The sequence below is a fragment of the Haliotis rubra genome, unplaced genomic scaffold, assembly GCF_003918875.1.
Source record: "Haliotis rubra isolate DU_JTF1 unplaced genomic scaffold, ASM391887v1 Scf932, whole genome shotgun sequence".
NCBI classification, from domain to species: domain Eukaryota; kingdom Metazoa; phylum Mollusca; class Gastropoda; order Lepetellida; family Haliotidae; genus Haliotis; species Haliotis rubra.
Genome location: NW_025767671.1, coordinates 33,575 through 105,663, shown reverse-complemented (window position 1 = coordinate 105,663; position 72,089 = coordinate 33,575). Strand labels below are relative to the sequence as shown.

The window sequence follows — 72,089 nt, the reverse complement described above, 5'->3', positions numbered from 1 at the left end:
TAGATGCAATGGTAGCAAGAGCTAAGGGTCCGACCAAAGCCTTATTTGTGAAATAAGGCTTTGCAGAGGCTTTTGTTGGACTTGGCCCAGGACTATCATTGTATATACTACTCTTCAGTATATTTTCTTAATTCAAACCATTTATGTTTGTTTTCCGGACGGGTGACTAACGTATTACCTGTTTGATCTGGTAATGTTGATACGTACATCCCTTTTTTATACCTGGAATAAAACTATTCAGTACAATCCCGTTATTTTTTAGTTCGATGACATGACGTTGGGAGGATGGTTCACATCATATATAATATGTTACGAAATGGTTTTCAATTGGTTATTGGATAATTCGTCGGGCGTGCACTTCAAACCTATGAGATGTATGTTGTCGAGTAGGAACATTTTTGTGAGCGATATTGTGTTTTCCAAGCTCACCTGCACGTAAACGGAGCAAACTTGGTATTGTTGTTGTTTGGCCCAGCGGAGTTTGATCCCTTTCACGACGGCACCTTGCCGAGGTAGACTTGTATGTACAGCATGGAAAACGCCGGCAGATTTTCCATGATGTTTACCACGCCGTCGAATTCTGACACAATCTGCAATCCCACGTTTTGTGTCCCGAGTTTGCTCGACAGCATTTGGGCTACTTTTCTGTTGATGGTCACGCTGCGTCTTTGCGTCGGGATGTAAGCCAGGATCAGCGTTCAGTTGTTCACGACTTTCGTCAGATATTGATCTTTGTTGTCCCTGTTTTTCCGTTGTTGGCTAACACGACTGTGCCATTCGAGTCATTCATTTTGAGTTCGGCTCCAACGGGTTTGAATATTAAGTCATTCAGTGAGCACATGCTGTAGTTGCGGGTGTTATTGACGAACAGCCTGTTGTTGTGTCTGCTGATTTTGGTCCATCGCGGGTAGTAGGTGATATCGCAGAGCGCGACTTTGAGCTGACCCGACATGTTTTCGATGTCGTGAGGCAGTTGAATGTATTCGCCGCTTGTGATTCCTGGAAGAAGCTTGAGGTACCTATTAAAAAAAAATATATATATATATATATGTAATGATAATTTCAATATGAGTGATGTGATAATGAAATTGCAACTCATGGTGGATGCAGATGGAAGGAGTTTTAAAACGAACTTTATCGATATTTTCAAAAACTAAATCGTGACCGTCAGTAATGCTCAGGTGGTAGTAAAATGGAATCAAAACCCGATGCAGTTTTGGGAAAACCAACTCAATTTTCCCGCGTCTTGTATGCGACGACGGGATCGGGTGTGAAACTCGACTATGGAACAGACAAACTGAGTAAGGCAGTCACCTTGTTTCATGAATTTATGATTCCCACGAACATATACTTTCGCCTTCCCGGTGTTAACCACGGTCTCGGTAAACTATACATTTATTTCTATAAATCCAAAACGTTTAGAATCCCTTATAAGGGCAGTGAGTACATACCCGGATACCATACGTTTACGGGCCCAACGACGAACGACCAAATTCATGTTTCGTACATCAAACAAACTGACACTGAAGCGGCCATTGCCTGGATGAAAATGATAACAAAAACATTGCGGGTACCACATAGTTGAAAGATTCGATTCGAACGTACGTGTGGGCCGTGCTAAGCGCGCAGTTGCAAATGCGTTCTGGTATCATTGGTAAGGGAACGGCTTATGTCGCGCAGAAACAATTTGTGGCCAACGCCGAAGATGCCATCGCGTCTCCGGTGGATATACCAGCAGCCATCGAAAGCTTGGAAAACGTGCTGGAATACACCCGGTCTAAAGTCGGCGTGGGGTCGTACATGTCTCCGAGTGACATGCAACCGAGGATCAACAGAGTGGCTGGATACAATAACGAAATCTTCATCGTGACCAGTGATCAAATGTTGGGTGTCAACCCTGATATCAACGTGAGTCACGTCGCACCACCCACCACTACCAGTGAAATGGGGAAAGTGATGCCACCACCATCTCCGGAGCCCAGCGTTCAACCCACACCACGCCCGTCGACACGCGCGCCATGATCGAAAATCAGCAACACATCGATCGTAAAACGGCGCTCGTCGTTGGTAGGATTGCGGTCAGACTGTGTCTAATTTAGTTAAAAATTCCTTAGCTGCTACGTACAACAGACCCGCCACGGCGATGACGAAAGACCACAGCCAGGTAACGATGCTGCCCAAGATGCCAGGCGGCACTTCGACGGCTTTGCCGGCCAGTCTAGCCAATGCTTCGCCGAGCGATTTCAAATGTTTTTTTTTATCCAGTCTCTGACATTGCCTGACCGGCTTGGTTGTGGTGGTGTAGGGCTTGGTGGTGTGCCACCGCTTGCACCCGTCAGCAATACGACCAGGGTCGATATGATGAAGCCCAAAGCCATCAGAACGCTGGCGTAATAATCGTCCATGGTCTGCTTTAAAAGTTCGTTGCCCACAGTGTCGCCCATGAACGAGGTCTCCGCTGCGTCTTTGTCGTTGTGCGAAATTGTCCATTTCTAAATTGAATTCGGCCATATTATTGTTTTTTTCCATATTAAACTTAAAAATATATACTTTCAATTATAAACAATGTTGCAATATGGACGAATGCTAGATCCTTTCAGAAGATTGAGACAATCGCTCAGCATCAAAACCGTGCGTCAGTCGGTGACCATCACCAACAATCCGAGCACGATCGACCAGACCTGGCCTGCCGTATTGCAAATCGAGTTGATGGGAGCCGTGTCGCAGCTGCTGTCCAAGCACAAAGTCCAGGTCAGGCGAGGCATGGTGGAAGCTCATCGCAGCTAAGCCGAAGTTCAGATATTCAATCGCACCTTAGCCGAACGCCTGTTCTCACACCAGTACTCGCAGGATGTAATCGATCACGGAAACAGAAACATGGAATGGGTTGAACGCTTGCCTCAAGTGATGGCTGCCATCAACAACGAAGTCACGAGACTCGTGGGTAAGAGACCCGTCGAAGCTATCAAAAGTAAATCCGTCGCCGCAGAATCAGCAGCGGCACATCGCGATAAAACAGAGAAAGAATTACAGGACTGGGTCAGCGTTAGGTACTTGTACCAGCCGTGAGAATAAGAGGGAGACAGCAGAAAAGGCGCCACCTATCCATGAAAACGTACAACGTAGACCTGGTCGACATCAAGGGCGGCGAACCGAACTTGTACTACTTGAAAGACGGACCGCCGAGAGCATTCGTCCGAGAGGAGTTGATGATCGTACCTCACGACACAGTCCCTTTTCGATCGCCCACTGTCTTATGATTGTGTGTGTGTGTGTATGTGTGTGTGTGCTATTAGTTGTAGTATGATATGTTACTGTGACTGTAAACGCAAAGTTTATTAGCCGAGCCGAGACACATACACACACACTGCGACTCGCTCACAGCACTCGCTCAACCTCGGGAAACAACAACTGTGAACTGTGACCTGAGAACTGTGACCTGTCAACTCTGAATCCTTGTTTGCTAGCTCGCTCAACATAGACTAGGAAAATCAATTACCAAGACCAACGGGAGCCGTGGTGGGTCAGTCCGCTAAGCTGCTGGGGTCAGCTTGCTGTCATGCAGCCTCGCAGCTGTGCGATTAGTGAGTTCGTATCCCATCTCCCGTCTATGATTTCCTTCCAAACTTTCGAAACCTCCAGTAAGGTTATCTAGAACGGTGCGCTCTCATCGAGAGCATGCAGCTGGATGCAATCCCACGAGGGAGGAAGCCTTGCGCATCGCATCTATCTCATTTCTTTCTCCCTCGTTGGGGTTGTGACCGCAGCGGACACTTTGCTAAAACATTCCAGCCTCGCTACTTTATAACAAGAACGGTAATACGTTAGCCTTTCGACAGCCAGACCCCATGCTCGCTAAAAAGTGATTATTTCCTAAACTATTCGACCGATTTTCGTGAAATTGTGCATGCACCCCCTGTAGTAGTATACACAGTGGGGGTTTTGGATTAGGGACTTAACAAGGCCTTAATTGGAATACTACTATAACACTATTTTGGATAATACAGTGTGAATAATGGGTTATTGATCGTCAACAATTGAAGGTAGGTCACCATACCAGGGACCATGGGACTTACAGTACTTTTGCTACCTGCATGGACCCTACCTAGGTTTACACTGTCCCTTCAGCCGCTGGCGATTGTACTTATGCCATAAATTTATAGAACAAATATAACTGGTAGGTAATATGTTAACCATAGAACTATTTGTGTATAAAACCTGTCTACAAAGGACAAAAAAAGAACTAGAACATCACAATTTGAGATATTAAAACTAGCATTGAACTTAAAAGGCATGTGACTACTTTTCTGAAACCTAAATTTTGTAAGTAACAAAAGTTGTAGCATCATCTTCAGAAGGGTTCATGGGTGGATAATGAAAAAGAGTGTCCGGCATCTTATTTCCCACAGGCCACTAATATTTCAAGCTTGTTTGGCCAAATAGTAATCAATATTAGTACGTACACGGCTATATGTCGATAAATTGCGACTGATGAATTTGATTGATATCTTATTCTTATAGCACTTAAATATACCTCATTATTGAAACACAGGCTTTTTTAATGTTTAATTTTAATTCATCTATTATATACTAAATAGTTGATCTCTACACAATATCGATGTGACGATAAATATTAACTCACTCACTCACTCAATATTGAAACAAGACTATTGCAGGGAGGCTAAATGATTTGACGTTAGCAGCTTTTGTACAGGACGATCCCATTCCATATATACACATGAACAAGTACTGGAACACTATTATTCATTATTCCTGCAAAGCTATTTATGTTCATAACTATGTCTGTTTTGACGCTTCTGGTTCACCATACATTAATTTGAGATATGCGCGAATTACGGTCTAAGGTCAGTATCACGGACGCCAATACGTGTACATTAAGCAAATATCAAGTTTCAGTAAACTGTTCTCACAGCTCCATAACTTGAACAATCACTTGGTTTCAATGTTGATCAGTATATATGGGCCTAATCAACTGATAGCTGCTCTTACAACTGATGACTTATGGCAAGTTATTGGTATGCAAAATACTGGCATATCTTTAAGTGCTTTTCCAAGTGTTAAGTGTCGTTGTCCATCGACAATCTGCCGATTGGCCAGGAAACATCGTCAAGCAGATGGCGTTATGGCCGTCAGAGTTCATGTCGACAACCAGTTACAACTCTTTGGGAGGATGTATCCCTTCTCAGAATAACAACATTTCAACCGTTGATGGCGGAGATAGCTACCGTATCGTCAATTTGTCTCACAGCACACACGTGCGCTTATGTGATTGTATGTGTGTTATATATGTGTGTTTGCGTGTTATAATTGTGTGTGATATCAGAGTAAAAGGAAGAGTTTGCCTCAGTCTGAACTGAAGTCTGAAGTTCTTGCGTGTTATATCTGTGTGTTATAACTGTGTGTGTGGTATCGGAACAGACGGAAGGGTTCGCCTCAGTGTGAACTTCAGAAGTTCTTGGCCTAACACTTTAGAACACGGAACGACGGAAGGCCTGCTAACAGTAATGGTGGATGTAGAAACTAAATAAGTTTGGGTATTTCTGCAGTTATGGAATGAAGTTAAAACATATCGTGAGCGTGACCATCTTTAACCTAAGTCCAGAGAGAGAATATATTTGAGAGATATCTGGTTTTGTTCATCATGGACGGCTTAATCTTTCAGAAACGTATTTAATGCGCGGTTACAGTTTACAGTCATGAGCGTTGTTCCTTAACAATGAACGTAGTAAACCGTACTTTGATGGTAGTGTCATGTTACCACGGTGACGTAGGGTCAATTACGGTCTACTAGAGAGAACTATGGTCAACCAAGTTCAAACTACCGTAACAGTAGGGTCTTGGCATTCAAGCTAACCGTAGAGATATTTTGGACATGTAGAATGTATTGGGTCTAACCATGGCCAAATAATGGGTTTGCTAAGGTTCAAAGTACAGTCATAACATCGGCAATGTGCGTTTTATCTACGCTTCAATATGTCTAACTACGTTTAACCAAAATCGGACACGAGTCCACTACGGTTTCATACGTTTATCCCAACTACGTCCGTGTCCATAAGATGTGGCTGCCGCTTTTATGAAATAGTTTCTTGAATGCGAACAGTAGACATATTCGAATGGCGAAAGTGTGATTCGGGACCATTTTCGGACTGACTCGTTTCTAGCTGTCTCTAATACGCTTTGGATATCAACTTGATAACCTATTCGAAGAGAGTGAATTCTGTCAGTTGCTAGCACTATTCTGATTCTACGAACATAGGTCTATTTCAGAAACACAATACTGACAATAATTTTGACATTTGGGAGTATAATAAATCATTACTATTTGTTGTATTGAAACTCTTGACCGTGGAGCTGCACATGTTTTGGAATAATTAGGCCATAATCCTCCATCGAAAACGTACCAATTTGAAATGACTATGACAAATGTAACCCTACAGGGGAATTAAAAATGAAGGAGCTGCCGTACGCTCTTAGAAACGTGATAAATGAAAAGTATCCAGGGCTTGATGGTTTTACTACAGAATGTCTTAAGTACTTTTGGAAACATTTAGGATAATTTCTTCTTTCTTCACACAACTGGGGTTATAAGAATGGATAGTGGTTCATCTTGCAAAAACATGGATTGTTAACATGCATACCTAAACCTAATAAATCTAAGAATTTTATGAAAACTTGGCACCCTATCTCCCTACTAAATATCTTATACAAAGTTGGAGCCGCAGCAATTGCAAACAGAATTAAAAAAGGTATTACCTAGTAGTATTAATGAAGACCAAAAGGGTTTTGTCACGGGAAGATATATTGGTGAGGTAACTAGACTTATATATGCCTTAATGAAATACACCAAAACTTGCCAGATACCAGGCCTACTTCTTCTTTAGAATTGAATCGAATGTCATCCTGTCTGTATCTTGAGTGGTATAAAAAAGGTGTTTTTGCCGATGATTTGCTACAAGACGAAGGCAGACTGTTTACATATGAAGAATTTTCCAATACGTTTTCAATAAAAAAAACTAATTCTAAGGTATGAATCGGGTAAAAGAGTCATTATAACATACGCTTGAACATTGAATATTGAACATAACGTAATTAATTAGGAAATTATGCAATCCAATTTATCATTTTGTTGTCTCAAACATCGGTACCATAATTGGGAGTAAGAAACTATACGCTTCCCTCTTGAACTCAAAATGTCCTCGCTTGCCAACCTTTTCAAAACGGGAAACAGTTCTACAGAGTTTTCTTTTTTACTGAAAATGACTGGAAACTTTTACCATTATTGCAAAAAAATGTTCGAGAAGCATAGACTTGAAATGGTTGCAATATAGAATTATTTACAATATCCACCCAATAAGACAATTACTTTATACAATTGGATACGTATCTGCACCAATATGTCCATTTTGTTAAACAGAAACAGAAACTATCAGCCATATGTTATGGGAATATGAATCTGTTTTAAATTATGGAAAGCAATAGAATCATGGTTGAGCTCAGTACAGTTACATCTGGAATTTACAAATAAAATCGTTGTAGTGAGAATGGGAGGAAAAGACAATTCTATTAATCAAATCATTTCAGTAGTCAAACACTATATACATAGATGCAGCATAAATGGTTTCATACCAAAGGATGAATATGTAATAATCGAAACTAACGTAGCTATGATATGTCAAGACATGTTTACCTATCAACGGGAACTGAGCAATTGTTTGTTTGTTCGTTTTCAATATTAATCAACTTTACATTTATTACTTGGAAAATAATCCTGCCAATTGTACATTTTCAGCCAGTTGTACATGTTTATACATGTATACATATACCATTGTATTATTATACAACTTTTCTATACATGTATGCCTGTACCATGATCTATGGAAAATTTAAAAAAATGAGTAAGTGAATGAGTTAGAGGCACATCAGCAATATTTCAACCATATCGTGTCTAAACATAGTTTATTTATTCATGGTAAATGCAGTAAAACCTGTTGACAAAAGACAGTAAAAACAAGGATACCACAGAAAAGAAATTAAAACTAGATGCTATCTAAAATAAATTACTCGTTTTTAAACATTTTCAAATACAATACAAAAATGGGTTGCGGATCGCCAACAACTAAAGGTAAATGACCAGACTAGGGACCATGGGCATTAACTACAGTACTTTGCTACATGCATGGCCCTAGCTTTAGTTAATCATCCCTTCAGCCGCTGGCGATTGTAGTCACATTTAACCATCATTCAAAATCACAAATATACTACGTCTTAAAATCTGGTGAGCTTAAATTTACCCTTAATGTTTTGGAAGTTACATACCCCCATAGGAGGACAATAATTGTACAGTACTTGAACCCCACTCAGGATACAATCACTAACAAGCTCAGTAGCTAGTTTAAACTGCCATTTACATAAAATATACATATACATACAAAACATATCAATCAGTTCTATTTCTTTCAAAACATCAATAATTAAATAACAATTAACCTTATCAAAATTATCGTTAATTGTTTTACCCTGAAATATTTATCCATTGTGAAGGAAACATCAACACAGTCAAGCAGTTCTTGGCCGTAATTCTTTATTCACAAGGGAAGCAAAACGGGGGTTCTTCACATTTTAATACATACTTCTGAGTATATCTTGTGTGGCCATAATTATAAGGACCTCTTCAAATCTGAACCAACAACCGAAGCAGGGTGAGTGAGTAATATTTATGGTGACTTCGGCAATATTTCAGCCATTGCGAGACTTAAAACAGTTATAAATTCATACTAAACGCCCACGTCCATGCTGTCACGCACAGTTTCTTGTTCCCAAGACCCAACCAATAGACATACTCTGTCTTTCGTAGGGTTTTACATCTAGGTAACCGTACTGCGAAAGTAGACACATCCTAGTCGCCCCGCTGTACTCAAGGGTGATACAAGTAAATGATTTCTGTGAAGAGCACAATTCACAACATTTCTTCCAGGTTTCAGCCTTTGTCTCTTTATTGTTGTGTCCTTTGATACCAGCAAGGTGGTACTGAGTATAACCGTGACCATACACGCTGCAACCTGGAATGTTTATTGTCAATATTGCAAATACCACTCGGCAAAGTAAACAAATGTGTATGAAATGGAATTTGTGTACATTTTGAAAGAGAAACTGATGCTTTCTTGCTGCATGATTAAACATATGTTTACATTATGTTTCAGCGAACCATATTATGAGGAGATTATCTAATGTGTTTACATTATGTTTCAGCGAACCATATTATCAGGAGATTATCTTATATGTTTACATTATGTTTCAGCGAACCATATTATCAGGAGATTATCTTATTTCAGTCTTGTGAAAAGTCATACTATTCCAGATGTACACTATCTAAATACAAGCCTTACTTTTGTGTCACTAGGTTTACAACGAAATATAATCATTGGGCCATGTTTGCTCACTTGCAAAAAACATGAATACGACATACGAGATCATGTCACCATTTTCGTTTAGAACGTAGCCAAGGGAGCTGGACAAGACCTTGACAAAAGTGACTTACGCTCTACGAAGCTGTCGTTGGAATGATTGAAATGTAACCCGATTTTACATGTGCACTTCCCAAATAAACACAAGAAATTCCCAGCTCTTGGGCAATTAGATTTTCCTTTCGAGACCGACCCCAGGACGCTTCTGTCAGTGTTACCTGTGTGGACAGACAAACTGAGTGTTTAAAAGTCTTGCCTCACACTGTAAAGGTCACATGCAACGATAGATCGAAACCATAAAAGATGAGTGTTGCGCTTTTAACGCAATAATATGCACACTATGAACGAAAAGAAAACATTGCAGAATACTGCACCAAAAATATATCGCAACACTTAAAAGTTGAGAAACATGGTCACCTATTATACATTTACATCACAAGCTCAACTGATTCATTTCGGTGATATTTTTATATGCATCATAAATCTATCCATATGATAATACCGTCCTTGAGGAAGTTGAGTTTGAGAAATTAATCAATTCAAGATATGTAGTGTTGTAACTCTTCGATCAATTGACAATGTATTTAGGCGACACACTGGCAGTCATCGGGATATGAACGACAGCTGCTTTGGTAGTGTTAATAAAGCCAGGTCATCTGCTACTGTCAGTATTTACTCTATTATGAATGATATACCGTCGACAGTAGGACATTAATCTTGCCCAAAACACCACTTCCAAAGTTTAAACTCGATCTGTGATACGGCTAACCTTAAATCCCAAACATTTGATTAACCTAGTGCTTGGTCACAAAACACGTCTTACCGTCTACGCAGACAGCGCCACCACCACGTCTCTCCACACACCGGGTGTTTGATTTGCAGTTCGGGATGGAGCACGCACCTGTTTGAAACTATGAAAAATACATGTCATAAAACGCCTCCCTCATAACCATGTAGTCAAGACACTGGATTTTCGATTTAAAGTGTCACGCTAGGGATCATGTTGTTAGCAAAAGCACTGTACGTCCCCATGGTCCCTAGTATGGTGATCTACCTTCAGTTGTGGGCAAGCTATAGCCTATTTTTACATTGTCTTGTCATTTCTGGTTAAAATGTTTTAGATTTAATTACTAGTTGAATCGATAACAGCGATTTGAAACTACGATCGTTTGTTAAACAACTTAGTTGAATAACATTCTGAGATTTAAACGTTCAGTTGGCAAGGTAAAATTATGAGAATTCGCTATCTCAATTTCACTTTATTTGATTTACTTTTTTGTTTAAAGGGAAATTGATCGGTACGTTTTCACTGCAAACAGACGATAGTAATGTTATTGTTGTTGTCAGACGTTTATTGCGTGTGTCTATTAAGACGGGTGACAAATAGAAATAACTTGTTTTCTCATATAACTTCTATGTATTTCCTAATCTGGTTGCGATAAAAGGGGTATCTGCATACGATATGTAATATATACTATCGCGGCTAATATGTTTTCTTAAGTTTAAATAATCATTGAATCAATCAAAATGATATACGCCCATATAAGTCAACATCAATTTTACAACTTAATTTCTGATATCTTCTAATATGAATTCGGTTTAATGTAAGCTTATTTAAATGGTTTGTTTCTGCACATTGATACAACAATATAATGAGCGCTTATAACCTCCTACCACGTAAACGATCTTACTTTTCTTTTCTTTTTTCATGACACCAAAGTCTTCCGTCATACATGATGACATATACAAATACATGAACATAATCAGATATCCAACATACCAGGATGTAACATAGTTAGACCAGTGAAATATTAGCCTGTATAGGGTGTTGTATGTGGTGCCATACCCAACATATCATGTTTATATAGTGCAACATGCAGCATACAGTGTTGCATATAGCGTCACACCAGACATAGCATATTGTATATAGGGTCACATCCAACATATGCTGTATATTGCGCAACATCCAACATACGTTGTATAAAATGTCATATCCGAAATATCGTATTGTATATAACATATCAAACGACCTTTATTTCATGTTGTATATAGCACCATAATAACCGACATATCATATTGTATATAGGGCCACATCTGATCTTTCCATATCATAAAGTATATAGGCTTTATAGCATTACATCCGACATGCCATGTTGTATATAGCATCATATACGATATGTCATATTGTTTGAAGCGCCACATCTGACATATCATGCTGTATATTGCATCACATCCCTTGTATCTCATTGTCCATTGCATCACATCTGATGTATCATATTGTATAATGCACCACAACCAACATATCATGTTGTATATTGCATACACCTCAGACATACTATGTTGTATATAGCTCCACATCCAACATACCATGCTGTACATAGAGCTACACCCAACATATCATGTTGTATATAGCGCAACACCCGACATACCATGTTGTATATAGAGTCACGTCCGTCACCTGTTGTCACATTGTCTTATCTGACATATGTTGTATATAGGTCTTATCTAACATATGTTGTATATTGTGCCACATCTGCCATATAATAAATGTTCCCAATGTTACATCAGTGCACCTACAAATATGTTAACTAATTAATCAATACATAAAGATCAAGACTTTACAAAATCGGTTGTTGCATACACAAGTCAGGTTTGAAATACTGGGAATAACGGATGCCATTTATTTGCAAATTTCTTCATTTCATTCTTTCTTTTGGCAATGAAGCTTTCAACAGAAACAAATATTTTTTAAAGTCTTTATAAAGTTATTGCATGTTGGAATGTCTTTTTGCTGACATTATTATATGATTAAGTAATGGGATTTTACTTAAGGAACCAAAATACACCAAATTTTTTGTCAAATTAACTTTTTGCATGACGTGGGTGTTAATCCAAATTTGAAGATCATTCCAAAACTTCTTAGTTTCACAACATTCCCAGTAAACATGGCACAAGTTTTCATCCTCATCTTTACAAAAGCTGCATGAGGCACTTTGGATAAGGTTCATTTTTAATAGTTCCTTTTTGGTATAGATAATACCATGTAAAAGTTTAAATTGGAAATCTAAGAGTTTTACATCATTAATGTCTTGTCTGTAAGACTTAAAAGTCATTGGCCAATCAAAATCAGTATCATCAAACACTTTCTCCCATTTATGACATATATGAGGGTTATTATTATTAAATAGCAATATATCATAAAATAATCTTGATCCCTGTAATGATTTCATAAAATTCTTTTGATAAGAATTTAGTTTCAAGTCATAGTAATGTATATATCTGTGATTTGTTATTGTATTTTTCCATGATTCAGGTAAAATATTTAGAACATATCTATGATCTAATTTTGTCCCTTTTATTGAATATTTACTTTTCAAAGATTCAAAAGACATCAAACCTTCTTCATCACACATGTCTTTGATGGTTAATAGTCCTTTATTTGCCCAATGTCTGATATAATGATTTTGGTTTTTAACATTATGATTAAACCATAATGGCTGTGCTAAAATGTCATCAATGTTGCTTTCGTCTATGGTTATGTTAGAAGAATACATATTCCATGCATTTAAAACATCTTTCCAATATGGGTTATGACTATCAGCAATATCATATAATTAGCATCAAATGTCATCATATCATGTAAAGTAAAATTGCATGGATTGCATATTGATAATTTTCTCAAATAATGTCTCAAAGTGGACAGTTTCAAGGCATTGATAAAGGTATTTATGTCAATCATTCTTAAACCCCCATGTATATAATCTTTTTTCAAAGTGCTTCTCTTAATTTTGTCTTTTTTCACATTCCAAGTGAATTTGAAAAATATTTTATCAAGGGAAGTAACAAAATCTTGGGATGGGTTTGGTAAAGTTTTGAAAATATTAACTAACTTTGAAATAGCCAGTGTCTTGATAGCAGTGAATTTGCCGATTAGTGTTAAATGTCTTTTTCTCCACACAGCCAATAATCTGTTAATTTCTTCTAGTTTTTTCTTTGTATTGATGATCCATAAATCCTTCAGTTCAGCGTTAAATATAATTCCCAGAACATTAATTTTCATGAATCAGAGAGTACACGGTTGTTTTTAAACGATTAGAAATACAAGTGTTTACTATTTTATATAGTGAATTCAATAAAGTTATTGGTCTCCAGTTTTTTAAAAGGGTTCTGTTTTTATTTGGCTTGAGTATACATGTAATGACACCTCTTTTCATTGTAAAAGACATTTTATTCTTATTAAGAATATCTTTAATAAATCTATAGATCGAATATTCAAGGTCTTTCCAGAAATATTTAAAGAAATCTATTGGAAATCCATCTACTCCAGGGCTTTTGTTATTTTTCATATTTTTAACAGCCAATGTTTTTTCTCCCATATCAATATCTTTTTCTAATTTGTTTCTAAGATGGTCACTTAAAGTGGGTGTTACCACATCTTGTAAACAAGTATCCTCCTACCACGTAAATGATCTTACTTCGTTTCTTTGCTTTGAGTAAGGAATGAATCCCTCCTTCTCCGTCCAGTCCATCGCGTGTGAAAGATGACACTCAAGTTGGTCAATGTTGTATGCAATACTCAAGCAGCCTCCTCTTTCAGTACATTTTAGTTTGCATAACTTGATTCCAATACCATAGACACTTTCCACTTCCGCCACTTGTCCACTTGAGGGGTAGACTGTGAGGAACAGAAATATAAATACCATCTTCCCTAAGGGTCCAAGGTTCATACCAGCAAGTTTCAGCAATGTAACAGAACTCTTTGGTTGACTAAATAGAATCACGTCTTTCATTCGAAATGTTTTTTCGGTTTCAGAATGTATTGGAGCTTCTTGGATGTCTCGATGGACGCGACTGTAGTAGAGACGCAACGATCTACCTCTAGGCAACTCAAGACTGGAACGTTTCGTTCATATCTCTTACTTGTAAGAGCGCTAATTGGTTTTAAACGGGTCTTGGTATAGACACAATTATACGTCAATATTCTGATATTGTTGAACGTCATTGATACTTGATATTTATACTATCTATTTAACTATTAATGATAATCATTAACTCTGCTGTTGTAGGGAAATGCTGGGATATATTGGCGTAGTCGTTGTTCTTTCAACAGAGAATACCTTGTTTGTCTGATAGTGATAAGAAAAGAAAATGGTACTCATGAAGAGCAGACACCACCTCGTGGTGAGTGCTGGGTCGGGCTAATAGCTCTTCCCCACCTGTGAAACTAAATTGATTGTGCAACCCGTTTTCCGTGGCTTGTGCCCCTGTATCAGTGGTGGGCGGGTTTCTAGTGTTTGAAGGCACTAGTTCCAGAAATAGCGTCCCTTTGCCCAACACACCACTCCAGCACTTACTTCACTATACAGGTGGTAGAATGAGCCCGGTTCTATCAATCGGCTTGTCATGCCAGGCCCTGTGCATGCATGGTTAGTTGTACAAAGTTACGACACTATTTAAAATTGCTGTCAGATGTCTTGGCTAAATTATGAGTGAGTGAGTTAAGATTTAACGTCACATCGGCAATATGTCAGCCATATCGTGACGAGAACAATGTAATTCATATCAATATAAAAAAATCCAATAAATTGAGAAAATTTAAAACCTGTCATCAAAGGACACTATAACTACTAGAATATCACAGCTCTTAATTTAAAACTAGTACGATTTCCTAAAAATATATCACTATAGATAACAATACAATATAAAACCGGGCTATAGATCACCAGCAACTGACGGCTGATCGCTAAATTATGATAATATTACATTTCGATTGAGTGACCCTAATATAGTAATTGGGCTGGAACTATGCTCTTTGAAGGCGGTGACACATGGGCTAGTCTTGTGGAATAATTACTGTTTGATTCTTCTTCTTGACTATGTCATCCAGGTATCCTTGGCGATGTACATCGGATTTCCGCGATTTGGCATTGTCTCTATGATACACTGTAGAGGGTGGTGAGCACGAACGATAAACAAATATGAACTCAACATGGACTACCAAACCCACTAAAAAGACAAACGTCCACTTGACAATTATGATCAGCAGCTACCTTCCAGATCTGTTGATTACTGGACACGATTCTTTTGTGTAGAGACTCTGGATCAGACCCATTTGAAACTAAGTCCTTTTGGCATTTCTTAAAGTATTGACGGCATTGGAGACACAGCCAAAATAACGTGGTTTCCGCAATGCGGAAACCTGATTGAAAGTGGACATAAACTTAATTTTTCAGCTAGAATCCAGTGCGTTTCCGTTCTTTTACATTGAGTTTCCGCAATAACGGAAAGTTACAATTACCCACATTCTAAGGGTTTCCGCAAGGTATCCCTTACCCAGATTCCAACAGGTTTTCGTTGAGTTTCAGTTAATTTAGAATCCATCAGGTTTCCGCAAGGTTTCAGTTACCAACAATCCGACATAGTTTCCGCATAGTTTCAGTTACCAGTTTCAGTTTATAATAAGATTCAGTGTTTTATTTTCTCAACAAAAACTATGAATTAGCATGTAAGGCAAATAAAGATAACACATATAACTAATAATATAGCACTAAATAACAGATCAAAACAGTTATGGCATAACTTAATCCAATTTAAGAAATCATATATCATTTATAACAAAGTAGTATTATCATCAGTTAAACTTTCATTCAGTTATTATTTTGAAATAACATTTTATATATATAATTTATTCCTAAAACCATGCTAATGGTGAAAAATAATAACATACAACTTCAAAACACAGTAATAAAAAATAGCTGCATAGGACATTCACTTGCACGCCTTGACATTGAGCCACACACGCTCTGCCACAACTATCGTCAACCATCCACTATGATATACACCATACAATAACAAAACATACAACTTGCAAAAATAAAATAAAATTATAAAATAAAATAAAAATTTCATTATCAAATTGAAAATAAATTCAATTTAATTACAATAGTTGGTCAGTTAGTTAATAGCCCACTAAGGGACATCCCTTATTTTAGAGAGAGGTGCTACTTTTTGTTCCTTGATACGGTGATATTCTAGTCGGTTTTACTGTCCTTCGATGACAGTTTTTTTATAATTTACCTGTATTTATGGTGAATTCTAAACTTGTTTTAGTCACGATATGGTTGAAATATTGCCTGAAATATTGGCTGAAGGGATGATGTAAATCCAGCTAGAGCCAATGCAGGAAGCTAATGTACTGTAAGTCCCCATGGTCCCTAGTATGGTGATCTACCTTCTGCCGTTGGCTATCTATAGCCTGTTTTATATTTTATTGTCATTTATAGTTGAAATAGTTTAGATTTAATTACTTGTTTTAAATGGCTATCTGTGATACACTAGTAGTTTTACTTTAATTTCTAACTTTATTTAAGAAATACAGTTCGTTCGACTACCGTGGTAGAGCGAACTGTATTTCTTTTCTAAGATGCCAAATTTAATACTTTCTAAGGATAATTACGATTAATTTAAGGCAGAAAACAAACGACGGTGTTGGTGACCTAAATTATGAATCCTCGCACAGGCCTTACTGGCGCGCTGTTCTATTGATGTGTCTGTCCCCCTACGTTAGGACGAACGTTACCAGAAAAAAACAAATGATAACAGTTTGATGACGGTTTACGATCGGATTAAATATCTTCTCTGAATTATTATAATTACATCTGTCATTAACGTAAACCATATGGGGCAATATGAACGTCGCATTTCTACTACCAACGTAAGTTTAGATCAGTACATCCAGATGAAGCTGAGTAGTAAAGCGACATTCCACGATTGCATTGTGGGAATGTAAACATTGCGAACGTTACCGTGTCACTGAAAACTTGTGAGTCGAATTGACACATTGTAACCGTCGTAAAACATAAACGTAAAGTTTCTACCAGTGATGTTAGCTGCGTGAGGCAACTGCAAACCAAGAAACGGGATGCAACGGAGTAGTTTACTGTAGGAGGCCGTACGAGGCGATGACAACTGACATGCATCGTGACGTCGCGTACATTGTGACGTAATGTAAACTGGTTCGATTACGAGGGGGCGCAGTGACGGGATAACGTCATTCAATTGTTACGTCATAAAAAAAATATACCTTTGTTGTCTGATAATGTATTTTATTGTTCTAACCGCTAGGCATCATAGAATGATCTTTAATATAATTATAAATTATTCTCGTCACGATATGGCTGAAATATTGCCGATGTGACGATAAATATTAACTAACTCACTCCCGTTATGGTCTCTGGTAAAGGAAATATCAGAGACAGAGATCGACTGCTATGTCAATTTAGACATTGCTTCTGAAATGAAAGACTAGGGAGTGACACATACCACTGAAATAAATTAACTGAATAAATTCGATGTTTTATATATATTCATCAAAAAAGAAACAATACATGCTCTTTTGGAGTGTTTTCTTACTGAGTGCATCTAAATGATTCAAACATCACATCGTTGCTCAATTGCAGTAAAATCATCACTTTACAAATTTCAAAAACATGATTATCCAGAAAGTGTTTGGTAAAACCACAGATGTCTATTAAAGCCACTTGGTCTGAGTAAAATGTCAGTATCTGGTGTGACCACTACGAGCATCGATAATAGTTTGACAGCGGACACTCATGGAAGAAAGGAGATGCCAAATGCTGTCTTGAGGAATGTGTTGATACTCTTGCTAAAGTACTGTGTGTAGTTCTTGTAGTGTCTGAGGCAGCGGATTACGCTGGCGCAAGCGTCGATCAAGAGTATCGCATAGATTTTCAATGGGGACAAATCGGGTGATCGAGAAGGCCAAGGTAACCCCTGAACATTGTGTTGCTAGGGAAAGTCCTGTCAAACACGTGCAACGTGAGGTCGAACATTGTCATTCTCCAAATATCAACCGTTGACGTCGATGAAGGGAATGACGTGACGTTGAACTGGTGTTCTGGCAAACTGTCTGGCTTCCCATAACCAATTGCACACTGTCTGGTCGGAGATTCGGCGGAGTCCAGAGATTTGGATTGTTGCTGATGTTTGCACGAAGATGTCTCAACCGGATGTAGCGATCCTGGGCGGCGGTGGTAACCTTTAGGTCGACGTGACCTGGGTCTGTTATTAATACTCCCAGCTTTGCATCGGGACCATTGATATGGTCTGTCTGAACACGTTGAAGAGCCTTGCCACCTCATGCTGCGATGCCCGTCCTCCTAAACGGCCGATGGCGTTGTGTCATTGAGCTTCTGCCATTATTTTCATGCCCTTGTCGTATATAGTGGCTTAAAGTAATGCATGTGGAGTACCATGGATGTGGCTTTGAAAAGCCTACAGCCATAAGATCATTTTCATAATTTAAGTTCATTTTCTCTGAATGCAAAACTTTCATAGTCACTATGTGGCTGAAATACTGACTTTTATATCACGATACGAAAAACAACAGTGTCCGAGAAAATGCAATTCAGACAAGAGAAATATAGCTCAAACTGAACACTAACACAGCCCCCCAAAAACAAAAACAATCCACCTTAATGTTTTTTTCTTTTTAAATTCACACAAGACTTTCCATGTATTATATGCCCGTGTATTGAATTGCGTTTGTGATCAAGTGCACCTCCACATCCCAACGCGTATTAAAACCCCACCCCACATACCCACACATCAACTGAAGATGCTTTTTGGCAAGGCAAAAAATGGTGCGATAAGAAAAACATAATACATTATTTGTTTTATGAAGGCAAGGTGCGTTACAACAGAATGACATGCATTTGGAATCCATTGACGGACATTGTCGCTTTGCCGCCTTTAAATATACAGCTAAAAGAGGCAAAATAACAATAAGACACACTATTATTAAGTTCTGATATTGTGACTTAAAAGTGCCCGACAAGAAGGCAAGAAGGCAATAAGGCAACGTAACCGTGTACCCTCCAGAAGTCCATTGATTCAGAGCTGAATCAGTGATAGCATGCACTAAGGCTTTGCAAGAAATAATGTCACCATCACCATCACCCTTGCGTTAGCTATTGCATTCAAATACATCCTCGCACTAAGCTACGCCGTCCGCCTCAACCCCACCCTCACCCAAAGCTTCACCATGACAACTTCACCATTTCACGCCGCTATACTCAGCTACACCCTACGGACAGCTACACAATCACATTCAGCTGCACCATAACCTTCACCCATGTTTCTAAATGCGATACAAGTAACTAAAGAAGTAGTATCATCCTCTATTTGGTCCACAAGTGGATAATGGAAAAAGGTTGTCGGCATCTAATGTCCCACAAATCACTTATATTTCAGGTTTGTTTCGCCAATTAGTAATGGATATCATTAAGGGCATATCTTAATGTCTAATAAATGCAACGACTGATGAAATCGACTGATGTGTTATACTTATGACACTTCAATAATTGACAAGCTAAATAGTGTAATTAGAGCAGCTTATTTTCAGGACGATCCAATCCCCACGAACATACATGGCCTTGCTACAAAATCCATTAAAGACTTGAAAATAGAGTGACTTGTATTTTTCCACTCCGGGATTCCGATAATCATGGACAGTGTCTTTGAAAATCAAAGCCTCAAAACAGTAATTCATACTAGAAACATATTATTCGTCAACATGCGAATGCCACTCCTGTCCATACTACTCACACATAACTTGGAAGCTTTCTGTTGATATTTGCTATGGCATCTCGCACCGTTTTTAGATGAGTGAGTTAAAATCTAACGTCAAATGGGCAATATTTCTAGCCATAACTTAAAACAATACGATTGAAGCAATAAAACTCCGGATGTCTGCAATATACAATGATGCTTTTATTACTAACAGGCAATCATCAGGGGACAATCTTTTTAACAATACATTAGGCCCCATTAAATAGCTATGTCGTAATAATGATAATAGCTTTCAAATACATCCACCTCAGTTAAAACACATTCATTCAAAAACTAAAACCCTGTAATTAAATGTGATTTTGCTAAAATATCCTTCAAAACTGAAACTTGGTAGTGAATATTCATTAAGAGAGTGAATTATACAGTCAAGCCAAACGCATCATTTTCTCCTTTTAACAAATGTTCATTTGTATACATTTTAAAAAGTACCCGTGTATATAGTATAAGAGTATATCATGTATGTCAACGCGATAAGTCGCAATAGGACCTTCTGAAATGTGATAACCCAAGCAGGTATAACCGACAGCTAGCTTTATTTTATGTAATGGATTTATACCCACTCGGGAGTCTCATTTAATTTGCATGACATCTCTGATGAAGCATCTAATGACAGATTTCATATCATTGTATGGGATCTGAAGTGGTGTCTCAGACTGGTCGAGTGCTGCTTTTGGCAGCAGCAGACATTGTGTTACCATGGATTCCTACATGGCTAATTGACCAACAGAAGACTATGTCATATTTGCCATGAACAAGTTCATTATGCAATTCAGTAAATTCAATTGAAAGTGGATGCTTATATGTGATGTTATTTATAGCCTGAGTGCACGAAAGAGAAACTATTATATACTGGTTCGATTGTGATTGGCTATTTAAATATTTAGAGTTGTTAAAAATGTTTCTGCAGTAGGAATAGAACAGAGATCAGGTAGTGTGGATGTGAAGGATCCAATGACAGTGGTTCTGGAAACAGCACTACCATCCTTGGATCCATCTGTTAGACATCCCACTTTCCCCCAGGTCTTGCCCTGTGTGGCAAAAAGAGTCGAAAATCTTGAATGTGAAAAAACAATCATACTTTGGTGCAAAAAAACCTTCTTCCAAAACGAGAACTCACTTTTAAATTTAACATATTCTGCTGCAGTCACTCGCTCTGTAGCAACATCCTCTATTGCATGTCAGATTGACTTGACATGGGTCAAGTCGGGAAGGTGAGGTGAGGTGAAATTGGGTTTAACGTCCTGCTTGAGAATATGTCGCCCATATGACGACGTGCACGCGTGTGTATGTGTATGTGCGGCTGCTTGTACTAGCCCAGACTGAAGCTGGTTTTATAGTGCTAGCCCACTGAGATACCATGCCGCAGTGAAGTATGAATACCCCACTCAGACACATTATACTGACTCCGAGCCGACCAGTCCTTGTTGTACCCATTAATGCCGAGCGCCAGGCAGGGACCAACAAGTACCATATTTTAACGTCTTTTGGTATGACGCGGTCGGGGATCGAAACCCGCGACATTGCGCTGACATTGTACAGTTTGTATATCCCCCTCCCTCTTCTAATATTCAACAATCAGATGTGATCAACTTCCGAAGCCATGTCTCAACATGGGCGATCTCAACGGACGCAACCCGCTTTAGGGAAGTGCTCATACTAATAATAAATCCTTGAAGAATTCATTTCAGATAATAACCTGTGTATATTTAACAATGCTTCTCTCACCTATTTACATCGAGCTACGGGAACATATTCTACCCTAGATGTGTCACTCACCGACTCCGTTTTATATAATGATGACCTCTATGGGAGTGATCACTTCCCCACCATCCTCAAAACAATCAACCCTGGTGATGATCCACTGTCCATCCGTCCGTACGTCCCGATTATTGTTAACGCGATATCTCATGAACTGTTGTACCCCACGTCTTCAAATTTGGTGACAGCAAACATTGAGGGATTATCCACGACACCAGTCGATTTGAGGACCTTGACATTATTTTCAAGGTCACCACGACACTTTTCAAACTGTTGTTAATGCGATCTCCTGCACTGTAATATCCAATATCTTCAAATTTGGTGACGGCCTACATTGGGGGATTACGCAGACACCATTTTATTTAGGTGACCTTGACCTTATCACTTTTTGACCACTTTTCAAACTTATTTAAACGCGATATCTCATAAAACATTGCACCCAATGTTTACAATTATGCCGACAGCCTACCTTGGGTGATTACACAGACACCAGTCATTTCAGGCATTTTGTATGTGACTAAAAAACAAACAAAAAAGTAGTAAATATAGGTATTCCATTCTTTAGCAGCAGAGGGCATTGCCATATCAGTGGCAAATCACTTGTTTTTTTATCTTATTGATCATCTTAATACAATAATGAAAGTTGCCGATGTGGTAATAAATATTCACTCACTAACTGAATCTCTTAATCACTCACGCACTCACTACGTAGAACCTTGTTGCCAACTGTGTCAAATGCGTCAAACAAATCCAGTAAATAAGCCAGAAAAACAAGAACAGCTGCGCCATCCGTGTCAATAGCACATTTCCAGCGCCGAGACCATGTCTGTTAACTAACTGCATGCTCAGACATGACAATGAGCTATGACATTGAAACTGAGTTACGTCACGGGGGAATCTGGCACCTATGAGCTGACGACACATCTCATGTTTGTCAAAACAGTTTTATTCCGTAAAAGCGTGATACATGATATATGCATGACTTGAAAATTAACTTTAAAACTATTCATCTTCCTTTTCTGTTATCTATATCAGATATTTAAATTTTCTTCTCAGCAGCAAATTAATTTTATAAAATGCCTGTGCTATACAGTCACATACTTCATACATTACAACAAGAAATCAGAAGGGGAACGGAGTACCTCTGTACTAACTAACTGTAATCACTAGCTATATATTGTGGGATTAAAACTATTCAGAATATTTTCATTATGGATTGGCTCAGAGAGAGGAAAAACATATGTGTGATAAGTGCTAGAATAAGATGTGCAATTGTGCATAGTTAGGAGAGAAACACACTGTGTTCGAAAATCAGGGGTGCATAACGAAATCTACTATTTTTTTATATGTAAAACCTCACGCTACGCTATCATAATAACGTTATATACCTCTGATTTTCCAACACAGTTTGTTTTACTCCATTCTACCATAACCGCGTTATTAAGATGTTGGAAAATCAGAGGTATATAACGTGATTATATACCTCTGAATGACTTAATGAACCAATCACAATCTAGTTACTGAAGTTATGGTAAAATAAGCAACAAATAATATCCAAATAATCCTAACAAATACACAATTTATTCATATTGAATACAATAATTTGTGTCGAGAAACAGACAACATTGCAGTACAGCAACTTAATGCTCTTCTTTCGCAAAAGAATATGTTATAACACATGCAACATGTGCGCAAAAGCATTAGCATCAATTAGCGGGGCCGTGGGGTAGCCTAGTAGCTAAAGCGTTCGTCACTCCGAAGACCCGGGCTCGATTCTTTAAGTGAAGCCTAATTCTGCTGTTCCCCGCCGTGAATCACTCAATCACCCTGCATAAGCACAGGCATGGTTTCGAATAATGTTGTCCTGATGGATGACGTCAATGAAATTGTCATCAGCAATCATGATTTATGTCGTACCAGGAGTTTTGCTACCACAGTACGTCCTGACAGAAACTGGCGACGGTGAGTAAAGGAAGCGTCGAAAAACATTCAGTTTGAATCTCATAGACCTGGACACATCTGTGAGCACTATGCTATCCCAGTCTTCTGAACCTCAGATGCCGTCTTCATGAAACACGCCGTGCCTGACATTGGACATATTGGTTGACGATGGGCTAGATGTTGTGCTCCCCCAACCGGTTGTTTTCAGTCTCAACCGTGGAATTGTCTGAGCTTTTTATATGGTAGTTTGAATTGAATATATGAATATACCAACAGAATATGGTTGCCTTGTCCATATGATGTCTTACGTGGACAGCATTCTATAGCCTGTTTTTACATTGTCTTGTCATTTCTAGTTAACATGTTTTAAATTTAATCACTAGTTTTAAATAGATATCTGTGATACACTAGTTTTACTGTTCTTCATCAACAGGTTTTAATTTCCAATTGAATTTTATTGATGTATGATATAATCATTAATTGTTCTCGTCACGATATGATTGATATATTGCCGATGTGACGATAAATATTAACTTGAATAAAGAATATGTATATATAAAACATGTCGTGAAAGGACAGTAAAACAACGAGACTATCACAGTTCGAATGTGAAATTAGAATGTGAAGTTTAACTAATAGCACAATTTGGACAATACATACTATATCGCCATCAACTGAAGGTAGATCACCATTCTTAGGGACTATAGGGACTTACAGTAATTTTGCTACCTGCATGGACCCTAGTTGGATTTACACCATCCCTTCAGCCATTGGCAACTTTACTGAGTTTAACCATTATTTAAAATAACAAATATTCTACGATGAAATGTTTGGTAGAACTAAATTTACCTCTAATGATTTGGGACCGACATTCCCGTGACAATCTATGACAGATGCCCTTGAGCAGAAATTTATTTCAGTAAACTCCAGCAGTTATAAAAAATGCAGTTATCCGAATAAATACAGCGTTCTACAGGCAAGTTTGTTTATCCCGTGTAGAATTTCTTTATACAAAAGCTCACAGTTGAACATACGTGTCAGCATCTCCTATCATATACGCCTGTGAAGATGTGGGATTGAACTGGTGTACAGCAACCCATGCCTGTCGTAAGAGGCGATTGGCTGGTCAGGCTCGCTGATTTGGTTGACACGTCATCTTATAGCAACTGCGTAGAGGGGCGGTGGGGTAGCCGACTGGTTAAAGCGTTGGCTCGTTACGCCGAAGATCCCGATTTGATTCCCCACATGGTTGCAATGTGTGAAGCCCATTTTGCTGGAATATTGCTAAAAGCGGCGTAAAACAAATCTCTGGATTGTCTGGTCTCGACTCCATTATTTGCATGCATATAATCCGCCATATAGCTGGAATATTGCTGAGTAAGGTGAACACAAAAACAAACCAATCTTATCATATATGGGACAGTGGGGTAGCCAAGTAACCAAAGCGTCCGCTCGTCACGCCGATGACCTGGGTTCGATTCCCCACATGGGTACATTGTGTGAAGCAAATCTTGGTGGCCCCCGCCGTGGATAATTGCTAAAAGCCACCTGCTATCAGCATTGAGATTTGCAACATTAATATAAGACAAGCTGACCTGCATAGGACAACAATGTTACACAAACACCAAACTGCTAATAGGAACACCAACATTTGCACTCTATTTTTCTTTTAAATAGGAAGGTTGCCCACACTTGAAAAACATGATTCAAGTTATGAGAATTATTTGCATGGAAAAGAAATCTACTGTGATATGAACATCTAAAGTCATGGTTATTTCCTGGAAAAAAGAGGGCAATTTAAATATATACTTTAACTTTCAGTATTCTTTGTTTTACAGTTAATAAGGTATGACAGAAAGGATTATGCTAATGGTACTTGTTTGGCCTCTGTCGCAATATAGAGAGGGTTATCTACGGCTTCTTCTGTCGAGGGACTCTGTTTGTAAGATGCAAGGGTCTGATCCGACTGGTTCCCTCGGAGGCGGTAGCAGCAACCAACGACTATCAAACTTACAACGACAATCCCAATGAAGGAAACAACTGCTGCAATGATGCCAATATTTGACTCAGATGACGGTTTACCGGTAATGGCCGTTTTTGTTGTAGGAAGAGTTGTAGGAAGACTGATACCTGCAAACGATAGTTTGATGTAAATAGCAATGATGAGGAGATAAATGATATTCAGGCATGTTTATTATTGTCAAATGGACATGCTTGCATTGTTATTGTTGGTATTTAAAGTGCGACCATGTTAAAGTTCTTCATAATACCGACCCGTGAAGGCCCGGGTTAGAATGAACCCTCAGTAACCCATGCTTGTCGTAAGAGGCACTCATCCCAAACAACATACAATTCAATTCATCCATGGTATACATATCACCCATATATATATAAATCATCACACCAAACAAACCACATGACGTACAGACTTCAAGTTGCATACAAATCAGATACCACAAAGCAGAAATATGACAGATCATATATCATCCCATGTCAAATGTCAGAAAGCAAACGTCAGATGCAGCTGACATGTTGTACATAAGAAAGGTTTGACATGACATCCTTAGTGGCTTTTAAAAAAACTGTTTTTGTGTTAAGCACCATTTAGGGCCAGACGATCTCCACGGTAGAATTTATGTCAGCGATGCATTAACACTGTTTGTATAGGAACACTTCTGCTTGAAGCTGCTGGAAAAGGCCAGTCAAAGTACATGATATAGATTTCACTAAAAAACAGTGAAGTGATGTATATTCAATCAAAGGACCTGCACAAGCTCACCCTGGATAGATTCAAGTCCATCACAGGTTAAGATTTGTTTTGGGTCTTGACAGAGAAAGAAGAGTCTTAAAAGACCTGTACAAGCTCACCTTGGATAGATTCAAGTCCATCACAGGTTAAGATTTGATTTTGGTGAAAGGGCCTGTACAAGCTCACCTTGTATAGATTTAAGTCCATCACAGGTTAAGATTTGTTTTTGGTCTTGACAGAGAAAAGTGAGTCTCAAAGGGCCTGTACAAGGTCACCTTGGATAGATTCAAGTCCATCACAAGTTAAGATTTGTTTTTGGTCTTGACAGAGAAAGATGAGTCTCAAAGGTCCTGTACAAGGTCACCTTGGATAGATTCAAGTCCATCACAGGTTAAGATTTTTTTGGTGAAAGGGCCTGTACAAGCTCACCTGGGATAGAATTAAGTCCATCACAGTTTAAGATTTGTTTTTGGTCTTGACAGAGAAAGATGAGTCTCAAAGGGCCTGTACAAGCTCACCTTGGATAGATTTAAGACCATCACAGGTTAAGATTTGTTTTTGGTCTTGACAGAGAAAGATTAGTCTCACATCCCCAAAGTGTAAATCTGCGATGCTCAAGGTGGCGTTGACTGTCATATTCCTTAGTCTGGTCCCACTAGCGGCTGCAGACAAGAGCTGACTGATTTTCCCGACCTGCAGTGTGAAGTTGTTTGCTGAAGAACAGAAGTAATTCAAGATGTTCACAGAAAGGTCTAGTTCCTCGTGCAGCGCAAATGTTTCTGTATTCTTGCCGTTTGTGATGCTGCATCTGGGGACAACTGAAACAAGGAAAGTGTATGTACTCTCTTTCCTTTGTGTGCTAACGTTTTCACAATACATTAGTAATTGCAACATCAACTCAAAGAAAGAAACTGAGCGAAACTAAAGGCAACAAATGTACATACCTACTTTAGAAACTCTTATAAAGATGCTTAGAAGAGATCATGAAATTGGAACTCTATGCAAATACAGAAACTCAAAATAAAATATCAAGTGATTAGACTTGAATCATTTTTATTTAATTAGATATTGTGCACCAACTCTTGGTTGGTACACTGAGTGTGTGGGTGAGTTTGGTTTTACGCCGCTTTAAGCAATAATCCAGAAACATCACAGCAGGGGGCTCCAAAAATGGGCTTCACAAATGGGCTCATGTGGGTAACCGAACCCAGTTTTTCAGCTTGACGAGCAAACGACTTAACCACTGGGCTAACCCATTAAAGTGACAGTATTACCCTTATCATTTTTCGGTAAACGAAAGTTAAATGTTGGAAAATAAAGGAACAAGTACAATTCTCGGGATGATTCATTGTGTGTACAGTGAAAAGGATATCGGATGATTGTAATGGTACGAATCTTACCATTGATGAATTTGATGCCACCACAAGACAAATTCTGCTGCTCGCCGTGACAACGAAACGCCAGTCGAACACCTCCTAAAGATGAAGCAGTGATATTGACAGTTGTGTTAGCTATTGTGCTCGTAGATATGTTCATTGGTTCCGATATAGGCAGCTGGACATTGTCCTCCCCAACCAGCAGCAAGAAGGTATATTGGGCAGAGCAGTAGTATTCCTGTATGTCCACAGTTAGTGACAGTTCCTCATGAAGTATCAGTTTGTCTGTGTTCTGGTCACTTCTGATTTGGCACTGTGGAACATCTAAAAGAAATATAATAATTTGGGATTTTAATAGGCTGAATATAAGTAAATGACTAGTGACGCTTTTTATAATTAGAAACACATCTGCTTGAGTCATGTTTTCAAACCTAATGGTTTTCACGTGGGTTTGCCTCTATTCGTCATATCATATATTCTCAAGCTGAAATATTGTGGAGTGCTAACAAGTAAACAAAACCAAAATAAGACCAGTTATCTTTCAATTCTTACATAGTGGTTTTAAATCCAGAGTTGTGACAGTCTAGTTCACTGATATTATAATCTGAATAAAGATACTATTCAAATATAAGTTGTTTCAGTCACGCACACATGCACGCACACACTCACTCAATCACTCACTTGCGATGAATAGAGAGCATGATGCCTCAGAGCTAATTTCTGCAGCTCCTGCAACGGCGCACGTCCACTGCCCGTCATGCTGTGGTTGTACATTCCGTACCGTGAGAGTAGTGTAAGTGTTGTTGTGTAAGCTTGCTGTATATCCCTCCACAGATGTACAGGATAAAGAAGGAGCACTACATTGCGGGAAAATAACCTGACTTGGCCTCCGATACTCAACAGTGGTGAACGGTACAGACGTAATGCAGGTAATGTCAGTGGGGACACCAAGGTAGGAAATATCAGGACAGTTGATGCTAGTTGTTCCTGTGGAAAATATAATGAAATCATTTAAAATCCGAATTATAAATTATAATCAAATTTACACTATGTTGCAGGTTTTCATAAATTTGTGTTATGCTCTCTGAAATTGCAGGTCCCTAGTATGGTGATCTACCTTAAGTTGTTGGCGATCTACAGCCTATTTTTATATTGTGTTGCCCCTATAGTTGAAATGTTCCAGATTGAATTACTAGTTTTAAATTCCAATCTGTGATAATCTAGTTATTTTACTGTCCTTAGTTGACAGGTTTTTACAGTTTACCATTACTTACTATGTATAAAATTAACTGTTCTCGTCATGATATGGCTGCAATATTGCCGATGTGACGTTAAATTTTAACTCACTCACTCTGAAATTGCAGAGACGACACACAAGGTCATTCACTACTAAAGCCTAGTGTTGCTACTCAATAAAACGAAATTTCTCTGTTCTGAGTTATTTGTATATTATTTCAAGTTTTATTCTCATTACCTAAATTTGTTTTCTTAATGTCGATATCTTTTCTCCAGGTTTTCAGGTATTATTCCCTGCTTTTTGACGATATTTTCTATTTTCAATTTATTGTCTTGTGTCTGAATTTGAAACCACAGGAAGATTTCATTCCTTCTAGTATTTCCTCCATGGTGATTCCATGCATATTCTCGCTACTTTATTTACTTCCTTGTAATTTCTATTATTTTAGAATTTCGAAATTGTTAAGAGATATAAATGACGGCAAAAACTATATGACATAACAGCCAGGATTCGGGAAGTGATTCGGATGAAAGTCATCTCACCAAATATTAAGATATGCCACTGACTTTTCAACACAATATAGCCCTTACATGAAACGTATCCATTGAACTCAAACTGCCGCCATATTGGACCTGACAAATATCTTTGTCCAATGACTGTCTATTTCATTGCGCAAGTATCATCTGAAATGCATCTTTTCTTTGATAATAGAAAACGAACCTTGTCCGAAATGCGCCATGCCGATCAAAAACAGAATGTAGACTGGTGGCGATCTGGTGGTGCGTTTCATCTGCAGACAAGGAAAGAACCAAAAAATATAAACAAACGAATCAGTCCTGATCTGGTATGCGTGTAAACCTAATGTTTGGCTTAAACTATGTGCTCGGCGCCCAGGGCAGCCCCGTTTCGCCGAGACGTTGTGAAATGGGGACAAAACGGAATGGACACGAGAAAGCAAATGGCGACTTAATGAGCAAACCTGACAGTCCGTTATTGCGTGGATGCCATGCCAGATTTTGAAACTGTTTAGTAGGCCGTAGTAGAACAGGGGGAACGCAACAAAACGTTACAGCACATAATAGGACATAACAAAATTTGTAGACAGTCCGTAGTGGGACGGGAGGTACCTGTCTTCCCCGGCATCTCATGGTCCTTTCAAGTTTTGTCACGTTTCGTCACGTTTGTTTGGCGTTTTGTCACGGTTGTTTCACTCTTGCTGCACGTTTTGTCCCGGTTCTTGCGGCAAGCTAGGTTGTATGGTTGCCGATTCGTCCCTATCGCGACACACCCAGGCGTATGACGGTTTACCAGGACGGCGAGAAACGGCACGTTGCGTTCTCTGGCATTCCCTCTCAGTAGTTGTAGAAATGAGAGTTCTGGCGCACTTACGGCTATGTTAACTCTATGGGGCTTTTGTCATCCCCGGGATGATGTAGTGTTATAAATAGCTGCGCCAGGTACTTGAGGTATGTCATTGTTAACCAATCAGAGAGCTCGACGCATTGTGGTGCAATCCCTGTCTGAACTTGCCTTTTTGAGAAAAGTGTGCACTCTCTTTAAGCGCTCTCCGAAACAGTAATTGTCTAACAATACTCAGTGTAGAAACTTCTCATTGCTTTCACCCGGAAGCATGTAATTTGAGATATAGTGAAATATCCTGTGAGGCTAATCTGGTAAACGTGGTAAGTTTGAACTGAACAACATCGCTGTCTCTGATGCAATTATTCCATTCTACATGACTGTTAAGGACCTGGGCATCAATATTGATCAAGAGCTGAGTATGGCTTACCATGTGAATATATATTACGTTGCGAATATCTGCCACTTTCACCTACGTAATATTAGCAGAGTCCCACCACTTCTTGCCGAGGGAGATGCTGTCACTCTTTGTTGAAGTCTTGTGTCTTCAAGGATAGTCTATTGCAATAGTCTTTTGGCGGGTTCGCCTTCATGCCTCACAGATTGATTACAGCATGTACAGCATCACATCTCTCAGTCACAGATTTGACCACATATCTCCAGTGTTGCAAGAACCCAATTGGCTTCCTATCAAGCACAGGATCAGCTTCAAAATTTGACTGTCTACCTCTCAGAACTGATACAACCTTATCGTCCACCTAGATCACTTCCATTAGCAAACCAGAATATCTTGACAGTACCCAAAGTCAAGCTCACATGATTTGGACAACATTCCTTCTCTTACGCTGCTGCTAAAGAGTGGAATGATCTGCCTCACCACATCCGTGCCTGCTTTTTTTATCCCAAATTTAGAAGTCTCCTAAAAACTCATCTCAGCCTAGACAGCGAATGGGACTTCTCCCAGGAAACGCTGCCTAGTCATACCCACCAAGAACTTTTCGGAGAATATGTAGACTCCCCAACACTGCAGCCTTCTGCATTACCAAGAGTGTCAGAAGGGCTGTGATCCCGGCGGAGAACCTGGGCACTCTCCTGATCTGCGCCATTTCAAAGGCGAGGTCCGCATATGTATCATGCTTTTCCTGAATCTTGCCAATCACATTGCCGTCAAAAGGGACAGAAAATTCAATGATATAGATAAATTCATTGGCTTTATCAAAGAGGACAAGATCAGGTTTGTTGGCAGGAATTCATCTCAGGCTGTATATGGGCCTATTCCAGAAAATTTTAAAGCTGTCGTTTTCCATGACGCCCTGGACATGTTCAGGGTCCTACCATGGATGGACCTCGGAGTCAAAGCCACAGGCATGGCGAAGACAGTAATAAAAGCAGCGAGCCATGCCATCATGTTGTTTAAGATATGCTGTTTGTGCCAAGGAAGGGCATCCACTGACAAGGTGTTGGACAGTCTCTGTGAATTCATTGCACAATCAACATTTCATATTGATATTTTCTTGAGAAAGCTTCTCCACAAAAGACCAACTCTGGGCAGACTTGGTGAATAACTTTACCTGGTTTACTCCCATCGCTGTACCGTCCAGCAGTACATCGCCATCAGCAAAATCAACGTCAAATTTCAGATTCTGTCCAACAACCTTGGCACGCTTACAATAGCTGTGGAATTTCTTGCTTTCATCATGAGTCTTCACATGCATCACCTGAGGATCATCCGATAAATAAATATGTGCAAAAGTACACAATAAAATCCTATCATGAAGAGCCTCCACATTAATCAAACCCCGACCTCTAGAATTGATTTGCAAGTATAAACGGTTAAGAGAAGGAACGAGGGTGGTGGGCTCTGTTATCAAACATGATCCTTCTGGTCAGGCGGTCAAGACTCTGGATGTCCTGTTTCGTCCACTCAACTACTCAAAAGGAATAGGAGAGGACTGGCACAGCAAAAGTATTGGTGGCTTTGACCTTGTTTCGAGCATTTTGCTCTGAGCTCCAGATTTTCTTCAAGTGAGATTTATACTCGGCCCTAAGTTTGTCTTGAATCTGGACATTGAGGAGCTTGTCTCGAACTTGCTATCCAAGATAGGTGTAGGCCTGATCTTCCACAAGATGCTCAATAACTCCTCTTCCCTATAACTTGACCGATCCATCATTAGTTACCTTGCCACGTTTTAAATGAAGAGTATTATTATTAGAAAAGAACTCGACAAGGAGAACCTGTTCTTCAAAATTGGTATCTCCTTTGGCAAGGATCTTGATGTCATCCATGTGTCATCCATGAGTAGGAGTGTTGGGGATCTGTGCTGAGGAGGTCCGGGATGGTAATCCTCCTCTTTATTGAGCAGAAAGCTCAAAGGATTTAAAGACAGACAAAAAAGGAAAGTACTAAAGGAATCCCCCTGAAATATACCCCTTCAGATTGGAATAGATTCTGAAGTCTGCACCTGCCCTTGAGAGTACATCTCAAGTTGAATCGACCAGCAACTCATTAAAGACTTGAGAAAATCAAGTAGTCGCTCAGGGAGGTCTTGACAATGAAGAGACTTCAGAATGCATTCGTGAGGGACAGAATCGTATGCTTTCTTGAGGTCAACCATGCACATGAAGAGGTTGAAATGATATGTTTTAGCCTCTTCCAAAATCATTTTCTGTACAAGAAGTTGATCATTGCACCCCCAACATCCCTTTCGTGACCCTTTCTGCTCTCTGTAAATTATGTCATTGGAAGAGCAGTAAGATGACACGAGGTTTGTCAAACACCCTGTGAATGTTTTGTAGTGTGTATTCAAACATGTGATAGGGCGGAAGTTTTTTGGGATCAGTCAAGTCTCCTTTCTTGGGGAGAAGTATTGTATGGCCTTTGCAGAACCGCAGAGGAACATCACCTGTGTCCACCAGAGTATTGAAACAGTAAGTAATGGTGTTTGGACACAAGGGAATAGTTTCCAATACCGGTTTCGAATGCCAACAGGCCCTGGAGATTGAGGTGAGATGTGACAAACAAACGACCTAGTTATTTTCTCATGCATTGCATGGTCATAATCACGGACCCATGGTGCCTCAGGGTTACAGTTGCCGGGTACAGACCACAACTGTTTCCAGAACCTTTCATTGGCATCCATGAGAGGCCGTTTATCATGCTCACCATCACCACTTGTTTTAAGTTGCCTGTAGAAGTGCTTTTCATTATTTCTAAAAGGTTTATGCTGTTTGATGAATTTGTTTTTGTTTTCCCATTTTTTCTAGTTTCCGTTAGTTTTCCTTGAAACCTGTTTTTCTTTGGTGTATTGTTCTTAGTATTAGATGTTTTTTTTAAACTGTGTGATGTTCCTCCAAGGTTCGAGCAGCAGGGTAGACACAACAACTAACTTTATGTAATTAACAGTCCGCAAAAGGTTTCTTAGAAATAATGTCATTTAATAAATTAATTTCATGTTTGGGAAAAGATACATTTGTTTGTTGAATTGGCCTCCGTTTTTCTAAAGATGTAGTAATACAAGACAATTCTTATGGATAACAACTTCTTGATTTATTTTTCACAACGTTTCTGGGCTAGTTCTTGCCCCTTCTTCAGGTGGATAATGGTGATAGTGAACAGTACAGTATAATATATAGATGTACAGGAAGCCGGATATGTAAATTGAGTATATACAAGGGTAAAGGGAGGTATAATTAAGTATGTACAAACAATGCATTAAAATCAAAGAGCAGAATACAATGGTAGGGTATGTTTTTACAATAAGGGCAAGGGTGTGTTCACATAGCAGAGTGGTTAAAGCAGATAGAGTTTGAGAGTCTATGATTTCTGGGTGATGAACAAGGCGCTGGGGAGGTAAACCCCTTGATCTCTGTTGACCTCAGGCACTACAGGCGCTGGGGAGGTAAACCCCTTGATCTCTGTGGATCTCAGGCACCAATCTTCGTATATTGATTGACTCACACAGATTTCTTTTGCGCCAATTGCTGATGTTGGAAGCAAGGATTTCGGTTTTTTTGCAGTTGATAGAGTGGTTGGGATTGTTAACGATGTGTTCTGAGAGGGCAGATTTGAGATCAGATTTTCCAACTGAAGTTTTGTGTTCTTTTAGTTTTATGTTGAAGGGCCGACAAGTGTCTCCAATATAGCTGCTCCCACAATCACAACTAATTGTGTAGACACATTCTCTGGGATTGGGTTCTCCCTGGTTTCTGCTACCTTTTCCATTCGCTCTCAGGATGGTTGTTAAGGTTTTGTCGGAATAAAATGTCGCATCAACACTGGCTGTTTTTCTAAGGAGTCGACTGATGTGATGGCTAATCTGGCCTTGGTAAAATCACGGTCCTTGGTAAAATCACAGCCCACCCAAATCCGAACCAGCTCACATCCGAATCTACATTCCTTACCAAGGCCAGATTAGCCATCACATCAGTACCGCTTTTCTTAGATAGCCAGTTTCTTACTAAAGGCACTGTTTGTTGATATAATGTAATAAAGTTGTTATCTTAATTCAATTGTTAAGATTGAGTTTAATAATAACAATCCTATCAAGATGGGGATGGGGGGGTCACTTTTAGTTTTGATGGGGGGCAATTGTCCTGGGGGGCAATTATCCTAGGGGGCAGTTGTCCGGGGGACAGTTAGCCTGATACCATCGACGGGGTATGACTGGGCCTTTAAGGCCCATGGTAACAGTTAGTGTATGTAGATTTCATATTAATAATCTGTATTTAATTTTTATAAACTGTTATTTTTTAAAATTAACTGGTGTATTTAAGGACTTAAGTGGAAGGATTACATGGAAACGTAGCCATATCCGATGTACAGTTACGTTTTTATGTGTAATCAAAGTTACGTTCGGGCCTCTCAGGCCCCCGGTAGCAGGACAAGGGTTAATGGAAGATAAATATATGAGCTGATGACATATTTTTGATTGGTCCTGTGAAGAATATGTTTTACTTTTGGAACTTACACTTTCTTTTGTTTTTTGCAGCCACGTTCAGCAATGACCCAACTATACAAAGGTAATACATCATCGAGTCTGGACCATGACTTCAAATGATCGATATTGTTTGAATTTCAGTGACAGTGGCTTAATTATGTAACCAGACCGATCCCATTACGACCAACATAGGGACCAGGTGTAACCTGAATCTCCACGGGGTCTACTCCATTATTTACAGGTGTGATGAATGAGAAGGTACATCAATTACAACCCGCAACACGAATATATAAAGTGTGGCTCAATGTATTATGAGGCATGTACATATTAATGTCAGTATCAGTGTCCTAACATGGATACCCGTGAAGGTCCGGGTTAGAATATTGATCTTCAGTAACCCATGCTTGTCGTAAGAGGCGACTAACGGGATCGGGTGGTCAGGCTCGCTGACTTGTTTGACACATGTCATCGGTTCCCAATTGCACAGATCGATGCTCATGCTGTTGTTCACTAGATTGTCTGGTCCAGACTCGATTATTAACAGACCGCCGACTTTTAACTGGAATATTGCGGCGTAAAACTAAACTCACTCACTCACCTACTATGGATCTGCTTGACATTTATTCATACTTTTTAACAACCATTGTGGTATAAATAAAATCCCTGTGTGATCAGTTTCAATGTCTGTTTCACCAGAAAAAATGGGCTTCCCACATTGTAGACATGTGCGGAATCAAAACCGGGTCTTTGGCGTGACGAGTGAACACTTCAACAACCAGGCTACCTCACCGCCCCATGGAAAACGACAACAGATTTTATTCGACAAAAAAAAAATAAGAATAACATGATTAAGTGCATATCACGTGTGTGCTTTTGAATGACAAATGCCATGTATTAATAATCATGACTTATTATTTAGCATGAAATACAATGTTTATATCCAAATACATGATATATAACCTCCATGCATACGGTAGCAAAATTATAATATCAACATTATAATATATTTCTTATCAAAGAAAATAATCAACGTTTACTCTCTGGCATTAAAGTAGGTATGTTCTAAACCATTATTTGGGAGGTAGCCCAGTGGCTAAAGCCTTCGCTCGTGACACTGAGGTCCCGGATCTATTCCCCACATGGGTACAATGTGTATCACCCGACTTGATCACCCGACTTGCAAAGCTAAACTCACTCTCTTAACCAATATGCTCATGATTCTGTTGAACATTAACATAACGTGTGTTATTAGATTTAGATACATTCCATATGTAAAGATTCTACTCACGATGGCTTTCATGCTTTTACCCTGACCCTGACTCCATCCCTCCAATGACAGCTCACGGGTATCATGGTAGATATCTATATATTCATTCCTGAATTTGGAATTCAACGTTCCTGATTTCACAATCATCTATTCAGTAGTACTTCACAATAGAATTCAAATAACTTCCTTGTATGTTTATCTATTCATTGCATTTGTGTATTTGTTAAACTAGTCCATTCAAACCAGATCAGTCAATAATCACTAACAAAATGTTTCCTCACATCAGGCCTGGAGGTGTGAAATGTTTCCTTTTCGAAGCTGTTATGCATACTGCAACCCGATGATTATTGTATGTAATTCAATACAGGCTGAAATAGCCTTGTTTTGTTTGTGTTGTACTTGTAGGTATGGACAACTCAAACCTGTCAAATATTGTCACGAGTATGTGTACATTTATGGATTGAACACACAATGATATTCAGATTGACTCAATTTAAAGTCACATCGACAGTATGTCAGACATACTGTGACTATACTATATAGATGTTACCTGCTCACAAGGTATGGTAAAATAGACAATGTCCAGTGCAACAAACGTTATAGAGATTACAGAATGAGTGGCTGTTGAATATGGAAATATGGCAACGAGATATTTTTAAACGAGTTGAGTTATTCACGAGCGAGACGTTGAGCTGGGATATTTTCCATATTAAACATCTACGAGATTTGTGAAACGGACCATGTACGTCCATGTAGTCGAAATTAATCATGTAAATTCCTGGACAAATTATTTGCATACCTTTGCTCCGTTTGCATTTCATCAGTCTTAAAGTCCATTGTTGTTGTTATGTAAGCCATTGTGGGTGATGTTCATGGCTGTAGAAAGAACTACATGACTCATATTGAGAGACACGTTTATTCTGTGACAGATATGGTTATTATATAAATCGTTGCAATTGCATAAAAAAATAATTTAATCTGAGATCATTAATTGTATGTCGGCATAAATGATGTACGTATTTGGTGGCTGTGGTTGCTTGTGCGAATATGGGTGTGATTGTGGATGCCGTTGTGGATGTTATAAAATGATAACAATTTTATAAATTGTATATGATAAAGCAATAACGATGATAACAAATCAGAGAATATATGACTATCACTTAGATTGTTGCCTTAAAATGATGCATACGCCAGACAGATGCTTCTGTTTTCATGAAATAAACTGGTTGAAATCCTTGGAATCTTGTGTGAAACAACAATATCACAATACACGTTTGGGTCATCAAAACCTGCACAGGCAGGAGGAAATCAATTTAAGGATCTCAATCTATATGAACAAATATTAGGAAAAAAGCTATTACCTAGGTCACAACTCCCCGTACACGTAACTTGGAAGTAGAGACATCTGTCCTCAGTAGCCTATGCTTCTTGTAAACGACGAACAGGTATACCATGTGTCAAAGCTGAGTGACTATCAGGTCATCGCCAACTGCAGGGTCATTGATCATTGTATTTATAGACTACCGGCCGAATATGGTATTACACAACAAAGCAGCAAATGTACATAAATTGAATACAACTATATGTCACTGACTTTTTATAAACTTATATTTTCACACCTTTTTACGTACAGGTTATTCTGTACATAATTCTGATATACACTTATCGTTCAGCTCCTGTTTGTTTCTTTTTTCCTAATCACAGTGGTATAAGTTTCAACATCTTCCTTTCTTGTCTCTGTCTTTCCTCTTGTTCACAGTGGCATACATTTCATCGACTTTCTTTTCAGATTCGTCATTCTTCATCGAATCTGACCTGTTAATGACCTGTTCTGTTTCGGAATTGTTTACTCGGTTGGAAACTGAGACTAGGTTTTGGACTGTTGTTATTGGTTTAGAGACAATATCTACACATGCATACGGGCTGACATCTCCTGTGGCTTGTGTGGGATTCGATGATTCCATGGCTTCGCTTTGTTCACTGACTGGGTCAGTTACCGTGTCATGCTTTGGCTCCGGTATCGTGTCATACGTTGGTTCAATTTCTTCTCTTGATATCTGATCTGATCTGACTTTTTCGCTGTTACTCTGCTGTTTTCTTCTTTTCAGGACACATGCAGCGACGATAACACCGATGAGTATCACAATCAAAGGGACGACAACAGCTAATATAGTAATCCATGATGTTCCTGTTTCATTTCCAGCTGCTGGTCCCTTGTCTGAAGTGAGACAAAACACAACATTCATCTTACCAGTATACAATATACAGCACCATATATGAAGACATTGCCATGTACATAAGATATGATAAACCAAAAACAAGACCGTAAGAAAGTTTTATTTGCACTCTTTAATATATCATAGGACTCTATATGAGATTTCTATCCTTCGGATTTCGGCATTGCATCCTGTTAATTATACGTGCGATAGTTTGTAATCCGAGTATATAATCTACAGGTCACTGAGTATGTGTATGTGTGTAGGTACGTTATGTAGATTCTGATGAACTTTATTCGAATTCAGTTCCAGGCCAATGTGCAATTGGTTTCTTTCCTCATTGACGCTGGTCGTAAGAGGCGAACAGCAGAGTAGTCAGACTAGAGGATTTGGTTGACACATGTCATCGTATCCCAGTTGCGTAGATGCCCATGCTGTTGATCACTGGATTGGCTGATCCAGACTCCATTATTTACAGAAAGCCGCCACATAGCTGGAATATTGCTTAGTACGGCGTTAAACAACAAACAAACAAACTGAAGCTGCATTATAAGCGTATATAGTTCATTGGTGTGAACAAGAAAACATGGGCTTATTGGATTTCCTTGTTTAGATCAAAGTTCTCCTCTGCATATTATAATCAGTGTCTATAACTGAGATTGTTAGTGACCATACCCTGACTGATGTCTGAAGTACCATAGAGATATTGTCTATATGACAGAATATAATTTACATCATGGCTCGATTTATTTTATTCCTACCAGTGTTAATCCTAATATACATGTACACATCAATTGTCAGTTTCACGATCAACGTGTTAACGTGTTTGAAGATTGCTTCAACCTACTTTTGACCCGGAGCTCACAAGATGCAGATCCTCCAGTATTACCAGTCAAACACGTCCACAGCCCTTCATGTCTTGACTGTACTTTCAGTATCTTCAGAATAGTATGAGTGGTGTTGATAATGATTCCGTTGAATCCCTCCACAGGTGAACACAAAGACATGTTTGCATGACACTGTGGGGCAATTGAGCCGTTTGGTCCTCTGTATTGGAGGATATTGTAAGGTGACGACGTGGAGCATGACAGTTGAGCAGAACCACCAAGGTATGTTACATCAGGGCAGGTTAGTGTTGTCGTACCTTTCGGCAATAAAGCACATAAACAGTGGACAGAGCATGGACAATGTTCACATGATCAATCAAAATAGAAGCAGGTGGAAAGACAATTCTACACTGTCATTTTAACATTGTTCATATATTTGCTGCTTGTATGGTATGGTGCTACGACAGTTTATTTTGTTCGTATACGCATGTTTGTAACTTAACATCGTACTCAGCAATAATACGGCTATATGACGGCAGTCTGTAAATAATCATGTCTGAACTAGACAATCCAGTGATCAACAGCATACGTATTGATCCTTGCTGTTGGGATACGATGGCATGTGTCAACCAAGTTAGCGAGCTTGACCACCCGATCTCGTTAGTCGCCTCTTACGGCAAGCATGAGTTGTTCAAGATCAATTCTAACCCGGGTAATCACGGGTTGGATAGGTATGTTAAATACGTCATTTTGCAAATGCTTCTGCTTGAGAACACTTACAGAGTGCTGTGCATGAAATGCAGGCGGTAATGAGGGCGAATGTTCTGTTAGCTTGCTGCATCATCTGTCAACACAGTATAGATAATATGTACATCCACAACATTCTGGTATCATTGACAAAAAGAACACACTGGAATCATGATTAATGCCTATTGCCATATGACTCTTCTGTACATGTGTATAATTTTTACTCTGAATCTGATAACCATTGGTAGTGACAAGAATTATATATATTCTTCAAAAAAAGAATTTTAAAGAGAAATATATGTAATAACGTTACAAGCTCATAGTATGTAATGTTACACGTGTTGAGGCACTGGTTGTCAGAAAAATAATGACAACAAGTTGTCCACTGTGAAAACAGATGAAAACATCTGCTTTTTGTCAAAACGCATTCGTGTCAAATAAATTTGTTTGAGAGATCTTCATGTTCTGCACGTGCAACATGAGCAAAATCCCTATAAAAGTGACGGGTTTTCGGTTTCCATAGCTCAGTGTTAAGCCACCGACACGCAAAACAATCAAGCCAAGACTGAATGAAGCACAACGCAACAACGCTTTGAAGCAGGTGAATCTCGATTAAATGTGACCTTCGGGATAGGACCACCACTGCGACGTCTACTGCCTCAACCATACCAGGGCTGCGTAGGATTTCAGATCAGACCGTACGCAACCGTCTACGAGATGCAGGAATCCGACCTCGACGTCCGGTCAGAGGCGTCATCCTCACCCAGCAACATCGTCAAGCACGGCTGCAGTGGTCTCGGGCACATCGGGTATGAATCACCCGATGAATCACGTTTTATGCTTCGTAGGCAGGATGGAAGGACCCGTGTTTACCGTCGGCGAGGTGAACGTTTTGCAGCAACCTGGGTGGAGGAAGTTGACAGATTTGGTGGTGATAGTATCATGATGTGGGCTACCATCTCCTACAATGCCAGAACAAACCTTGTGCACATTCGAGGGAATCTTACGGCTCAACGATACGTCGACGAGATTCTGAGGCCCCATGTGCAACCAATCATGGTGAATGTCAACGACGTTTTCCAGCAGGACAACGCCCGTCCTCACACAGCCCGGCTCATCACTGCCTTCTTGAGAAACCACAATATCAACGTTCTTCCCTGGCCCTCCAGATCACCAGATTTAAACCCCATTGAACATCTTTGGGACGAGTTGGACCGACGTCTGCGACGGCGACAACCTCAACCGCAGACTCTACCTCAGCTTGCAGCAGCTTTGCAAGCTGAGTGGACAGCTATTACACAGAATGTGATTCGTCATCTCATCGCTTCCATGGGTAGGAGATGCCAATCAGTCATCGATGTTCACAGGGGGCATACTCGTTATTGACGTTGAGTGACGTTAACTTCACCTAGTGACCGTGGACTTCACCGTTGCAGACTTTGGATGTTTTCTTCAGTGCATGTGCCAAGTTTCACAAATGTCATACAGAACTACCCGGAATAAACTTTTTCACAAATTGTCTCAAATATTGCATTTAGAGTTTCTTTTTTTTAAATAGTGTATAATGATATACTACAAAATGATTCCTCCTGGCGATGGTCGTCGTCACACCAAACCATCGATAAGAGATTACTAACGGGGGTACATTATAAAAGGCAGTCTGCATCCAACACATTTCCATTCGTGGTGGGATAGAAACGATGATTTCGTGTTGATCTGAGAATAGGTGTGAGTGGTGAGATAGAGACAATGTGTGTTTGTTGCACTAAGGGTGTGAGTTGTGGTTTTGAAACGATGTTTCTTGATCTGAAACTGGGACTAAGTGGTCGGATAGAAACGATATTTGTTTCTTGATCTGAGACTAAGCGTGAATGGTGGAATAGAAACAGGTCTGTTTGTTGATCTGTGGCTGAGTGTGCATGATTGGGAAGAAACGATATTTATCTTGATCTGAGGCTAAGCATGAGTGGTGGAGTGAGTGAATTAGTGAATGTAGTTTTACGCGGCGTTTAGCAATATTCCAGCAATAGCACGGCAGGGGACACCAGAATGGGCTTCACCATGAGTGGTGGAATAGAAACGATGCTTGTTTGTTGGTATGAGGCTGAGTGCAAGTGATGGGATGGAAACAATGTTTGTTTGTTGATCTGAGACTGGGTGTGAGTGGTGGTGTTGAAACGATGTTTGCATGTTAATCTGAGACTGGTTGTGAGTGGTGGGTGAGTGGATTGTTGGACTGGATAGAAACGATGTTTGATTGTTGGTCTCAGACTGGGTGTGAGTGGAAGAGAAACGGCGTTTGTTCCGATGAGTCAGGTGGTGGACACTAGTGAAGTTTGCTTGTTAAAATCTAGAATTTAGATATGATGCACATGATGGTGGCACTTTGACTTTTCAGACTGTATTATTACTCAGTCATCAAATGAAGAAAACTACGAGGATGATATTTATTATATTAACAATAGCGATAAAATGACAGTGGACGTCAATAATTAATTAGTGAGGAACGTTACTGTTTATGACCTCGTAGAAGTCAGGAGTTGATCCAGGAGTAAATAGTCCCGACAGGTAAACACTGAAATGTGGATGCTATGTTGCCGTTAGATGCACATCATTATATATTCTGGGTGATCACAATATACATTCGTAATAATCTTTAAAAGTCGAACCACATTGATCTAAGCATTCTGTCGACCAAGCGCGCAAGCAAGACTGCAATATCTAAAGTATCCTTACCTTGTGGGAATATTCCTAAAGCATTTCTGCAGTCTCTCCCTACATGAACATGAACATGAAATCTGATATCGTGAACAGCAATGGCTAAAAATAGGGCACACATGCGTAGACACGAACATACCATGTGTAAACAAACAGGATTGTCAACATGGTAGGTATGGATTTGACACGACTACCCCTTAACAGAAAAGAGCAACACAGACATGATAGCAACACAAGTTATAAATCCATTGTACAAATCTGAATAGGGTATGTGCATACCGTCTGAATTAAGAGCAAGTCTCAAAAATACATTCACGTGAGGATCTGACCATGGGCGACACAACATGGATCTTGCTCCAGTGCCCAACGTGAAAAGATCAGCGTGTTTCAAAAGGCTGTGGTTTCTTTTCACAGATAATCCGCTTTCAACTGCAGCATTGACACCCGATTCAAATAACGTCCTTTACAGACTGTCTCTTTCAGATCGTATTACATAAAGATTGTAGTGGGAACATTATGAACATAAAATGTCTGTCCATGAAAATATAAAAGCATGCGACGTGCATAACAACCCATTCACGTCAACACACCCAGTCACCTAACATTCTATTCTTTCGTGTATGGAGGATTTTAAGACTGAATTGCTTGTTCTTCGATGTAGCTACCCGTCGTACAGGTTGCACTAACGCCTTGGTGTTCAATTTGGGTAAGAAAATGGAATTAGAATTTGATTTACAATTGATATGTGCTGGCCTCTTGGTCGGACCTATGACACTTGGGACGTAATACAACAGGGTTGTTGTGCTTTGGTAATTTATATAATATCCTTAGACATCGCAGTCCTCAAATTATCCGTTTGTTTGTTTGTCATGCAATGCAATATTGCATGTTTTCAGAGATACTATAGGCTTTTAGACGGCAGTGTCCACTCACTTAACAGCCAGGTGTGTTGCGTCACACAGACATTGCAAATTATCGGGTGGTGCCTTGTGTTTAAGATAAAGCTGTCTGTCAGAAGGAGTAAGATGTCTTACAGTTGTTCGCGTAATTAACACAGTGAATGTTTCTGTGGCATCAGGAAGACCACAACACCATTTGTCAAGCTATTGAAGTAATTGTCCAGTATCATATGTCAATCATTACATAGCTACAGTCCGTAATTTAATACCTTTGTTTTTGTGTTTGTATATGTGTGTCCTTTTTGCGTTTTTTACAATATCTGAAACATATTACACAACTGTAGTCTAACCCATCCAACCCTGCATTTAGCTGTGTCTTTAATTCTCTTTGTGAGGACTTGTACAACTAAACGTCTTCTCTTCTTCCGCCTCTTTGACTAGGAATTAAACGATTCCTTCCTGCTCCTTCCCGCTTGCTTTCTTCTCCTCCTTGGCAATTAGTGAGGCCATAAGTTGAACTAATACTGAAAACATTTAAACAGTGTGAAACAAATTAATAATTAATAGACATCTTCAAAATATACAATATATCTTATTTTCCGACTCTCTCTCGTGCCTTCTTTCTGGTAAACATCCACTTTTAATTGAAATAATTGAATTATATAATGACCTTGCTTCTGGCCAATACGACATCGTCCTCTGCTGGTTACCCAGCCATGTTGGAATTTCAGGTAACACAACGCCCGATTTTGCTGCAAAGGGAGCACTCAACAAATCTGTGACACCACTTTTTATTCCATACTCTGATTACAAAGCTACCATTAGATCATATGTCCGTGATCTGATGCAGAAGACGTGGGACATCCAAGTGGGTATGAATAAATTACATTCAGTTAAACCAACTATCGGTTACACCTACTTTGGTTGTCAGTCCAGATTTGAGGAAGTCATTATGCGACGATGTCGCATTGGCCATACGCGATATACTCACGAATATTTATTGAAAGGCGAGGATCCTCCGTTTTTTATCCTTGTTGAATCATCATTTAAAAATATTTGTTTTAAAGAAATATAATTATTAGATGCATTTTTAACAGTATGTTTGTAAATAGATAAATAGTATTTCATAAATGGTAGTATAAATTAGCAATTAGGGGGTTAAAGTATTGTAAAATTATTACACTAGTTTGGATGATGTTGGGTGGGGTTCTGGTTACGAGGACATCTAGAAAGGGAAGTTGGCCGTTGGTCTCTTTTTCTGTGGTGAACTGGATGCGATGATGTTGTTGGTTGAGGTGATGCAGGAGGGTTTCTTGGTCTTGGTCCTGTTGTAGGATGACGAAGGTATCATCGACCTTCATGTACCAGCAGATGGGTTTTATAATATACACATATTCCTTATCAACGTCAAAATTGTTCTCGTCACGATATGGCTGAAACATTGCCCATGTGACGTTAAATATTAACTCGCTCACTCTTCGTCAGGTGAATTTCATATAAGTATACTCTTCGTTATGTGGTGATGTGCCGCCCTGTGCATACAGCTCAGGTCACAATTCAGTTGCAGTTAAGCAACGTTGGACGCGAAGAGTCGTTGGATGGATGGCATGTGTGACAGCTTGACTCCTGAGAATTTCTAGGACTTCAGTCCTCCTTCACCACGGAACACATGTGGTATATGGTCTCACATTGGGCAAGTGAGTTTCTGAACTGATACTGATTTCGCCTCAAACACTTTTCCGGGCTAATAATGTGTTACAAAGTTTGTGGAAGGCGCTTTATAAATGGCCATTAGTATTCTTTATTCATGAGTGTCACTTACTAAATGCCTTTCAAAGACCAGGTGTTCGATCAAAGGGTACGCACTAACATGTTATCACGAATATTGTTACCACGTGATCAGGAAAATGATAAAGGACTTGAACTCAGTAACTCCATTTATGTTCATGTACTTGGTACAACTGATATTAAACTTAATTCAGTTTACATATTCCACATCCATATTTATGTATTTAGTTCTTTCATGTTTGACATTACCACTGATGGATGTTTTACCACGTGTTCAGGAAAGTACAGATATCCTTTCATGTCAGTAACATTGATTATAGGACACCTGTGACCGCCTCCGTGGTGTAGTGGTAAGAGCGTCCGCCCGGTGAGCGGAAGGTCGCGGGTTCGATCGTACTTTTTGGGATTACGGCCTAATCCCTCGAATTTTTGGTCATACCCCACTTTGCCGGACAGCTGGTGTGATGAAAACGGATTAAAAGTAACGGTCCGGTAGCTTGCCTGCTATAGTCTGTTTTCAATAAAAAGTTGTCACCCGTAGTCTCATTTGGGGGACATGAGCATTCGAACTCATTATTACAGTAATTTATAATTGTATATTCTATTTTATTTGTTATATATATTCTGTTTTTGTTTCCAGAACTCCGGAGAGATGTTCCCGAAGCAGTTCCTTTCTACGGTATTCGTTCCAGCCTGTACCGATCTCAAGCCAAGGAAATGCCAAACCTGCCACGCCGGTGCTACGACATCGACCTCCCCGACAGCTTCACCAGGACGGCTACCAACGCAGACTTCCTGCTCCATGCTACTGACCACAACAAGATCATGATATTTGCTATGGATGAAAACCTTCGTCACCTTGCAATTTCTAAGCTGCAGAACGGCGGTTCCAGACGTCCCAGGAAGAAGCTGTATGGAGCCCTGGATGATCGTCTTGCAGTGCTGAAGGTGCGCGTCTCGTGAATGGGGCTTACATCCCAGAGGCAAATAACAAATTGAATTGCTGAAATAAATAAAATCGAGATGAAGTATGTTGAGTGACCGTTTGTTAGATCGAAACAGACTGTAAGTTAATCCCCTACTGATATAGGGATTATCGCGCATCAGCGATTTTTTATTCCGAACAAAAGCGTCCGACAAAACGGGAACCCCCCCGAATTTTGAACAGTCAGCAGTGCCGATCCGTCGAATCATGCTTGAGTGGTTCTGTGCTAATCGGTCGAATTTCAGACCGTGTTAACACACTGGGAGAATCTAAGTTCAATAATTAAGGGGTCGGCTTGTATTGGAATAGAGTACATGTTTTCTTAAATAGTTTCGCTTCCACTGTGTGTCAAGCTTAGTTTCAGCAAACTTATTTGTCCATTTGATAATATCCTCAACATTTTCAGGACTGGCATACAAAGTGAAGGCTTCCACTGGATTTTGATTGGTTACTTTTCCTTTCACCTGGCGAATATTCTATCCCAATAGTTATAGCCTTGGGGGCCGTTTGGACCCCGCTCCATAAGACAAGGGTTAATGCATCAATTTCAATTTTATACAAAAGTACAAAAATAAAGAGAGTCCAAGCATGTATTTAATGTTTCAATTTCTCATTGTATCATATGAGTAGGCAAAGATAAGTACAAAAGTACAACAATAAAGAGAGTCAGACCATCCAACACCCCTTGCGTCTCTTTCTTGGTATGACCCAATGTTTTGATAACTAATTCATAGCTAAGACCACAGTGCTCATCCGTCGAATGCATTTTACTACTCTGAAATCAGGAATTCGACGGATCGGTACGCGACCCTTTTTGGTCCCTGCCTGGCGCTCGGCATTAATGGGTACATCAAGGACTGGTCGGCTCGGAGTCAGTATAATGTGTCTGAGTGAGGTATTCATTCTTCACTGCGGCATGGTATCTCAGTGAGCTAGCACAATAAACCCAGCTTGAGTCTGGGCTAGTACAATCAGCCACACATACACACGCATGCGCGTCGTCATATGAGCGAAATAAGTGCGACGTTAAACCCACCCCACCTCACCTCATCTGGGTGTATGATAATGTGACATGATATGGGGGACATAACTCCTACTGACTTCTCTGTTTTTAGAACCCGGATACGAATCTGCGGCAACAGTTCGGCTTTCGATGATAAGGATTTAGACTTCCACTTTATACTCAGCTCCATCTTTGTCTGATACACCATCCACAATATTAAAACAGTGACGAACTGCTTGGATTCAATTTAAGGCGACACCAATACGACTTACTTAAATAGTGATTGAAACCTACATGTACCAACAGATAATTGAAATTGTCAGCACTAAGTGGTATTACCATTGCTGTGTTGAACATGATTTCATGTATGTACATTTATCTCATATCACATATAGTCACTCCCAAGTACCCAATATTTCAGCCTCCGTGGTGGTGCACCTAGTGTAAGGTAAGAGTTGTAATCATTATCTATTCAGTACAACAACTTCAACATGAAATACCTCCTGGTAGCAGATGTCCCGGTTTCACATTTCGGTTTGCGTCACCCATCTCCGGTCCATGCATATTCATCATGACTGACAGATTGATGGCTATAATATCGTGTTAAAATGAATCCAGACAGTTAGTCACTGTTTTAGCATTTTTAGCTGATTTTAACTTGGATGTTTGAACGAATGATATATATTGACGACCTGAAAAACAAACTGTTGTTTTGGTAGCTGTGCTTTGTTGGGTTTTTATTTGCTTTTGTTTTGGGGGGGATGTTTAGGGCTTTTTTTCTTTCGTCTTTTTTGTTCTTTGTTATTTTCTCTTTTTTTGTGCTTTTTGTACTGTGTATTACATGGATATGCATACGTTATTCTGTTTCCTTCAATGCTACAGCAATTGCGTTGTGGGAGAAAAGTCCTGTCAACACTGTGTTAGGTATCCGATGTTTACAGACGACATTGCACAATGCCACAAGGGAGATAACTCATGTAGGCTATTTAATTACTGTGGCTGGTGTTGATTGGTATCGGTCTTGGCATCAGCATGCAAGTGTTTGCGTCATTTGTGTAGCGTTCACTTTGTATTGCTTCATGCAATGACACTGCATGCATCTGTTTCCATGTGTAATACTGATATTGTAGCCCACACGCCTATTCACATGAAGCACCATTCAATATGCAGTTATTTATTTCATCGATTTACTGGTTGACATTAGGGTGTGTTCACCCTCGGATCTCGGCCAATAAGGCTTTACAAACAAAATGTGTGAAATTCAGGGTCTACACAGGGTCTATGGTATTTGCGACAAGGACACATCAACATTGTTATTTTGGACAAGGACACAGAGACTGTGGTATTTGGGACAAGGACAGAGGGATTGTGGCTACCCCACCGCCCGACTATGCTTTAGAACATTACGCATAAAGGGAGACAAAGCTTCATATCTTAAATCCGCGTATGTCAGTCAGGTATATAATTATGAACTTGGATTTTCTGCTTCGATTTTATGTCTATTATTAGTCACTCTCATGTAGGTGGAGAGAAGATTCAGGTTCACTCAATTGCGCAGATCGATGCTCATGCAGATGATCACTGGATTGTCTCGTCCAGACTCGCTTATTTACAGACCGCCGCCATATAGCTGAAATATTGCTGAGTGCGTCGTGAAACATAACCCACTCACTCACTCACTAATGTTAACTAAGGCCGAGAAGCTGCAATGGATGCTCATGTTTGTTTGTTTGTTTGCTTGCTATATAGTTTTAAATAAAATGTGATGTACTAGGTATTGTTCTCTCCTTTGGCTACAGGATTTTATAACCTTTAAATATATATCCTGCTATTTTTATTGCTGTATAAGGTTCTCTCGTCATGATATGGCTGAAATATTGCCGATGTGACGATAACTTTTAACTCACTCACTCACTAATATTATCACAACAATTTATGTTTGTCAAAATATTTTGAGAAACCTACAAGAGTTATTTCCCATACCGCGGCGGAGGTAGAAACGATGAGCATGAAAATAGTTTGCACCTATATGCATCTGAAGGGTAATGCATTCAGATCTTCGGCCTCAGGGGCAGTGAGTGAGTGAGTTAAGATTTAAAGTCACATCGGCAGTATTTCAGCCATATAGTGACTAAAACTAGTTCTAAATTCATAATACATACATATAATATATAAAACCGTGTCAACGAAGGACAGTAAATTTTCTAGATTATCACAAAATGAGTTAAAACAAGCTAGCATATATGTATAAACGTAGAAAACTATTTTTGGACAATACAATGTAACATTTGGCTTTTGATCGCTACCAACTGACTGGGGAAAGCCTAGTGGTTATAGCCGTCTCTCGTCACGCCGAAGGCACGGGTTCGATTCCTCACAAGGGTAGAATGTGCGAATCCCATTTCTGGTGTCCCCCGTCGGCCTTAGGAAATACGGCTACAAACGGGACGGACCATCCCATATTACCTGGCAAATGGCCGTGTGACTACCAATCAAGGGACGTACATGCATGTACGTATAGCTGGAATATTGCTGAGTGCAGCGGGAAAATAAACTCACTCACTCGCTTTTAGCAGGCTGATGCCGGTTAGATTGTTCAGTCAGGAAATGATTCGGCGTTATTTATTCTCACGACAGCAGGATATTCAATGCGTGTACACAGGGAAAACTAGCAACTTGTTATTGTGTCAGTTTGTGTCGATGCAAATATCTCCGTACTTGTATTTTACTGCTACATTATTTCGTATGTTGCTAGTCACTCTTTGAATCGGGGAGAAGAATCAGGTTCACTAAGGCTGAGAAACAGCTACTGTTTGTCATTTTCGATAGCTGTGACGGAAGCGGTGTGTTTATTTGTCTGTTTGTTCGTTTGATTTTTTTGGTTTTTTGTTTGTTTTGTTTTTGTTTGTTCGTTTCATGGTTGGTTGGCAGGCTGGTTGTTCAACACCAAAAACAACAGCAAGACTTATGGGAAATGTGGTATCTCCGTGCTAAATTCAGAACGTTTTTTAACTTGCTTTAACTTTCGGTGCTTTCACAACTGGTATACATAAAAAAACAGGAAGTATTTGAATGTATTCACTACAAGTTGCAGTTTCTGTTGATCTGAATGAGTAATACATATCACCGTTATCGCCGCTATATTTTGTTTGACCTTCACCTTACATGCTCTAACACGGAAGATGAACCTGAAACTGACACTAGCTGTCAGTCAAACTGTAGTGAATGAGTGAGTGAGTGTTTAACGTCACCTTTTGCAATTTTCCAGCATTATCTCGGCGGGCGACAACAGACACGGACTTCACACATTGTATCTACGTGTTGAATCGGACATATTCATCACAAAGCCAAATGAGCAATATTCCAGCTACATGACGGCGGTCTGTAAATAATCGAGTCTGGATCAGACGATCCAGTGATCAATAGTATGAGACTCGAGCCTGTCCACCCGATCACGTTAGTCGCCTCTTACGACAAGCATGGAGCGCTGCTAAAGACAAATTGAAAGTCAAACTGTAAATATAAATCTGTAGTCAGTTTCACATGATTTTAATTACACTTGTCTTGTTTACATATTTATAACAATGTTTCTTAATACATGATTTGAGTTTGCTCCAATCAGACAATGTACTGGGACATGTTTGGTTTGCTTGTTGTTCAACGAAGAAATTACACACACGATTTGTGCACAAACAATATCCGAGAGCTATAAAACTGCTGAAACAAATATCTGCACATGATATAGACACAATTGTACAATCGACGCTGCTTTCGTCACAGATTTCGTACGAATGTGGTCGTTAGTCGCCTCCTACGACAAGCATGGGTTTCTGACCAGGGGGGTGGTGTAGCCCAGTGGTTAAAGCGTTCGCTCGTCACGCCGAAGATCGGGGTTCGATTCCCCTCATGGGTACAATTAATGACGTCTATTTTTGGTTTCCCCTGTCGTGATATTGCTGGAATATTGCTAAAAGCAGCGTAAAAGCATACACACTCACTCTGAAGACCAGTTCTCTTCGGGTCTTACAACGAATTCGGATTTCGTGATATATTGTCAGCTGCTCTTACTGACGAGAACGCAACAGTCGGTCCTTTTCTGACAGTTCAAATTTCGTGATATATTCTCATCTGTTCGTACTGGTTGAAGGCTCCATCACGACGTCCTTCAAGTTCTGTGTAATTGTTCTGTTGTGTTTGTTCCAGGTGAAGCTCATCTGTGCCAGAAGTGTTGTCGCTGGTTGCACGCGGGGTCAGATAGCCCTCACCTGGTACAAAATGCATACATTTATATGGATATCTAAAATGCTTGCCACAGTTTTAAGCATTTTAACAGGTATTATTTTGCATTTTAACTTCTACATATATTGCTTTTTCATGTAAAATGACATAAATGAATTGTAATAAATATATTTATGTATGTTTATATCTCTTTCAATCTTCTCACGTGCATCTCACCTTCTGGTACTGGCACTGCGATGCCTTGTTGAACCTCGGAGGCCTTGAAACAAATACATCATTGTATAAATTGATTGGTTGTGTACAATAGCAGAGTGAGTGAGTTAATATTTATAGTCACGTCGGAAGGGATGGTATAAATCCAGCTGGTGTCCATGCAGGTAGCAAGTCCCCATGGTCCCTAGTATGGTGTCCTACCTTCAGTGATCTCCAGTCCGTTTTCAATATTGTATTGTCCGTAAACGTTTAATTTTACAGTTACATGCTAGTCTTAGTTCTCTATCTGTGATAATCTAGTTACTTTTACTGTCTTTCATTGATAGTTTGTTATTTTATAAATCAGTTGCGTTCAATATGAACTCTTTTTAACGTCACGATATGGCTAAAATATTGCCGATGTGACTATCAATCGTAACTCTCTCAGTATATTTGACGTTAATTAAACCATACCTGAACCTGTAAAACGATTGCTCGTTTCCTGTAAATAACAGCAATTCCCAGACAAATGCCAAACATCAATATGGTGATTCCGGATCCGATTCCAATTCCACTCAACAGAACTTTTGCGTTCCTTGTCCCTGCAGAAAATCAGATACGTCATATATACTTTACAATGTTCACTTTAAGAGAGAGGGTGGGTGAAAATTTAAAGTCATATCGCCAGTATTTCAGCCATATCGTGACTATAAAAGGTGTAAATTTAAACATAAATGAAAACAAACTTATGCAATGCACTTACCTGTCTGAAGGCAGATTTGCACTAAAACTAGCATATTTAACCACAAAACGCTACTTCTATGTTCAACAATACAAAACAAAAACAACTACATATTGCCAACAACTTAAGGTAGATCACCATACTAGGTGAGGTGAGGTGAAATTGGCTTTAACGTCGAACGTCGTGCTTGAGAATATATCGCTCATATGACGACGTGCATGCGTGTGTATGTGTATGTGTGGCTGCTTCTACTAGCCCGGACTGAAGCTGGTTTTATAGTGCCTCCCCACTGAGATACTATGCAGCAGTGAAGCATGAATACCCCACTCAGACACATTATACTGACTCCGAGCCGACCAGTCCTTGTTGTACCCATTTATGCCGAACGCCAGGCAGGGACCAACAAGTACCATATTTAAACGTCTTTTGGTAATACGCGGTCTGGCATCGAACCCGCGACCTTCCGCTCTCCGGGCAGACGTTCTAACCACTACACCACGGAGGCGGTCTCACCATACTAGAGACCATGGGGACGTACAGTACATTTGTTTCCTATAGACGAATCTAGAGATAATGAATGATATAAATTGAGTGAAATTCAAATGGAATTGATATTAATTATCTGCATTATGTACATTTTGATTACGCTGATGACAACAGCGAACTCTGAATAGTACAGGCAAACGGACTTGACTGAATGAGAGGAAGGCATATAAAGCCCTAACTACCCCAAACCACAATCCTCTTGTATTGGTGGTGATGTCGCTCCTGAAAATACATTATTGTTAAAACTTGATATATGACCATTTAGAAGGCAGCCTATAGTAGGGCCTATAATCTGTGTATAGCTATATGGCGGCGGCCTGTACATAATCGAGTCTGGATCATACAGCCCAGTGATCAAGAGCATGCACATCGATCTTTGTAATTGGGATACGATGACATGTATCAACCACGACAGCGTGCCTGACCACCCAATCCCGTTCCTCGCCTCTGACGACAAGCATGGGTTACTAAAAAAACAATTCTAACCCGGATCTTATAGCCTATGTTGTTATATTATGTCGTAAATTTGATATATCATTCACCACATAGCTGAAATACTGCTGAGTGCGGCTTTTAACATCAAATCAATCAACCAACCAATCATTGCTCTCAAAAATATTTGTCAGATTAGTAAATACCATAGCTAGTTATGTGAGTTTGCCCCTCTCTGCTGGCCAGGATACAGGACATATTCCATCTGTGGTCACCGCAGGTGAAAGTCAGTCCCGTCCCAATGCCGGCGTCGGTCTTGTTGATGCGTACCGTTTTATCGGTTATGTTTGTGACTGTTTCATTAGGATATTCCAAAACGTTTTCCCCTGTGTATATTTTCAGTTGAGCCAACTCAGAGCAGTAATACCCCTTGATGTTTACTCCCAGTGATACCCCCTCAGCAGTGTCAGGGTCAGTGACGTGATGTGTCATGGCACAGACGGGCAGTTCTGAAATATAACTATCTCTAAAACAGTCTGTATAATGTTGATACAGTATTCGTAATGACTTGTTCTGCAGTGTCAGAAATACTTTAAAAAATCAAATAAAAAGTTACTGCGTGCAGGCAGATGGCAGTAAAAAGTGTGAGTGAGTTTCACGTTCACATCACATCGACTATATCGTGACAAAAAGTTGAATATTGAAAATGAACGTATTTCCGCTTTTCGAAATGTCATCGATGGACAGTATAACGGCTAGATTATTACAGATTAATTAGAAATAGTTTGAGATCAGTTTAAAATAATTGTTCAACAACACAATATTCAATCCGGCTATAAATCGCCAGCAACTGAACGCAGATCACTATGCCAAAGGACCGTCGAGCGAACAGTACTTTTGCTGTATACAAGCTTGATGTAAATCAACCTTTCATATGCTAGCGATTAGAGACAAATCAAGCCATAGATTAAAATAACACATAACCGACGATTAATGAAAATGTGTAGTTCCAAATCTGAGTTTAATGTTTCGGTACTCCTAAGGGGAACAACAGTTTTACAATAATATAACCCTCCTCGAGGATGGAACCGCTGACAATCTCAGTCCTGAACTGACTTTACCAATTTAAAAATACAACAATTTGTTGTACTTACTAGGAACTGTGAGGCAGCAATATAGTTTAGGCAAAGGTTTCATAGTAATAGTTCACCTATCCCTTTTGATTAATACTAATGTTTCGTTTTATGAACTTACTGACAACTATGAGGTTACAGTGTAGTTGAGGCAAAGGTTTTATAGTAATATTTCGCCCATACATGTTGATTAATACTATTGTTTCGTTTTATGAACTTACTGACAACTATGAGGTTACAGGGCGAGTTGTGACATCTCCACTCCCCTGCATGTGCTGGTTGTACTGCAGGTATGGTGAGGAGGTTGTGTGTCTGGTTGATGGTAGACGCCATGTAGTCACCAGAAGTTGTACAGGATGAACTCCATACATTACAGATGGCAGCAGCTTCACCCTGCGATGTTGTATATCCATATGACGTTTCATCACTGGGTACGATGCAGGTCAGGGTAGCAGGAGAACCAAGATACCCAACACGAGGACAGATTAATTCAGGCGCACCTGTTAAGAGGATAGGAGTGTGTTGTAAAGACGTGCGGGTGAACATAAGGAATTATTATCACAATGGATAACTGTATACACTGTCATAAGTCATCCATTGTCACTCAACATGCAACTTACCATTTGGTATATGGATCAGGGAGAACAAGAGCAGTGTCAAGGTGGTATAAAGACGTGCGGGTGAACATCAGGAATTATTATCACACTGGATAACTGTATACACTGTCATAAGTCGTCCATTGTCACTCAACATGCAACTTACCATTTGGTATATGGAGCAGGCAGAACAAGAGCAGTGTCAAGGTGGTATAAAGACGTGCGGGTGAACATAAGGAATTATTATCACACTGGATAACTGTATACACTGTCATAAGTCGTCCATTGTCACTCAACATGCAACTTACCATTTGGTATATGGAGCAGGAAGAACAAGAGCAGTGTCAAGGTGGTATAAAGACGTGCGGGTGAACATAAGGAATTATTATCACACTGGATAACTGTATACACTCTCATGAGTCGTCCATTGTCACTCAACATGCAACTTACCATTTGGTATATGGATCAGGAAGAACAAGAGCAGTGTCAAGGTGGTATAAAGACGTGCGGGTGAACATAAGGAATTATTATCACACTGGATAACTGTATACACTGTCATAAGTCGTCCATTGTCACTCAACATGCAACTTACCATTTGGTATATGGATCAGGAAGAACAAGAGCAGTGTCAAGGTGGTATAAAGACGTGCGGGTGAACATAAGGAATTATTATCACACTGGATAACTGTATACACTGTCATGAGTCGTCCATTGTCACTCAACATGCAACTTACCATTTGGTATATGGATCAGGAAGAACAAGAGCAGTGTCAAGCAGCGTATCGGAGAGTTTGGGGCCATCATCACCTTTCAAACAAAAAGCATATGCTTTAACTCACATTTTGCACTTCTATTCGTCAGGGTTGAAGTATTGTAAAATTATTGTCCTCCTGTGGGGGTAAACTTTCAAAGAAAATTTAGACTTTTAGATTGGAATTGCATTTACTAATCAACCTTTATGTAGGTTTCAGTGTCAGGTGTGTGAACTACAGGCGTCAAAAAGCATGCAAAAAGTTTTATTATGCACAAAGCGCACGTCAGTAAGTTAGTGAGTGAGTTTGGTTTTACGCCGCTTTTAGCAATATTCCAGCAATATCACTAAGCCGAACACCAAGAATGGGCTTCACACATTGTACCAATGTGGGGAATCGAACCAGGGTCTTCGGCGTGACGAGCGAACGCTTTAACCACTAGGCTACCCCATCACCCTAAAAGCACATGTGGCATCACATGCTTTGTTTCAAGTGTTTTTAGGATTATAATCATTTATTTTATGCAATTTTATGTTATGCACTGTTACTTTTTTCCATTAGTATATTAAACAATTATATCAATGTATTGTCAGACAGACAGAGTATTATAGTCCCATCATAGTACATCCTAATAATTCAAAATATAACAGATATTAACTGGACATTTATGTTTAATGAGACATCAGTTTTATTTGAACTATTATAACGTAAGTCATCATCAACAGGCAAAGTCAATAAACCGTGGACTTCTGGCACATTGAATATTACACACCGGACAATTATGGACAGGAATGACACAGCCAAGAGTGAAGGGGGTATCACGCAATTTAAATTAAACATGAGTGCGTCCAAAACTTCCGGGCAGTTAGAGATCAGGGTCCCGATCCACAAAACGTCTGTAGCGTTACGACATTCGTAAGCTCATGATAAACTATAGAATTACGACAGGTCGTAACGTAACGAACGCTTTGTGGATCGGGCCCCAGCTCTGTACTTGATAACTGAGGCACCATGTGATGAGTGAGTGAGTGAGTTAATATTTAACGTCACATCGGCAATATCTCAGCCATATCGTGACGAAAACAATTTATACAATATAAAGAGAAAACATCTTGAAGATTAAAACCTGTCGACGATGGACTGTAAAAATACTAGTGAATCACAGATATTAATATAAAACTAGCGAGCAAAGCTAAAACATTTCAATTAAAGAGGACAATACAGTATAAAATACGGGCTATAGATTGCCAACAACTGAAGGTAGATCACCATACTAGGAACCATGGGGACTTACATTACTTTTGCTACCGGCATGGACCCTAGCTGGATTTACACCATCAATTCAGTCACTGGCGATTGTAGGAAAATTTAGCCGGCAGTTAAAAGAACAAAGATACTACCTTTAAAATATTGTAAATTTGCATTTTACTTTGAAAGTTTTGGGACTTACGTACCCTCTTAGGAGGACAATAATTTTACAGTACTTTAACCCCTTTGAGGGTGCAGCCACTAACAATCTAAGTTACTAATCTAAATTCCCAATCTTTAAAATATATCTATTTACAAAACACATTAATCAGAATTCATCAAACAAATCAATTTCTTTTAAAATAACAATAATTAAATGATAATTAACATTTATCAAAAGATCCTTTATTGTTTTTACATTGAAATATGTATGCCTTATGATGGAGAATTCAACACAGTCAAGCAGGTCGTAACGTAATTAACGCTTTGTGGATCGGGCCCCAGGTCTGTACTTGATGACTGAGCCACCATGCATGCGAAGGCCGGAACATATATATTTAACATAACAAGGAAGTGAATATGGAATTCAAATATTCATTTCGATTTGGTTTTCAGCTTTGATTCAAATTCATTTTATTACTTTTCACACCGGAAATTACCGTTAGAGTCCAGCGTTATTAAAACGTCACGACAGGGAAGTCTTGTTGGTGAAACGTTAAAGCAGCCATATGAAAAATCTCCTCTTGAAAAAACAAACAGCAGTCACGTTCCCCTGAATCACAATTATGGCGTCCCCCTCCTCCGAATCGAACCTCTTCCAGAACCTAAAAATGATGACGGATCTCTTTACTACTGTTACTTTTCATTTAATTATTTCTTTTAAAGAAATTGATTTAATTCATATATATTGAACAATATGATTTTGTAGACAGATGTATTGTACTGATTGGTTGTTTAGATTGTTAGTGGCTGTATCCTCAAAGGGGGTTAAAGTATCGTAAAATTGAAGTCCCAAAACATTTAAAATAAATTTAAACTTACTACCGTTTTTAATCGTAGAATATGTGTTATTTTAACGTATGGCTAGACTTGTCTAAATTGCTGACAGCTGAAGGGATGGTATAAAGCCAGCTAGGGTACATGCAGGAAGCAAATTACTGTAAGTCCTCTTGGTCTCTAGTATGGTGACGTCCCCTCAGTTGTTGGCATTCTAGAGCCCATATTTATATTGTACCGTTAAAGTTAGAAATAGGGTTTTATCATGATTATATGTTAGTTTTAAGTGCACATATTTATCTATGATAGACTAGTTCTTTTACTGTCCTTCGTAGACAGGTATGCATATAAGTTTTGTTTTTGCATTATTTCATGTATACATTTACAAATTTACAACTTTCATAGTCACGATATGGCTGAAATACTGCCCATATGACTTTAAATTTTAACTCACTCACTCACTCTTCCAGAACCCCTGGCCTGATGGAATGTTTCCCCCGTCCTTTGCTCTGTTGTTACCATCCATTTTGAAAGGAATCGCTTATATGTTGTCGGTGCTGTCTAGTATTGTAGGTTCTTCATTGGAAGTAGGATGTTTCTGACGTTCATCGTGGCAGCGTAAACCTGAGATCAGCTTGATCCCAAACTCCCTTCATTCTCTCCTGTCTTCCTACTGACGTTCCACTGACGAGGTCATACAGTCTTTGTTTGAATGACGATTACATTTCTCACATTTCTGACAGAGCAAAAGAGTCTGTTCATCTCATTTCTTGACATCATGCTCTTTACGGTTTGTTAGATAATTTGGTATGTAGTACACATTGGGGGTATCTGGAGGAACTTGGTCGTAGTTTGTAATCCAACTCTCGTTGTAAGGCTTGGTGTATTTCTGCCATGACTGTTGAGATACTGTCCAAAGCGCCCTTGTCCATATTTGCATTCGTTATTGCTTTTGTGAATACCAAATTGCGTCTATTTAAATCCTGGTGTACGTTTCAGAAGTACATTGCAGATGGGTGTGAACTGAATGTCAGTAATGTTTTTTGTATCAATGGGAACCTGGAGCTCGTACTGAGTTTTCAGTGTTGTGTTTTGACAGACAATGACTCATCCCGATAGGGTGGCGACGATCTAGGACTTGAGCGTAAACGTGAGAGGATACAAGAACACTTACGCCACTCTTCTTCGGATATAACGTTGAATTCTGGATTATTTCTGTTGAATTTATGAACATATACTTACTCACTCACTGATTCTCTGGTGCGGTAGAGAAGTCTGGTGGTTAAGTCTTTCGCTCGTCACGTCGAAGAGACGGGTTCGTTTCCTCACATGGGTACAATGTGTTATGCCCATTTCTGGTGTCCCCCTCCGTGAAATCCAACTCACTCTCTCCCTCATATAGATTATCTGAGTCACAGCTGTGCCATTTGGGGCATGCAACAATGACAATACGTCCGCTACTCAGACATGTAAGAATAAAGAGACGTTCCGACGCCAACAAAATGGGTGTATGAAAGGAAAACATGTTAAAGTCAAAGCGCTTGAAATTATAAAGATCCTGTGTCATGGTTACCTATAGATCTGATTATAAATAACATATTCAACCAAAACGATCACCGTGGAAACCTACCTGAGACGTTATTCGTTATCCTCCTTCAGAAACGTATTACTCAATAATCCGTCATATCTGTCCGAAGCCAACATCATCATATCTGAAAATCTAGGCCAGCTTAGGAACATGAACTATTCATTCTTTTTAGATTACAGTACGAATGTGAAACCACACTGTCAGAGAAAGTTCGGTTTTAGTTTCCCCGTGCTATTTAAATATTTCCATCCTTGTTCAGGTCGAGTCAAATGTAAATGGGGGCGGAGGGGTAGGTTAATTGTTAAGGCGTGTGTTCGTCGCGCCGAAGACCCGGGTTCGATTCCCCACATGCGTACACCGTGTGAAGCCCATTTCTGGTGTGCCGGACGTGATATTGTTGGAATATTGCGATACTCAGTCAAATGTTAATCAGTGGCTATGGTTGTTTGCGGCAATAGTGTATGCGGGATTATGGTTTCACTGCCCTTTTAGCAATATTCCACCAGCAGTTTCAGGACAGGGGACGCCGCCATTGGTCGTTTGAGGTAAGTGAAACACAAGGAAGAACAGAGTTCTTTCCCTTGACTGGTGTAAAGTTTTAGTTTAGAAATACACAATTACTGTCAATAGTTACCTTCAGTTTGTCACTTCTGCACTGTTGATTCGTATGTTGATATCAGAATTATTTCGATGTGAGTGCTATGTTTTACTTTTTAGCAAGTTGAAATGTAATGCAAAGGCTAACAGCTACATTTTAACATATAATGCATAGGAATCATTGGATGTATAATCCACAACTATGCTACATGTACAATTATATATATTCAATTTATCATATATATTAAATGTATCATTTCATGTATGTACTCATGCTTGTCGTAAGAGGCGACTAACGGGATCGGGTGTCAGGCTCGCTGACTTGGTTGAAACATGTCATCGGTTCCCAATTGCGCAGATCGATGCTCATGCTGTTGATCACTGGACTGTCTGGTCCAGATTATTCACAGGCCGCCGCCATATAGCTTTTTTATTGCTGAATAAGAAACGAAATCGATAGAATTTTCAAACAATATATTTCAAATATTGTTCCAGACAAAGTGTTATAATTAGTTTATCGTGTTGGAGATGGACGCTCTAATATTGATTCTTACAAATATATTTCCCAGGCTGAGAAATGTTCTTCTCAAACGTGTTGATCAGATACTACTGTTGTTGTAAGTTACTTATTCGAACGGTTACTGGTGTGAGATTACTATTAGCTACATGTGACAATTGGTATCATATTTTTTCCGATGCTCTTGGTTACTACTTACAGGAACAGAATCATGATGGATTTTCGCCATTGCTCGGTTTTACAATGCATGGAAACCTTGCATCAAAATGTGGATTAGTTATATCTTTTTTCACTAAATCAAAAATTTATGTTTATGTTTATACACTGATTTATTGAATTTTAGCATTCACTCACTCATTCGACCAGTATAGCCCATGGTAGCATACGTGTTCACATGTATTCTGTGTGTACGAAAGTATTACATTTTCGACATTTTTCAAAACAAATGGGTGCATGAAGTCGAATACAAAATAAAATTGTCAACAGGAATGTGCGATAGGGCAAATTACCCAAACTTTTGGTACGTCCTCATTACAATGATTTTTCAGTGGGTGTGACAGATGATACGTAAGGCAGGCAGGACAAGAGTTCCTCGTGTACTGGACAGTTGTGACTAGTGACGTTTGAATATTAATTCCGCAGATTAATGCGTTTCATGCGGTTACTTCAATTTGCATTTGCATACATTGTGCCTGTCTTTCTAAAACAAGCCTGTACAACTGCCCATGAAATACACAATGCCATTTAGAAAGTGGTCAAATGTAACTTTATGTGCTGGCGATTAGGTGCCTGACTCTGAGGGTGTGAGTTCGAATCCCGGATGGGGCTCAACTCAAAACAGTACTAGAATTTGTACTTTACTAAGAAAGTGTAATCCCAAATATAACATTTGTTATATTCATGCCAATATGACTGAACCGACGTTCTACTATCCTGGACTAACAACAAAATAATGTTTTAAAACCGAACAATTCTTTCCTTTATTGGATCAATTAGTCGTTCACTTTTTGGCACTCCTACAGTCAAAGATGTAGCAAGACTAGCAAAGTAAGTCGCACAATTGTTGTTGTATGTAACTAATTCTTCTCGTGCTCTTCAAGTACAACTTCAGATATCATCATGCATATCTAAACCAAATGTGCATTTCATCCGCTTTTAATATATTTGAAACGAATCATAGAGACATTAAACATCTATAATATATTATGCTGTTCAGTAGTAATTCATTTCTTGTAAAATTTGTTAGATTACATTACATTCCTAATAACTATTCGACAACAAATTGATGAAATGTATTGCAGAATTCAACAGTTAGTTAATCACTATTTGAGTCAATCTTTGCTCCCAGTTAAGAAAGTGAAGAAAGCTTTGAATATGTTTTAAAACATATGTCAATGTTGAATATCCTTTGTTTCACATTGTTCATAAGGATCCAAGTTACAACGTATTGTTCACTCTCCTCACACTCAGAAGTTCATTAATATTTGCTCACTAATCTTCCCTAACCCACTCTACTCTCCTCGATGTATACCGAATTAATGAATGCGGTTCACCAATAAATCAATCAAGTACGCACGTTACTCAAGTTATGAGTTTACCATGTTATTTGACTGTTTCAGAAGCGACAAAATCAGTATTTTGAAATTTCTACTATAGATTTTTTAATTTCTTATGGTAAATACGTAAAACAGTGCCAGATTTTACATCTCCTGAAACCAAAACGGTTCTCACCTGCGCACTTGCTTTATTTAATCTAGAATTTAATCTTTGCATAATGTTAAATTCCGACCAAATGGGCTTCGTTCGATGACACTCGAAATCGAACTATGTCTTAATCATCTTCTATATTGTATTAACTTGCAATGGTCGCATATGGAAAGAAGCCCAGCTTTGCAGATTTGTACATTTAAATTCCCTTGTCACTGTGCGTTGAAACTTTATGAATTCCGACAGACATCAGCATTCATGATTGTCAGAAAAAGACAACAACTTCAAAATAATACCCACCTAATCCTCTGCTCTTATCGAAATTTGAGCAACTTCTCTCAGAAAATTATGCTTTTAAAATTCCACATTTATTACTTGAAAACAAATTGATCATTCGAAAAAGGACAAGACATTTTAAGTTGAGTTACGATTTCCCACGGTATGATACTTAATTACTGGTAGTTGGAAACATTCCACAAAACTCTGTCGTGAGATTATGGTCTCACTGTTCTATCTTTGTCCCCGAGAACTGTTGTTATCAGCACGAAATCCTCTCACCAATGTTCATATTCAACGGGAATTCCTTTATAACTACTTACATTTTGATTTTTGCAAACTCCCACCTATCACAGTCTTCATATTTCTATGAATATTTATATCCGTTGGTTGAAAGTTTTACTTCCACCTACACAAAGTAATTTTAGTCCTCCATGGAGCATTTTCCCGTTACCTCTGACATAATCATATTGCAGGCAGCTGCCCATCCATCATATTAAGCTACTTTAACCTGCCAGTCTTTGTCATCTGGAATGTGTCGACAAAGGCGACATTTTATTTGTTACTGTTCACATTTCTATGCGTCATTTCTCAAACTGTCATAAAGTTGAACAGGCAATTAAATACCAGTAATTTATTTCTTTATTCCATCTAAAATCATAACTAATCATATCAGAACTAAAATCATATCTACAGTCCCGTGGATACCCAGTTCTTCTTGTGGAAGATGGAATAAAGAAAGCAATAAACACAGACAGAAGGACACTGTTGAAAGTTCGTGATAAACAAAAAAGTAACACTGTCAATCTGGCCTATGTTTCAACACACAATCCCAAGAATCCGGAACCTTATCATATCATAAGACAAAATGTTCCAATTTTAAATGCTGATATGAATATATGAATCGAATTATGGCTAATGTAACATTGATAAAGAGTAAACGCCAAAGCCGTAACTTAAAATACATATTGACACGTGCCACATTCGACTCATGTATTAAACCTACAGAATTCAGTGTCTCAAAATGTAAACGGGGAAATTGTGGAACTTGTGAATATATACTTGAAACTTCATGTATAAGTTCAAAAATAGGAAACAATTATTTCATGTACGCTCTAACATGGACTGCTCCGCAAAACATATTATTTAGGTTATTATATGCCAAGGGTGCCATGAAGAATACATTGGACAAACGTAGTGCTTGAGGGACAGAATGTGCGTCCATAAACAACAGATTAAGGACCCCAAACAAGGTGCATCCCCTTAAGCGCAAAACTTAAATTCTCGCTATTGCGGACCTTGTATATCTGGAGAAAAACGCAAATCTGTCTGCCGAGGTCGTCTGCACGTACATTTTGTATTTAATCACCCCACATATCCAGCTACAAATATATTGGCATGATGTTAGTCCTTAATAACCCAGTTTGTTTCATTACAACATTGAAATACCAGGAGAAAAATTCAAGCGACGCTTTGATGTATGGAATGCAATATCTTCAACAATTTATGAATGAATGTTAATCAGTAAATCAGAAGGGTTTATCTATACACAATCACCAAGCAAGCTGTATCTCTGTCCTCAAGTTTATCGAGGTCAATAAGTCAATAAAGAGAGAATTGCTTTCCATTATATGGAAAAGTAAATCAGGAAAGATATCAAGAAATCGTTTATCACAAAGCTAGGAAAATAGGGGTATTAAAGCAAAAGATGTTCATATCTTTATAATGTACTAAACTGTATTATGGCTTACAAAATACTTTTAAAAGGCTGCTTTTTGACATACCAACATTGGAGCTCTTTTTGTCTTGGTTGGCTCATAATTCTTACATTTCAAGATTAAAGTTAACAAATTCCATTATTCCATAAGAATATATTAAATCTATGGGAAATGTACTTTTACAATGAGGTAGATGTATTTTTGTTACCTGAAAACGTGACTACAGACTTTTTGTTTGTTTGTTTTCTTTGTTTTGTTGTTGTCGTTGTTGTTGTTGTTGCCTCCCGTTACTTGCCTCTTACCACATTCATGGGTAGGATGTTCAAGGGTCTCTATGCCGACAAAGTACCTACATACCCATGTACGTACGTGTATGTGTGTGTGTGTGTGTATATATGTGTATGTGTGTTTGTCTGCTTGTGTATGTGTCTCTCTCTCTGTCCGTGTGTATGTATACTCATCACACATATGATGTTATTCAAATAATATGGTGTATCAGTTACAATCACAGCAATGCATTCTGCATGTATAATTGTTATATTATTTACAGACCACCGCCATATAGCTGGAATGCTGCATAGTTGCTGAGTGCCGCATAAAACTAAACTCACTCACTCAACTGAACACAAACAAACGTACCTGTACAAGCAATTTCCCAACTTGTATTGCCACGGACATAGATCAACATCTTATCTTCAAACGACGTTTGTACATTGTCTGTGGTCTCCCAAATGTCAACTGTAGTGTTGGTACGTGTAGTGTTCAATAACCTTCTTGTCAAGTTTCCAGTCTTTAAATGAAGTTCAATGGAATCAGAGCAGTAGTAGTGTTGTACTCGTACCGTTGTTTCGTGCGCAGACTGGCTGCTTAGTACAGCACATGATGGAAGTTCTGAAATGAAACAGACAACAGCATTCAATGACATCTCTTTCAAAGGAAAATACACGCCTAAACATGTGACTACAATCTCTATGCCGACGATGGTTGTTTCTGTTTTTTGGGGGGGTTTATCCAGCCATATGGCGGCGGTCTGTAAATAATCGAGTCTCTACCAGACAATCTAGTGATCAAAATCCTACGCATAGATCTATGCAATTACGATTCGATCAGGATGACATGTGTCAACCAAGTCAGCGTCTTGACCACCCGATCCCGTTAGTCGCCTCTTACGGTTAGTTGTTAGTTGCACTCACTCACTTCATACTGTATACGTCTTCCTGTGGAGGTACGTAAGTCCCAAAACATTCAAGGTAAATTTATACTGACCAGATTTTCTAAACGTAGCATATTTGTAATTGTATATTACGGCTAGATTTGACTACATTCGCCAGTGGCTGAAGGGATGGTGTAAATCTAGTTAGGGTCCATGTAGGTAGCAAACACACTGTAAGTCCCATGGTCCCTAGTATGGAGATCAACCTTCTGTTCCTGGTGATCTATAGCCCATTTTTACATTGTATTGTCCAAAAATAGTTTTCTACTTTTAATGATATATGTAAGCTGGTTTTAACTCATTTTGTGATAATCTAGTAATTTTACTGCCCTTCGTTGACAGGGTTTTATATATTATATGTATGTATTATGAATTTAGAACTAGTATTAGTCACGATATGGCTGAAATATTGCCGATGTGACTTTAAATTTTAATTCACTCACTCACTTCGTACATGTATAATTGTTTTATTATAGAATTGCCAGCTAGGTCGAACAATATCGCATGAACGACGTGATGTATATTTCATTTCAGAGTGATCTAAGTCATAGTGACACACGCACCTGCAACTATCAAGAGACAATGTGACACATTATCCCCAATGGAGCATGTCCAGTATCCTGCGTGTGACGGGTTAACCATCGGTACTGTGAGAACACTGTAGGAGGAGTTAGGTATGGTCACCATGGCCTCAGGAGCACATTCGGATGTGTTCATGTCACATATTGTGACTACACCGCTCGTTGGCTGAATATAAGAATGTGTCCTCCCTGTGCCAATGCAGGTCAGGTTTGCCAGCGAGTCCAAGCAGCCTATCTGTGGACACACAATCTCCACAGCACCTGGAACATATTGAACACAAAAGTGCCGTCGTGAATTTAGAAACGACGGCGCAGGACTTTCTCATAGTAACTTATACTCTTCACAAGGCCTCAGTACTAACTGCATGTAAAATTAGTAAACAGAATGAGTGAGTGAGTATCAAAATTGCGGAGAATATCGTCTTATAACTGTTAAAGCACTTAACGCAAATGGATATATGCATAAATAAATAAATGAGTGTGTGTGTGTGAGTGAGTGAGTGAAAAATAAACAGACATTTGTTAAAATGACAAAAATAAATATATAATTTTAAAAAGAATTAGAAATTAGAAACCTGTTGACGATGAACAGTAAAATAATTGGAGTTTCACAGAGAAGGTAAAACTAGCATGTAATCATAAAACGATATCATTATAGAGAACTATGGATCACCAGCAACTGAAGGTAGATTAACATACCAGGGACCATGGGGACCATTACTACCTTCATGCACCTTAGCTGGATTTACATCCTACTTTCAGGTGTTGGTGATTGTTTAGCAAATAGCCATACATTAAAAAGAACAAATATGCTACTATTAAATTCAGAGAAAGAAAAAACCTTTGAATGAAAAGGGACTGGCAGCCACTAAGAATCATACTTTTTTATTCCTTCCATCAAATAAAAACAGTGACTAATTACAATACATTTCAAAATGTATCAATTAATTCAATTTCTTTTAAAAACTCAATAATTAAAATAGGATGCACATTAAAAAAGATCCTTTAGGTATGAACAAAAAATGCATTCTTCTCTAGCGTATGTAATGCAATCCTTTAAACATATTATTTTTCTATCTACCTTGGAAGAACGGAGTCAAAATCAAAAGCAGGAGAGCGCATAAACCGAGATTGTGCCTTCTACCAGGAAAGACCATCTGTAGAAAGAAAGTGTTCAAATGAAAAGAATCAGCCACGTGAAGTCCATGAAAATCATCAAAGAAACGTAAATGCTGAGGGATTGCTTATCGCAACATTCAGCTTTTCCTGTTTCAGATTGCCCGCTCCATGATGGAGACCACTAAATTCTGTAATTGATATTGTTATTATCATTGATTAAAATACTAGCATCCCAGCCTGTACCTGTTTCCATTATGCTGACCCTGACGGAGCATTATTTTAAGGAAAGATGATTGTTTATTGACTCTAATAGATTAAAGTAGACCTTGCTTTCCTTTTACATCGGAAAGGGTACCAGATGCAGACCCTAACCCTAAACTGTAACCCTAATGATCGGAAAGGGTACCAGTCCCTAAACCTAAACCATAACCCTGAGGATCGAAAGGGGTACCAGTCCCTAAACCTAAACCATAACCCTGAGGATCGAAAGGGGTATCAGTCCCTAACCCTAAAACCGTAACCCTGAGGATCGAAAGGGGTATCAGACCCTAACCCTAGAACCAAACCGTAACCATATGGATCGGAAAGGGTATCAGACCCTTACCCTATGATCCAACTTTAATCCTAAGGATCGGAAAAGATAGCATACGCTAACTCGAACCCTAAGGTCGTAAAGGGTTGTTTGCCTCTAAAGAAGTGCTTTCATTTTTTTTATACATATCACTGATCCGAATACAATGATACGTGATTTCATGAAATCGCTATGGTCGATGATATTTTTGGCAGTGTATCCAAAACATTCAACTGATAAAACAAATCAATTTGATAAAAGATAACAAAAGCAAATACAGGTAGGATTCGAAATGCTACCAGGTAGACATCAAAATCCTACCTCAGTCAGCTGTTGTCAACATGTTGTCATAGACTAAAACCTGTCAATAAGTTTCTGTAAAACTTAACATATCCAAACGACATATTTGTTTCCAAAGTACACCTTTGTCTATTTAATATATTCAGCAAACGTTCGATGTATACCTCTTTATGACGAAGCCCCCCTCCAGACAGGACCCCTTAATTCTCAATGCTATCAGTAAATGTCACTTAACACCTTTCTACATCGGCGGATCTGAAGTATGTACATGTGTTCAGGTCAGTGTATAAAACCTGACTGATATGGTCAGTCAGGGAGACCATGGCCAGTCAGAGAGACGAGTTGGAAGACACGGGCCTAAATCATCGACAGAAGCGGACGGATTGTACGGCTAGTCGGGGCGTCAGCCAAGGCCGTCGCCTCACCAACGACTACGTCGACGATGAAGAATCGCCGTCCAACTACTGCCTGTGCGTGTAAGTGACAGAGCGGGTCTCCGCATCAGGAACATTGGCCACTCGGTCTGGATGTGCGTTCTGTCACGTGTTTACTTTCAACTTGTACCATTATTATCCAACCACAATAAAAATGTCTGTCTGCTTGTCTATTGTCCACCATCCTGACCTACTATCCGAAAGCACACCAACAAACACTCTTAGACAATGTTATATCCGTTAAGATTCGGGTCATAATTGATCTTCAGTAACCCATGATTGTCGTAAGAGACGACTAATGGGATCGGGTGGTCAGGCTATCTGGCTTGGTTGACACGTGTCATCATATCCAACTTTCATAGAGCGATGCTCATGCTGTTGCTCACTGGATTGTCTGGTCCAGACTCGATTATTTACAGACCCCTGCCATATGTTGCTGAGTGCGGCGTAAAACTAAACTTACTCACTCCTTCACATACACCACCATGTCTGTAGAAGTAAATATATCGCTTACTTTTGTTCTTTCATGCTCTTCCCAGCACACTCCGCTCCTTGCTGTAGGATACCTACACTCAACTGCGCTGAATGTCACTCAAGCAATACCCCTCACAGTTTACTTTGAACACTAAATATGTGATTTGATTTCCTTAAAGCAAATGATATTTCGGGCAAATGTGCTATCAACACGCCCCGGAAACACACACGCGCGTAGAGCCAAATAATAGAACGTATTCATTCACTCGCAGTTTACAACAAACACACATTATCGCATCCTTTACGCTTGGTTAAACAGGGGAAGTGAACGAGGTGTTTGTTTTGTCCTTGTTTGCAACATTATATTTGCACCAAGTCAGGTAATCTGATCTTGCTTTCTTCATTTCATATGTATTATATGTTTGACTTATTTGCCCTTTACTTATTCATTCGTCAGATCAGATGATTTACTAAACATGTTTATTGGTCTGTAATATTTGATTATTTCGATAATTAAACGTCCGTATCGTTAACCGCATGAAATTGATCAGGAATAATGCATGTAAATTTTTAATTTCTTTTTGTGTTACTTTCTGTCTAAGGGCAGGCAGAACCAACTTAAACACAATCCCTTAACTGCTGATGTGCTGTGATAAATTACTTTCATCAAAATTCTACTCGAAACAGAACCTGCTTTTAATTCGAGGGTCTTTCCTCACAGTTGTGATATTCCTGAATATTTGCTGAATATTTGTTTAACCAGTGTGAGGAAAAAGCACTAGTGGATCTACCTTCAGTTGTTGGCGATCAATAGCCCATTTGTACACTGTATTGTCAAAAAATAAGTTTTCACTTTTTAACATATATGCTAGCTACTTTTAACTCATTTTGTGATAATCTGGTAATTTTACTGTCCTTCGTTGACAGGGTTTTATATATTATATGCATTTTATGAATTTAGAACTAGTTTTAGTCACGATATGGCTGAAATATTGCCGATGTTACTTTAACTCTCAACTCACTCACTCACGTGTGAGGAAAACGTTGCCCATTGTGCAAACAGAGCCATTATGTGTATGTCGTTGCTACACAACTTCCACACACCACGTCCCGATGACAGGGATATTTAACGAACGGAAGTTTCGTATATAGAGGATACTAAACGACCTTCCGTGTAATACCATATTTATTAAACGAGGTAATGATTTGGTTTCAAAAGAGCGAAAGCGAGTTTAATAAATATGGATTTACACGGGAGGGAGTATAGTACTCTGTGTATTACTCGCCCACATTAATCAAGTGAAATTCCCGAAAAACGACTTAACCGTGTGGTAACATTTGCAGCGAGTCAAGCTAGGTCACGCGTATTAATAGATAGCTTCGGTGAAATTATGGGATTTCCATATGTATATAGTTCAAAAATAAAAAAGAACGTAAATTTGAATCTATGTCATTTATTGTTAGAACCTGATTTTGAGATGCCAAATTAGCCTCTGAAGTCTGACGGCTTTCCTCCGCGCCTAGTGTCATGTGGGAATTTTCAGCATAATCGCTTGACCTGCTCAACATTTAGCTGATAGCTTTGTGTTGATCATATGGGATGTGCGTTTGGTTATTTATTGTTTACATGTTTTTATGACCACTGATCTGCATAATGTGCACTGGAGGCACATTTTTGTCAGAGAGTGACTGAACAAGATTCTTTCTTGCAGCGGACACTCTAATGCGTATATGGAAAACACTGGAGATGTACCTCAAGTTAAAGTGAACGCGAGCTCACTGTAATCGATCATAGAGGCCGAAAATCGTAAAATAAGTATCGATTGAATATGGATGAATGCCGAAAATATCCGAAAGAAATTAACGTATTTCACATCACTTTTGAGTGATGACATGTTTTTGCATGGATTATTAACCAAAGAGCATCCTGAAGATAATTTAGAAGAAGAGGATCATTTAAGTCCTACGTTTGTATATTGCGTGAACAAATGTAAACTTTTAGCTATCGAAAATGTTAGTGTACGATATTATTGAAAACACAATTTTAATATCGATAATCATTCATAATTTTTCCAATCCACATGTCAATATGGATCATAATGATTTTAGCCAGCCCTATCACATTATATTATATGTTGTTTTACATACCAGTGTTTGTCAAGACTGAAAGTAAACT

General features: G+C 39.1%; 3 protein-coding genes and 1 long non-coding RNA gene across 5 annotated transcripts; all 4 read right to left on the bottom strand.

Moving 5' to 3' along the window:
- Positions 1-27,816: 27,816 nt before the first annotated feature.
- LOC124264613 lies at positions 27,817-29,968 on the bottom strand. Its single transcript, XM_046699359.1, has 3 exons — positions 29,917-29,968; positions 28,641-28,946; positions 27,817-28,283 (listed from the first exon to the last, which is right to left on the bottom strand). Exons 1-3 carry the CDS (start codon positions 29,933-29,935, stop codon positions 27,832-27,834), a joined length of 777 nt encoding a protein of 258 aa, XP_046555315.1. The 5' UTR covers positions 29,936-29,968; the 3' UTR covers positions 27,817-27,831.
- A 7,693-nt stretch (positions 29,969-37,661) lies between these two features.
- Positions 37,662-43,424, bottom strand: LOC124264611. Its single transcript, XM_046699357.1, has 4 exons — positions 43,286-43,424; positions 40,583-40,646; positions 39,823-40,119; positions 37,662-38,977 (listed from the first exon to the last, which is right to left on the bottom strand). The coding sequence occupies exons 2-4, from the start codon at positions 40,644-40,646 to the stop codon at positions 38,475-38,477; spliced, it is 864 nt and encodes a 287-aa protein (XP_046555313.1). The 5' UTR covers positions 43,286-43,424; the 3' UTR covers positions 37,662-38,474.
- Positions 43,425-51,478: 8,054 nt separating this feature from the next.
- LOC124264610 lies at positions 51,479-60,536 on the bottom strand. 2 transcript variants are annotated; one of them, XM_046699355.1, is made up of 8 exons: positions 60,449-60,536; positions 56,557-56,629; positions 55,448-55,726; positions 54,300-54,602; positions 53,851-53,883; positions 52,848-52,975; positions 52,398-52,440; positions 51,479-52,207 (listed from the first exon to the last, which is right to left on the bottom strand). In XM_046699355.1, exons 2-8 carry the CDS (start codon positions 56,624-56,626, stop codon positions 52,047-52,049), a joined length of 1,017 nt encoding a protein of 338 aa, XP_046555311.1. In that variant the 5' UTR covers positions 56,627-56,629; positions 60,449-60,536; the 3' UTR covers positions 51,479-52,046. The 2 variants fall into 2 exon arrangements, with proteins under 2 accessions (XP_046555311.1, XP_046555312.1); XM_046699356.1 differs by lacking the exon at positions 60,449-60,536 and having other exon boundaries at positions 56,557-56,924.
- Positions 60,537-65,932: 5,396 nt separating this feature from the next.
- LOC124264614 lies at positions 65,933-70,403 on the bottom strand. The gene is made up of 4 exons (XR_006895182.1): positions 69,954-70,403; positions 68,097-68,172; positions 66,998-67,276; positions 65,933-66,112 (listed from the first exon to the last, which is right to left on the bottom strand). It is a non-coding gene; the product is annotated as an uncharacterized LOC124264614 (long non-coding RNA).
- Between the last annotated feature and the right edge of the window lie 1,686 nt (positions 70,404-72,089).

Excerpts from the sequence above, each read along its gene's own strand:
- LOC124264613 (XM_046699359.1), bottom strand. Across the intron at positions 28,284-28,640 it reads ATGCTCTCTATTCATCGCAA|ATGTTCCACAGTGCCAAATC; the intron begins GTGAGTGATTGA and ends TATTTCTTTTAG.
- LOC124264611 (XM_046699357.1), bottom strand. The coding sequence starts at position 40,646 with ATGATGCAGCAAGCTAACAGAACATTCGCCCTCATTACCGCCTGCATT. Across the intron at positions 40,120-40,582 it reads CATTTCATGCACAGCACTCT|GTACGACAACACTAACCTGC; the intron begins GTAAGTGTTCTC and ends TATTGCCGAAAG. Across the intron at positions 38,978-39,822 it reads TTGTGAGCTCCGGGTCAAAA|ACAAGGGACCAGCAGCTGGA; the intron begins GTAGGTTGAAGC and ends GTCTCACTTCAG.
- LOC124264610 (XM_046699355.1), bottom strand. The coding sequence starts at position 56,626 with ATGATGGCCCCAAACTCTCCGATACGCTGCTTGACACTGCTCTTGTTC. Across the intron at positions 55,727-56,556 it reads CCTGATCCATATACCAAATG|GTGCGCCTGAATTAATCTGT; the intron begins GTAAGTTGCATG and ends TCCTCTTAACAG. Across the intron at positions 53,884-54,299 it reads AACTCACATAACTAGCTATG|GAGCGACATCACCACCAATA; the intron begins GTATTTACTAAT and ends ATGTATTTTCAG.